This window comes from Silene latifolia, chromosome X, assembly GCF_048544455.1.
Source record: "Silene latifolia isolate original U9 population chromosome X, ASM4854445v1, whole genome shotgun sequence".
NCBI classification, from domain to species: Eukaryota; Viridiplantae; Streptophyta; class Magnoliopsida; order Caryophyllales; family Caryophyllaceae; genus Silene; species Silene latifolia.
Window position 1 is genome coordinate 190,377,498 of NC_133537.1, and position 72,089 is coordinate 190,449,586.

The 72,089-nt window shown below is 41.6% G+C and overlaps 2 long non-coding RNA genes and 2 other non-coding genes across 4 annotated transcripts; 1 reads left to right on the plus strand and 3 right to left on the minus strand.

The window, feature by feature from the left end:
• Positions 1-3,168: 3,168 nt before the first annotated feature.
• Positions 3,169-5,515, minus strand: LOC141621670 (uncharacterized). Its single transcript, XR_012532561.1, has 3 exons — positions 4,035-5,515; positions 3,851-3,917; positions 3,169-3,381 (listed from the first exon to the last, which is right to left on the minus strand). It is a non-coding gene; the product is annotated as an uncharacterized LOC141621670 (long non-coding RNA).
• Positions 5,516-19,300: 13,785 nt separating this feature from the next.
• LOC141621671 (uncharacterized) lies at positions 19,301-21,138 on the minus strand. Its single transcript, XR_012532562.1, has 2 exons — positions 21,017-21,138; positions 19,301-20,899 (listed from the first exon to the last, which is right to left on the minus strand). It is a non-coding gene; the product is annotated as an uncharacterized LOC141621671 (long non-coding RNA).
• Positions 21,139-27,022: 5,884 nt separating this feature from the next.
• LOC141624454 (small nucleolar RNA R71) lies at positions 27,023-27,129 on the minus strand. The gene has a single exon (XR_012534261.1). It is a non-coding gene; the product is annotated as a small nucleolar RNA R71 (small nucleolar RNA).
• Positions 27,130-35,533: 8,404 nt separating this feature from the next.
• LOC141624859 (small nucleolar RNA R71) lies at positions 35,534-35,640 on the plus strand. The gene has a single exon (XR_012534662.1). It is a non-coding gene; the product is annotated as a small nucleolar RNA R71 (small nucleolar RNA).
• Positions 35,641-72,089: the final 36,449 nt, after the last annotated feature.

Consider the following 72,089-nt stretch of genomic DNA (forward strand, 5'->3'; position numbering starts at 1 on the left):
CAGGAACAATTCGGCCTTCAATAGCGTTGAGGCGAGCATAAGCTTGGTCTTGGCTTGTTTGGAGACGGACGAGCGCAGCTAGGATTAGATCATTACCATTTTAGGGTTGTCCATTAACACTTGCATGACTAGTTTTAGGCATCTTGGAAATTTGGGATAAGAGATTGATGACGAATCAAAACGCGATCGACCATTTTAGCACTCTTACTCAAAAAAGACTCAACTTGTGAAGTGGGAGTGTGCCACTGTATTAAGTAAGGATTGAAAATGACAAAGTTTTGAAATATTTGTCCTAAGCAACTGTAGTGTAGTTGTAGGAGTGCTGACTCGAGGTGAGTTTTTTTTTCGAAATGGGTTTTGAGGCCCGAATTTTGACTGGACATTTGGACAGAGTTTCGACTCATTTTGCGCTATTTTTAGGCCACTTTCGAAAATATTTACATTTTAAAAAAGGGTTTTGATTTTACAGAAATTTTGTCATGGTTTTGTTTACAAAATGGGGATCACATATGGTACAAGCATTCATACAGGCATTACAACGGTATGCTGAGTGCATTTAAAAGGGTTTTGGCTTAAAAGATGGGTTGCCATACCAAGCAATCAAACCCCGGTCTGTGGAGAGGCCCGTGCCAAACATGAGTAAGGTCGGTTCCTAATCCATTTCCTCGAGTAGTGAAAGCCTTTGATACAAACATGAGTATGTACCACAGTATGGTTAACGTCAATCGCTATCTATCCTTAGGCCCAGATAAGAATCTAGACCGTTCAAATGGGACGATTGGTCGAATGGGTTGGGTTGGGTCTGGGATCCAAAATGACCATCATAGATCCAAAATGAAATGATCTAAGAAGGTCGAGTAATGACAACCGACAACTGTCTCGTATAAACTATTCCCCAACCTTGTTCAAGTTTCACCCTGGGTAACACGTAAGTGTATGATCCCTAGCGGAGTCGCCAAACTGTGGAGACGGGCCACGGGGGCGCTTGGGACCAGCGTTGCATTTGTGGAGTCACCACCAATTTTTATGGGAAATCGAAACTGTTCGAATACCTCGTGTCATGTGAAGACACAAAGTAGTGACATGAACACTAAGAACTCATTACCCTTAGCATTTTATATCTAGAATGAGTCTCGTGGATGCCAATGAAGAGGATGTTCACAGAGATCTGGAGTAAGGGGTGAGGGTACGTATTAGGAAGTCCTTTTACTGAACACCTAATCCCGCCCGCCTCGATATTGGCCTCTACTAATGATTGGGAAAATCGTTTGTATTTGATATGTTGTTGCTTATATGCATGCAATGCAACATCCAATGTTTTAATCTTAACATATGAATTAACACTAAGTCATTGAACAAGTAATTAGCTCAATGGGGTCGAAGTTGGGAATTAAAATTAATTACATGTGAATCACAAATAAATAAACCATACATAATAAACGATAAATAAATAGCGATAATAAAAATTATAATAAATTACAAGGGGTTACAATGATTAATTGATTTACGTCAGAAATACACTCAAGACGGAAATTTGAAGAAAAGAAAAGAAAATGAAAGAGTTAAAATAAAAGTAGGAAAAATAAGACAGATTAAGAGTGATATTACGGTTAATAGTCAATTAATTACGTAATTAAGGATTAGGTCAAAGCGAGAACGGAAGTTCAGGGACAAAACTCATCCCAGAACAAGCGCAGCATTGCTGCGTCCCTTGGAAGAGGCGCAGCTATTACTGCGTTTGTTCTTGAGTTGAGTTCTGGCTGTGAAGTCAGAACTGCGGGTTGGTTAATATTCATTAGTCTGTTTAATGGTTGATTATCGATATTTGACTCAAGTGAATGTAATTTAATGGGTTAATTATATATGAAGACGTCATAAAAGCAATAAACATGAATTAAAACGGATCAAAATGAGTTAGAAACGAATTATAAACGAATTAAGACGAATTAGGTTATTTACGAAGACGGAAACTAACTTTGAAAGAACGTAATAAACTGGAAATAAGAAATGGAAATATGTACAAAGGTCGAATTCCAGACACTTGATATGAACAAATCGAGTTTCTAAGATCCGGGTTTGATTTAATGACGAAAACCCGCGAATATCGATTATAAGGAATTTAAGTCGTAAATAAAACGTGATAATTAAAAGGAAAACATTAAAACATGGTTTATATACAAAATAACATAAGAAAATAAGAAAATAAAATAAAAGGAATGGAACAACAGAAAACCGAGGAAGAAGAAGAAGAGCAGGAACTGCGGCACCCTCTGGAAGAGGCGAGCAGATGCTGCGACCCTTCGAAGAGGCGCAACAGTTGGTGCGTTTCTTCTCGACGCCTGGTTGTTGCTGATCCGTAAAAATGGTTTGATAAAAGGGTTTTAGAAGTCGGTTTTGAATGTATTTTTGATGCAAAACTTAAAATAATTGATAAGAAAATAAAATACAATAAAAAAGATGGGATTTACACCCTCAGACTTACATGATTGACGAAACGAGATTGACTAAGTTAACGTTTAGTGATTGCTCGACTCGAATGTATGAAGAAAGTGCCCTCGTTAGAAGATTTAGATTAAGTTGATTGATGTGTACTGGTCAAATTTATCGTTCATGCAACGTGACTGGAACTCAGAATGATCTGAGCTTACGTGGTCGATTGATCAAGCACGTAGGCGTCGAAAGCTTAGAGCACGGTCTTAGAATGCAAAGGGAGAAGAGAAGGGCGGACAGTCGCGTGAAAAATATGTAGAACGAAGGTCCCTATTTATACTAAAAAATGTGAAGAGTTTAGGAATGACTCAAACTTTGGAAACAAATCACGGAAAAATATGAAAATAGGCATAAACGAGCTGGAGAAGGGGCGCAACAGCTGGTGCGATCCTTCCAAGAGGCGCAACATTTGCTGCGTCATTTCCCAAGAGGTTTCCTTCTGCGGAAGAAAGATTTCCGCGTTTCTTTTATGGAATTGCGGTGGATCTACACTTCCTTATTCCATAAAATATGATTTATGAGATATATTTTACCAAAAGATATATAATTAAATTATGGAATAAATGTCTGGAATATTCTAGAGCATTCCTGTAACACCCCCATACTCCAAGTGCCTTACCAGGACCACTCAGGTATAAGGATGCCACCATCTCGGTTACCCGAGGCATGATATTCATAAGACAATAACGAAACAACTTTAAAAGTAAATAATGTTTAAAGTGATTACATAGCAAATCCAAACTGATAAAAGAAACACAAGATTCTCAGACGGTCTACTGCTAAAATTATCAAAGCTATAAAACATCGTCTGACACAGCGGAATACTTCTAACTGCCACGTGATGACTCATCCCAGCTATCCCATACGTGTCATATCATACCTGCTCAATAACTGCTCACCACCCCCGAATGGATCACCACAGTTTTTAAAACATTTAAACGGGGTCAGTACTAATCACACAATTCAATATATATCAACAATAAGATAAACATACAGCTTAACCGTCACACACACAACCACACCAATTCCAACAATCTCAATCACCGACTGCCCCATGGACCAGCCCTGCCAGTGGGGGACCGCAGCCGTACCCACCAAATCCCCGCTCCTCATAATGAGCGATAACCCTGTCCATTAATGTGCACATCCCTTCTGTGGCGGGTTCCACAGAAGGCGAAACTAGGGCGTGAAGCCACTCCCGCAAGTGACCTCACTCAGCCGAGGACACGCCTCGAGAACCATAGACAACGATCACAATCAAAATCACAACCGTCACAATACAATTACTATATCAAACAATCAATCTCAACACATCAACAATCATCCCATTATGGGACTAATACTGAGTAGGAAATCTTACCTGAAAAGCACAACAATCAGACGGTCTCAACAGCTGTATCAAAAAGCCTCTTCTACAAATCCTCCTCCTATCATACATACACATAACCACTACCAATCATTATCTACAATAAAACCCCCAATTCCCCATATTAGGGTTTAAACAAACTCAAAGAAACAGTATAAAATTGGTATGTAGATCTTACCCTTGACGCAAGGAACACTATGATGCAAAGAACAAGATGATCCGACACTCCTAGCCTTGGGGATTTGCCAACAACGCGACGAGAGAGAACTACGTAACTCCTTTTTCTTTTGAAGGGTTTAGAAAGGTTAAAAGTGATTAAATAAACTGACGAAAACCTTTTATATCAAACTCGCGTTATTAGCAAAACCCATCAAAACATTCCCCGTAAACCGGCTACTCGATCGAGTAGCTAAGGTACTCGATCGAGTGCCCCTTACTTGATCGATTATCCTAGTTACTCGATTGAGTACCCAACAGGTCAGAAACTATTTTAAAATGCAACACCCTGACTCGACAGAGTAAGGCCTACTCGATAGAGTACCCAGAGACTCATAAAACCGTAGTATTACAGTCTTCCCTCCTTAAAAAGAACTTCGTCCCCGAAGTTCAACCCATACATGAAACAACCATGCTAACTCGACCAAGACACCACAACATAACTAAGAACTCAAGAACTCGACCAAACATAAAACATGATTTTTTAACACCCACTCCACCAACTATGTTTACTTCCTTAACATGACTCACGATATCGTATCCACCACATATATATCTCTCACAACACCAACTCCATACATAACCAACTACCATCCTCTAACGCTGCTAGCTCCATAGTATCATCCACTATCAAATCCAAAATCAAGACACTCATAGACATCAAACGGAATGTTACATTCTACCACCCTTAAAAGGAACTTCGTCCTCGAAGTTTACTAACACTCATAAACATCATCATCCAACTGTCAACACTGGTGAAATATTCTCACACTCCTAAACATCGAACTACTACAAGCACGGTCATGACCTTTAACAAAATTAACCACAACACGAATCAACCTTTTATTCGACATCAAGACTCAAACTTCCAAATATATTACCATATGCACACCCATCAAAATCTCTTTTATCGCATCCTACTCCTCTTAAGATAAATGTTACGTCCGCGTAACTCGCTAATACTAAATCCTAGATATATCTTTTCATTATCCTCATCACCACCGCATGTCAAAGATAACCACCTATAATTTAAACACTCGCCATGGACACATTCAAGGCTCTCTTACTTAAACAACTCTCATACTTCACTTCACTCGTCACACCACCTAACCTATACCACAAAATCCTTAGCTTAACCCAAAACTTCACTTGTTCCCTATTACCGCAACATGACACACCTCTCTATATAAACTATCTAAAACGCTTATCGGCAAAAGCATAACTCACGATCCACACTTGTTACGTACACTCACACTAGATCCTCAAGTTCCTTTCTTTCATTACTGCAAGACTTATACATAACTTAACACGACACTTATTATTCAACACCCTACACTCACTGTCTCAACAAAGGATTATGAACCACCTGCATATATCAGATCATTACCACACATGTTCTACGAATTTCTTGCCATGACTATGACTACCGATGCCTCATCTTAAAACAAGATCAAAATTATCAGTAACAACTTCTCACAACTTTTTCCCATCGTAATGTCACTATACCATGACAACAACGAAAACATGTACAACTCTCTTTCATATCATACTCTACCCTCATTTCAAAACTTAACTGGTAAGAAACATCGATAACAAAACAATCGTCTATCTCGTATAAACCGAAACTCACAGAAGCAACATCAAACAAAACAACAATCTATGTATGATGGTATGTACTTTGAAACTCGAATCATAATCATCCCGCCTACTCCACCACAACCGTGACGGCATCACAACACCGCCAACAATGACCACACCAAGCAGTGCGAAAAAAAAAAAATACCCGCATCTCAACACTAAATATCGTGCCGGATCACCACCCGAGGCACCACAACCACATCGATAGTCATCACAACTGCATACAAATCCCATAAATACTAACTCAGAATAACTTCTCCGACAAGAAAAACTTACTCAAATCCACTTTACTAAATCATAACACAACATATTTTATGAATTAAACAGATAATAACCTCGTGAATATCATCCCCTTACCATATCACAGATTGACATGTATCATGAATACATACAAGTATAACCAGTCATGCCAGATCACTCAAATTATTACCTTTTTGAATATCATTCAATTAGATTAGCGTACCCAACATGCATTACAGAACATTCAAATAACAACATTATGATAATCACACCATACCACGTCTTGTGAGGTCAAAACCTCACACAAACATTTATATATCACAGACCCGTAATCACATCCAACCAGTCAATCCTGATCACGTAAGTTACCACCAGATAAAAGTTACCTCTCACCCGAGCTTAATTCGTATGCCCCTCATAACACATTCTCTCATTCGCATAACCATCACCTCATGCCAAATATAACCATACCATTAATACTCAACTACTAACAACCGCCTCATATAACCACATCTTATGCTCTCTCTCACAACCATACATATCAATCTGGTCTCTACAAAATCAACCTCTTTAGGATTGCTACCTTTCTAATATACCATCACCCTTAACAACTAGTCACAAATCATAACACTACCACTGTCCGGACATCAAACCTCTTACACCCATCTCTAAACATCACGATTTCCTTCCTATCTTTGGTGAACATCCCAAACAACGAACATCAAATCCATCAACAAAATTACCTCAACATTCTTTCCAATACTATCCTTAATTGTATCATCATCTAACTCTCCACCAAAAATCTCGTATCGTGCAAATACTCCACCAACTTCATACTCCCTTAATTCCTCTAAACTCATGATTAATCATGTTGTCCTGACACTTCTGTATAACCATTAACTTACTTACTCTTGACAGTATCATACATCTCGACGATTCCTTACTTTTATGTCACATAACTCCGGTGAACATTTTTCTCAACTTACTTTTATCCATCTTTTCTCTTTATACTCAACAATACCTGTTCCGGGTGTAATTCCAGAGCAAGTATAGTTACCACCCGTGGCTTGTTGAATGATGTCTTGAGTTGGATTCTCCTTTGGTCTTAATCGTTCCTCTCGGCCTCTCCTGCAACAATGAACTAACTGAGGGCTTGGCTTTGTGCCAAGCGTACTCACTCCGACGCTCAAGTCAGTAAACTTAAAGGATAAGTTGTTACTTGGCTGAATGTATATTGTAGAGAGATAAGGAAGATATTACCAGATGAATAGTGTATTTAGGTTTAGTTGTGTATTTGATGGATCCTTTCCTCAATGAAGGTTGAGGAGTATTTATAGGCTTTCACCTTTTGTCACGTAGTGGCCAAGTGGCCAAGTGGCTAGCAGGTGGAAAGACTGATCTACCCCTCGGCCGAGGGACCTATGGCAGGCCGGCGGGCCCTGTTGACTCACCGCCGAGGGGTCTTGGATGTGAGTACGCGGGTATGTGCCCTACCGGCAAGTTGTCATGCCGAGACCAGGGCCGACCGGCCGATGGGCTGCATCGGCTAGGCTATCTAAGTCGTTGACTTGCTGTGGATATCTTTGACCTTGCTCAATATGTTGACTTGGTCAGCGGTGCAGAATATGCCCCATCAATTTGCCCCCAGCGTAGTCTATGCTGTGGTATGGGCTCCGATGTACGTTTGAGCGTATATTCTACGTAAGTATTTTGCGGAAAATTTCTGCATCGGCTTCTTCTGCGGCGCTTCTTTTACCTCGGCCTGGTCTTTCTTAGGCCGTACCATACGCTGTTCTTAGGCCGTACCATATCCCCCCTCCACATGGATGTGTAAAGGGCATCCGATGTGGAAAAGAAAGTGACGCTGGCCGAGACCAGGATTGAGTGTGCCGGTTGTTTTTGATTGCCCCCGGCCGGCGCTACTTAGCTTGGTTGACCATGATGCCGGCGGAGAACAGATGCTTGGGAATTTGTCGAGGAAGGTGAATAGGCAAGGAGATATGAATAGGCGTGTTGAAGACGCTTGGTTACTGTTGCATTGATTGACGTTCGACTGTTGCAACGATTGACATTCCGTAATTGCATGCCCGACACGTGTCTGCATGCTGATTGGTTGACGCCTCATGGGCTGTTCGTTGATTGGTCCTTCTTTATGGGCTTTTCCCTATAAATAGGGCAGTTATCCTGTGAAATTGGCCACCAATTTCATTCTCCAAAATTTTCCTCTAAACTTTCAAAGGCTTCTTTGTCTTCGATTTCTCAGAGTTGTTACTCCGGCGATTATTTTTCTTCAAGGTAAACAAACAAATTTCTTCACTCCTTATTTAACTAATTATTGCTATTATGTCTTCTGTTGAGGCCGGGACTAGCACTTCTGCGGCGGGGGGTTCCCCGTCGCGTCTTGATGGGGAGGGGATACTAGACGCCATCCCGATAAGGTTTGGGGGCCCTAGGTCTCCTTCTCCCGTAGTCGATCCACCAATTTTGGAGGGACGGGAGGATGAGGATGACGACGCGGATGAGGATGAGGGATTCCTTCGACGGTAGGAGGCTGCCTATCCGGATCATGGCGAGCCCTGCACGACTGGCCTTGACCGTGCTTGGTCCCATAAGTTCGCCAGTTGTTCCGGCGAAACATTTTTCGGAGGCCATTTCTCCTTCGGTGAGGGGTACAAGATTGTTATCCCTAAGAAGGGTCAGGCGGTCTGTTGCCCTCCACCGGGTCACACCGGCGTGTACATCAGGCACCTGGAATATGGGCTCCGGTTTCCTTTGAATGAACACGTCGCGGCCATTATCAAAGCTATGAACGTTGCCTTGGCCCAACTGCATCCGTTGGCCATGAGGACGGTAGTCGGCTTTGTGTGGCTTTGTCTCTTTAAGGGGGAGACTCCTTCAGTCAACTTGTTCCGCCGACTTCATAGTCTTCGGCCGTCGATCGCCGGTAAAGTGGGATGGTACAGCGTGCAGACGGAGCCAGGCTATGCCTCCGTGAACAAGCTTACTTCTTTGCAAAGACGGCAACGGCGATGGGTGTACGTCCAAGTGCCGGAGGACTACCCTTTGCCTCGGTCTTTCCGAGCCTGTTTACTTTCGGTGTGAGAACCGGGAAGAATACGATAAATGTATCTCCTGGGGTAAGGTTAAGATGGATGCTTCGATGGTCCCTCTTGCGAGGATGAGAAGCGGGCGATGCGTCTGTTGTTTGACGCCGAGAAGGGATGGCTGCCCGACTCAGATTATTCTTGAGGATGAGCCGCAGCAGCCACGTCGGCCTCATACCGGCCCCTCGCCCGGGGTGAGTGGGGTCGGTGTGAGGCCCATCTTTGCACGTTATGCTCCTGTTTTTAGAGCTATGTTTTATTTCTTTCATGTAATTCTTGTTTGGTTTCTTGTGGTCGGTTTGGCCAGGATCCGCCCGAGAGTACCTTGAAGAGGATAGGCCTTGATAAGGACGGGAAGGTCGTTGAGCAAAGATCCACGGCTGAAAAAAGTGATCGTAGACCGTCTCCCAACGAACTCATGGATAAGGAGATGAAGTCGCTGGATCCGGCGGCGCCTGTGCAAGGGTTCTCGGGGCGTGCCAAAGAGAACAAAGAAAGCGTCCGGTTGCCTGTGCGGCGCGACGGGCCTGGGGCTACCTCTTCGACCCAAGTGGTTCAGGAGCTCGTGGAGGTCATTGATATTCGGGGGTCGGTGATCGTCGCTAAGGAGCCACCGCTTGCTTCCACCGATTCTTGCCGGGAGAAGAGGAAAGAGCCACCGTCTCGCTTCCACCGTTCGGGAGAAGATCGACTCGGTAGGCCCTCGAACGAAGAGGGTTCAAACTGGTACGGATCTAACTTGTGGTTCGGATTTAGCTGGTTCGCCGGACATCCCGGATGACCGGCTTTTTCGATGTGTCAATGCAAGGTGACATGGATGCTCGTGTAAATTTTTTGTAGATCCTCCGTCAAGGGCCGCTCTCACTCTCCTCACCGAACGGCAAATAGGGAAGCAGCCTCGAGAAGGCTATTGAGAAGGCGGGTGGCGGAAATGTCATCGTTGACTCCTCGCCCAACAAATTTACGCCTCCGAGCTTGTGGCGAGGGTGTGAAATTGTATAAGAGGTCGGCGAGGTGGACCCAACAAGCCGGCTCCTATATCACGGAGCAGGAGAAAACCATGGCCCAAGTCTGCGCCACCGATCGCGAAGCTTAAACTTGATCTCTCCGCCGCAAGGGGGAAGCCGCGAAGGTTAAGTGGATCTCTTCGCCGCCAAGAAGCGCGTGGAGGAAATTGAGAGGTTGCTAGCGGCCGAGAGGGCCAAGGTTGAGGAAGATGACGCCGCCACCGCCAAAATGATGGGGAGCGGGACAGTACAAGGATGGTTACGACGCCGTGGTTGCCAAGGGGAAAAAGTGGAAGGATTTGTTCCACAACCAAAGCGGAGGGGCTCGGGGACGCGCAGTCGCCCTTGCTCAAAAGGAGAAGGACATTGCAATGCTTCAAGATGATCTTCTCCCTAAAATGTGCGCCCAATTCCGGGACCAGGCCGAGGAGGCGACCAGGGAGGCAATAAGAAAGCTCGTCCCCGAGGGCTCTTTCCCGTGGGATAAATTTGAGCACTTTTTGACGAGATGGCCGAGGCTGCGGAGGCGGCGGGCTGCGGAGAAGACGGAGGCGGCGAAGGCGGCTCAGTTGCCGAGGACAAGGCGGCCTATGATGCAAAGGTGAAGGAGGGTGACAGGCTAAAGGCACTTGAGCATGTCGAGCCCTCTTCCGAGCCAGCCCACCGAGAGGTTGCACCGTTGCTTTCGATGGAGGACAAAGAACAGGCATAGGGAGACGGGCGGTCGTCCCGAGACTCACCCGGGCGTCTCGGATAGCTTTAGCTGTTCGGGGCCAATTATTGAGCCTTCTCTCCCTGCCATCTTTTGGCGCTTCAAATCCCAAGTCTGTAACCTTTTGTTTTTTTGTTTCCTTGCTTTTTGTAAAGCTTTGGTAGGTAGAGTTTAGGCTATCCTTGTGGGGACGCCGTCGTCTCGTACTCTCCTTGCAATTATTTTCGATAACGTTTTATCATTCGGTCCTCGGCTTGGCCGGGACTTTGATCACGACCCTTTGCTTTTCTTGCGTTATTAATTGAGTGCCTTCGTTTTTACCGTCAGCATCGGCATGGCGAGGCGGTTAGAATACATATCTCAACCGTGTAACGTCTTTAGCATTTCTTCTAGCGTCGGTCATTGTATCCCGTCGCTCTCGGCTAAGACCGAGGTAATCGGGGTTATGGCTCGATAGCAATTCTTCTAGCGTACCGGTCATTGTATCTCGTCGCTCTCGGCTAAGGCCGAGGTAATCGGGGTTATGGCTCGACAAAGAATTCTTCTAGCGTACGGTCATTGTATCCCCGTCGCTCTCGGCTAAGGCCGAGGTAATCGGGGTTATGGCTCGATAGCAATTCTTCTAGCGTACGGTCATTGTATCCCGTCGCTCTCGGCTAAGGCCGAGGTAATCGGGTTATGGCTCGATAGCAATTCTTCTAGCGTACGGTCATTGTATCCCCGTCGCTCTCGGCTAAGGCCGAGGTAATCGGGGTTATGGCTCGATAGCAATTCTTCTAGTGACCGCCTGGTGGCAATTATGGAGAGGACAAACACTGATGGAAAACTTGGGTGATTCATTTGCTTGTCATGATCGTGCGTTGGGGTGTCCACAAGGGGTTGGACACCTCCGCCGCTATAAAAAGTATTTCCTTAAGTTATCGGTGTTCCAATGGCTCATCAAAGGCACACCTTCCATGTCTGTCAGCCGGTATGTGCCCGGCCTCATCTCTTCCACCACTTTGTAGGGACCCTCCCAGTTGGCCGTCAGCTTACCATGAATATTTCCTTTGTTGGTGGCGGTAGACTTTCTTAGGACTAGGTCTCCCACTTTTAGGTCTCTTTTGTGGACTCTTCGGTTGTAGGCTCTTTTCATCCGGTTTTGATATACTGCCAAGTTGAGGCGTGTCGTATCTCGACTTTCTTCGACTGTGTCTAAGGAAGCTCTCGTGCCTTCCTCGTTTTCAATCGGGTTAAAGGTAGCCGTTCGAATGTTGGAACCGTCGCTTCAATTGGTAGGATCGCCGGAACCGTAGACTAAGTGGAAGGGGGTGTACCCCGTTGCTTCTTTCTCCGTGGTCCGAAGGGACCACAGACACCGGCGTTCATCGGCCCACCTTCCTCGAGGTCTTATTTGTCTTCTTCAAACCGTTTAGGATTGTTTTGTTGGCCGCCTCCGCCGCTTTGCCGTTGCTCGGGTGGGTGGCGAGACGGAGGAGTACGCAAACTTGATGCCAAGCTCTTCTAACCAGTTCATTATCACGTCGCTCCAAAACTCCCGGCCGTGGTCAAATACCATAACTTGGGGTAATCCGAAGCGGGTTATAACATTTTCCCGCATTACCTTTCGACGGCCATTGTGGTCTTCGCTGGTATCGCTACGGCTTCAACCCATTTGGTGAAGTAATCAACGGCGACGATCAAGAACTTCCTTCCTCCGGAGGCCGTTGGGAACGGCCCTAGCATGTCCATCCCCCACGGTGCGAAAGGAAGGGGACTAAGCACCGGTTGTAGGTCTCTGGAGGGTGCGTGTATCACCGGGGCATGCATCGACGGTTCGTGCACTTCTTGGTCTTTGTTCGGAATCTTGAAGCATGGTGGGCGTATAGAAGTAGCCGGGCGGAGAGCTTTGTGGGCTAGTGTTCTTGCCCCATGTGGTGTCCAAAAATGCCTTCGTGAATCTGTCAAGATGCTCGATTCTGCGTCGGCCGGACCGACACACTTCAAGAGTTGTCTTATTACGGATCTTACGTACGTTCCCCTTCGAACACCAAGTACCGCGCGATCCTTTTATTTTGGCCGAGGGATTGCGGCCCTCCGGTAATTCACCTGTAAGTTTGTATTTCATTATCGGAGTCATCCACGTTGTCTCGGCCTCTATGTTTCCCACCATGCCGACGGTCTCAGTGATGCTCTTCGCATTCTCGATATCTACCAAAGCACGGTTCGGTGACATTCTTGATGGTTGAGCCGGCAAGTTTGGAGAGAGCGTCGGCCGGTTGTTCTCGGATCTGGGAACGCATTGGATTTGGAAAGATTTCAATTTCGCTATGTCAGCCTTTACCCTCTCTAGGTACCTTACCATTCCGTCGTCCCGAGCCTCAAACTCCCCTCTGATTTGGTTAGTAACCAACAGTGAGTCTGTCTTCAACACAATGTGTTTCGCTCCCGCACCCTAGCTAGCTCGACTCCGGTTATCACCGCCTCGTATTCGGATTCGTTGTTCGAGGCCGAGAAGGTGAATTTCAAGGCGTACTCAAACTCGTCCCGTTTGGGCCTGATGATAAGGATGCCGGCTCGAGCCGTTCGTCGTGGAGGAGCCGTCGGTGTAAACCTCCCATACGCCTGGGTTTGGCTTTTCTTGATATGTGCATTCGGCCAGGAAATCTGCAAGTGCTTGCCCCTTTATCGAAGGCCTTGGTTTGTACTGAATGCCGAAGCCAGAGAGTTCTACTGCCCATTTGATGAGCCTGCCGGATTGTTCGAATTTTTCCAAAGCTTTCTCTAATGGCTGATCGGTTAGGACCGTCACGGGGTGTGCGTCGAAGTAGGGTTTTAACTTCCTCGTGGCAACGACGACGGCGAAGGTTGCTTTTTCAATTAGTGGGTAATTTCTCTCGGCAGGTAACAGCGTATGGCTGACAAAGTAGATTGGGTGCTGTTGCTTGTCCTCTTCTCTGACGATCACTGCACTGACCGTGGCCGAGGTAACTGCTATGTATAGGTATAGCGTCTCCCCCAGTATCGGCCTGGACAGAGTTGGGAGGGTCTGAAGGTGAGCTTTCAGTTGCCGAAAGCCGTGCTCGTTCCTCCCCGGTGAAGTCTTTATTCCCCTTCAACACTTTGAAGAACGGGGTGCTCTTGTCGGCTGACCGAGAGATGAAACGGGCGAGAGCCGCCATTCTCCCGGTTAGCATCATAACCTCTTTTCGATTCCTTGGTTCCGGTAGGTCTAGGATTGCTTGGATTTTGTCTGGATTTGCATCAATGCCCCGGCACCGACAAGTACACCGAGGAATTTACCCGCCCGGACACCGAAGTTGCATTTCATTGGGTTGAGCTTCATCTTGTATTTCCTTAGTGAACAAAATGTTTCGTGTAAATCGGCCAGTGCTCGTTTGTCGGACTTGCTTTTCACAATAGCATCGTCGACGTAGGCCTCAATGTTTCGCCCTTTTTGATTTGGAAACACTTTGTCCACCAGCCTTGTATACGTCATACGGCGTTTTTCAAACCAAACGGCAACATTTTGTACATGTATGTGCCGTTAGCGGTGATGAATGCGCATTTAGGCATGTCTTCCTCAGCCATGAATACCTGGTGATACCCCGAGAAGGCGTCTAGCAGGCTTAGCATGGTGTATCCTGCCGTGGCGTCGATCAAGCTATCTATTCGAGGCAAAGGGTAACAATCTTTGGGGCATGCTTTGTTAAGTTGGGTAAAGTCTACACACATTCTCCATGCCCCCGATGATTTCTTTACCATCACAACATTGGCTAACCACTCAGGGTAAGTGCAAGGCATAATAAAGCCCGCCGTAAGTAGTTTATCTACCTCGGCTTTGATGGCCTCATCTTTCTCGACTGAGGAGTTCCTCATCCTTTGCTTGACAGGGCGAGCGGTGGGGAGTACGTTCAGCTTGTGAATAATTACCTCCCGGCTCACGCCTGGCATCTCGGCCGCTGAGTAGGCGAAGACGTCCTTATTCTTCCTTAGCAGGTCCAGGAGTTCGGCTCTGAATTTTGGTTCCAGTGTTGACACCGACGGTCACGGTGCGGCCGGGTCAATCTCCACCCTCCTCTGTCTCTGCTCCCTCAACCATGCGATGGTTCGGTCGTTCTCGGACACAGGAGTGTCTTTGTATCTAGAAGGATTTTAATTTTGAAGCGACGGCTCTCACCCTCTCTAGATACCTTGTCGTCCTATGGTCCCGAGCCTTGTGCTCTCCTTTGATCTGATTGGTCAATAAGAGCGAATCTGTTTTCACCACGACATGCTCCGCCCCGGCGGTTCTGGCTAGCCTGACTCCGGTTATCACTGCCTCGTACTTGGATTCGTTGTTTGAGGTCAAGGAGGTAAGCTCCGAGGCGTGCTCGAACATGTCTCCGTTTGGGCTAAGAATAACGATGCTGGCCTTCGAGCTATCCGTCGTGGAAGGGCCGTTGGTGTGTACCTCCCATACGCCGGGTTCCTTCTCGTTCTTCGAGGCGAGCTTATGTGCTTCCCCCCGGTCCGAGACGTATATCAATGTCAAGGCCCGGATGGAAATTACGGCGTCGGTTTCACTCAAAGTGACCCGGCCTATGAGCACGTTGTGGGCAGATGTGCCGTCGATAACTATAAATTCAGACATAACATTCTGGTGCAGTTCCCACGCCGAACCTCACCTAGCAGTCCCCGACCGACCCCAGGGGGTACCAGCCGACCTTAAAAGTCAGACGGCGGGTTGGTGCGGCGGCTCAAATCTTCGACTCTCGGATCGAGGCCGAGAAAGCATTCTCTGTACATAATGTTTGTGTAGGCGCCGTGTCAATCGGCACCTCTTCACCAAGTGGTTGGCTATGTCCAGGTGGACCGTAAGTGGGTCATTTGTGAAGAGCGACGACTCCCTCATAGTCCTTCTTCCCAATGGTCATATCGGGGATATTGGAAGCGGGGGTGGCTGTGTTGGGCACAAAGTTGATGGTCTGACACGGTTCATTCAGGTGCCGTTTGTGCCCATGAGCGGACCCACCATTCTCGTTGCCCTCGATGATAGCATGGATTACTCCTATCCGTTCGAAGACGGACTTGCTACGCGACCCGCCGGCATCTGGTTTTTGGCCACCGGCAACATATTTGCCGAGGCTCCCTTTCGGATCGTTCCTCAATGGCATTCGTCGATGATGGCGGATCGTTGGTTAAGTGACCGGGTGTGGCCGTGGTACTCACAAGATCTTGGCTCGTGTCACCGTCACTCCTCGGCCTAGGGGTCTTTCCCACTTCTGGCCCTCGTTCTTGCTCAACGCGAAGACCTCGGCGGCCGATACGGCTAGGGGGGTGTGGTCATCGTACCGTTTTTGTAATACGTTCGAGCTCCCCGCATCCGCCGAGTTCATTTCTGGCAGATTTGTCCGACCGTGACCTATTATTCTCACGGCGTCTTTCGTCGGACCGTGACCCGTTGTTGCCACGACGTCTTTCATCCGGATTGTCCTCCGGTGGGCTCTTCTTTTCGGAGGGCTCGGCCTCGCCGGGGCCTACCCATGTCTTGTGATAGTCTTCTACCTTGATGGCCTGGTCGGCCATCCTCCGGGCGGCATCCAAGCTCGGGCCCCGCACTTGATGAGCTCATTTTTAAGTCTCCCCTTGGGAGGCCCTTCATCGCCAAGGCCGCCGGTTCGGGATTAATTTCTCGAATCTGCTGGACCTTTCCGTCGAACCTCTTCACATAGCTTCGTAGAGACTCGCCCCCCTTCTGTTTGATAGTTAGGAGGTCCGACGTCTCCACGGCCCTTCTCTTGTTCAGTAAGAGTCTTTGGGCTAGAAAGGCGTCCCTTAGGTCGGCGTAGTAGTATACCGAGCCGTCGGGAAGCCCTTTGTACCAACTTTGAGCCATCCCATGCAAAGTTGTTGGGAAGACTCGGCACCGGACCTCATCGGGCTGCTCCCATACCGACATGTAAGACTCGAAAGCCTCGGCGTGGTCGGGTGGGTCACTATCTCCTTTGTATGATAGGGGTGGCAACTTGAGCTTAGTTGGCACCTGGACTTCTAGGACGTAAGCGTTGAGGGGTGTCGACCACGTGTCGAACGACACGCGGCGATCGGCTCCTCGCATTCCTAATCCGGCTCCTCTCCTCGTAGCGGGAAGGACTTCTTCTTCGACTCGGACTTCTTCTCCAACTCGCCGAGTTGGGCTCCTCTCGGTTCCTTTGGGGTAAGCCTCGTTCGTGTTGCGGGGACGCCGTCCTCCCATGAGTGCGGGAAGGACTTAGGTCTACCACGCCCACTTTGGGCTCCCCGCGACTTGGCGGGTCAGCTTCTCCCAGTGCTCCGTTCAAATTTCTCGGAGTCACGTTTTGGGCCCTGGTCTCCTGGGCGGTTTCCGCCGCTCTTGTCGGCGTGACAGTGTGAGCAGGCGTATTACTAATTAGGTTCAGGACCATTTTCAGTTTTGCTATGTCAACCACATGTCCCATGATGGTGACCTGGTTGGCTCGCAGCGGCGTGTCCGGCATTATTGGCATCCCGAACTCTGGTTGGATTACTCCGCCGGTGGAGGGCTGCACGACTCCAGAATTGTTGAAAGTATCATCGTGGTAGAACGCGGTTTCGTCGGTCACGACTGCGTCTTGTTGCTTTGACATCTTAGCTTTTTGGGTGGGTTTTTGTTGTTTTTTTTTTTTTGGTTGTTTGGGAATGAATGTGACTAGCTTCTAGTGTCTTTCCCCACAGACGGCGCCAATTGTTCCGGGTGTAATTTCAGAGCAAGTATAGTTACCACCCGTGGCTTGTTGAATGATGTCTTGAGTTGGATTCTCCTTTGGTCTTAATCGTTCCTCTCGGCCTCTCCTGCAATAATGAACGAACTGAGGGCTTGGCTTTGTGCCAAGCGTACTCACTCCGACGCTCAAGTCAGTAAACTTAAAGGATAAGTTGTTACTTGGCTGAATGTATATTGTAGAGAGATAAGGAAGATATTACCAGATGAATAGTGTATTTAGGTTTAGTTGTGTATTTGATGGATCCTTTCCTCAATGAAGGTTGAGGAGTATTTATAGGCTTTCACCTTTTGTCACGTAGTGGCCAAGTGGCCAAGTGGCTAGCAGGTGGAAAGACTGATCTACCCCTCGGCCGAGGGACCTATGGCAGGCCGGCGGGCCCTGTTGACTCACCGCCGAGGGGTCTTGGATGTGAGTACGCGGGTATGTGCCCCGGCTGGCAAGTTGTCATGCCGAGACCCAGGCTGACCGGCCGATGGGCTGCATCGGCTAGGCTATCTAAGTCGTTGACTTGCTGTGGATATCTTTGACCTTGCTCAATATGTTGACTTGGTCAGCGGTGCAGAATATGCCCCATCAATACCATTTAATAGTTCAACTCCTTATTAATTCTACCTAACTCTTTAGTGCTCCAATTACCTTCTCATCGCTCTAAAACCCAAATCCCATTATTTATATCGATATCACCTCGCTCTTTCTTACCATGGATCTTCTCTTGCTATGCTATCACTCACACTTGCCACTAATCTATCCATAAAATCAACGTTCACTGTCCAAATAATTACATATCCTTTGTACCTCTCTAGCAATCAGAATTCCTTTTGTACCGTTAATTGCCCAAGGAAATCACACAGTAGTTTCATCTCTTAATAAACCAAATCTCCCAAACTCACTCACTGTCTACAAATCCACCTCGCGACATGTCTCCACAAAGTCCACTATATACTACTCTTCTCAATCCCTTTAAAACGAACTTTCACTGTGTATATTCTTAACCCACACGACTCCTAACCATCCCCCTCCATGATTCTTTACATGTCTCAAGCTGCCGCCATTTGCGTCCCTCATTTCAATCTATTCATTCTCACGTTCCATAAACTCACGTCATCCCTTGCCCACATTCACTTACATTTTCATTACTCAACATACAATCATGTCACTCTTCTCGTCTCACACAACATGCCCTATGCCTCAATTAAGCCGTACCAATCTTCCTTTTCTTTTTCTTCTACCGATCACAACACATATAAATCATGTCCTCCCCACCGAACTCATACTCATCATAGGTGCCACTCTTTACATCATAAGATTGGGTAACTTACGCATCATGATCAACATACATATAAAACGGTGCATAAAGAAGAAAATTAATACCTTTAAATTAAACATAATATGCAACGAATGTTAAAAGATAAGCATATGACCCAAAACAGGGGTCACTAGATCGAGTACAGGCCACTCGATCGAGTAAGTGACTTACTCGATCGAGTAGGTGAAGATCAGAAGCACGTAAAACAAATCACCAGGGCTACTCGATCGAGTAACTAACGTACTCGATCGAGTGCCCCCTTACTCGATCGAGTACCAAGGATACTCGATCGAGTACCCCAATTCTCAGCACTGTCCAGTTTTCGTAAAACAGTCATAACTCACTCATTTCTTGGTCGTTTTGGGCGTGTGACCTATCGTTAGAATCGTAAAAGGACAAGCTATCAGCTCCAATTGGAATCACATCAAAATCATTTATGCATCTCAAGTTATAACAGTTTAAAGACAACCTCTTTATAAACGAAAAACACAACTTTTGATTTTTACTTCCCAAACGACTTAAACAACAACAAGGTAGACAAAACGACTCAGTACACATAAAACCAGTATTGCTAATCTCATGTTACCATCTTCAAAAATCAAGCAACAACATCCATCATGCACATATATTATTTAACTCATTAGTCATGTACTAACCGCATACTTTAAATTTTATAACTTTTCGTAACACAACATTCTCATACATTACAAATCCTATTTCCATGTTACTAATACAACAACATTACAAATACACTTCGTCACCTAAACATATTCATAATCACAAAATTCATATTCTCATGCAATTGCTACTCCATCTTTTCCAATCAATTCATCCATTTCCAACATATTACTCGTCATTCTCATACACTTTTCTAACAATTCCAACCAACATTGTAAGCCAACTATCATGCAACATGCTTTCAATCAACAACATACGAAATCACATTATCACCATCTTTTCTACACATTCCCCATTCTCCACATACATACATCCACTGATTCATGCCACACATCACCATATAGGTACACAATTCACAGGATAAACACATAGTGATCCCGACTCATATCCCATGGTGACCGGTTCAAAATTGTAGGGCGAGTTCGCGACTTTAGGACGTCTCCCAAGTCTTTGCATTAGCTCCTACAACCTTTACCCCGGGTTCATTTTAATTGACTCCCTATATTCATTGGGTTCATTGGTTACAGGTTTCAGGATCGTCGCTCTGATACCATTTGTAACACCCCCATACTCCAAGTGCCTTACCAGGACCACTCAGATATAAGGATGCCACCATCTCGGTTACCCGAGGCATGATATTCATAAGACATTAATGAAACAACTTTAAAAGTAAATAAACTTTAAAGTGATTACATAGCAAATCCAAACTGATAAAAAGAAACATAAGACTCTCAGACGATCTACTGCTAAAACTATCAAAGCTATAAAACATCGTCTGACACAGCGGAAGACTTCTAACTGCCACGTGATGACTCATCCCAGCTATCCCATACGCGTCATATCATACCTGCTCAATAACTGCTCACCACCCCCGAATGGATCACCACAGTTTTTAAAACATTTAAACGGGGTCAGTACTAATCACACAATTCAATATATATCAACAATAAGATAAACAGACAGCTTAACCGTCACACACACAACCACACCAATTCCAACAATCTCAATCACCGATCGTCCACTTTGGACCACTACGCCGATGGGGGACCGCAGCCGTACCCACCAAATCCCCGCTCCTCATAATGAGCGATAACCCTGTCCATTAATGTGCACATCCCTTCTGTGGCGGGTTCCACAGAAGGCGAAACTAGGGCGTGAAGCCACTCCCGCAAGTGACCTCACTCAGCCGAGGACACGCCTCGAGAACCATAGACAACGATCACAATCACAATCACAACCGTCACAATACAATTACTATATCAAACAATCAATCTCAACACATCAACAATCATCCCATTATGGGACTAATACTGAGTAGGAAATCCCCCGAAAAGCACAACAATCGAGACGGTCTCAACAATTTTGTATCAAAAAGCCTCTTCTACAAATCCTCCTCCTATCATACATACACATAACCACTACCAATCATTATCTACAACAAAACCCCCAATTCCCCATATTAGGGTTTAAACAAACTCAAAGAAACAGTATAAAATTGGTATGTAGATCTTACCCTTGACGCAAGGAACACTATGATGCAAAGAACAAGATGATCCGACACTCCTAGCCTTGGGGATTTGCCAACAACGCGACGAGAGAGAACTACGTAACTCCTTTTTCTTTTGAAGGGTTTAGAAAGGTTAAAAGTGATTAAATAAACTGACGAAAACCTTTTATATCAAACTCGCGTTATTAGCAAAACCCGTCAAAACATTCCCCGTAAACCGGCTACTCGATCGAGTAGCTAAGGTACTCGATCGAGTAGCTAATTAGGTACTCGATCGAGTATCCTAGTTACTCGATCGAGTACCCAACAGGTCAGAAACTATTTTAAAACGCAACACCCTTACTCGACAGAGTAAGGCCTACTCGATAGAGTACCCAGAGACTCATAAAACCGTAGTATTACAATTCCGACTCGGCATTTTAAACGGTTTCTTAAAAAATTAATCGGTTTTTTGACCCGAACTCCAAATGAACTCTAATTACTGTCAGAACTACCGTAGCGGCGCGTAGAAGACGACCAAGGGGTAGACACAAGTATCTGAGCTATCACTTGACGATAAAGTTACGGATTGTCATAAATCGTTCCGCATACCAAACATGCGGCCCAATCTTCACTGGGTGGTTGGCGGGAGGTGTAGAAATGAGGTATCTACAATAGTCCGTCACAAATGTTTGTCTGTCACAAATCCGTCACAAACCCGCAGAATGTGACAAAATTTTGATCCGTCACTACTGTTCCGTCAATAATCCGCTATTACCTTGTAGTAAACCACCGCCTCCTTCCCCCGCTTCCCTTGACCGGCGAAGCCCACCACACTAATAAAATATATACAAAACATTTAAAATAAATATGAAAAACACAAACAAGCAAGAGCACCATGTAGTATTGTGTTCCTGATAAATTAATTTTAAATTAAAGAGGAGACGAATCCCAAGGGAGCTATGTAGACAGATTTTTTTGGTCTTTACTCTCGTGTTTAGGAAAGCTAAATTCACTTCATGTGTATCAGCTGTGATGGTTTAACAATCATGGTCAAGCCTCTGCCCAACATCGGTGACGACCGCCATCCACTTGATCAATACGAGAATTAACATCCATAATTGTGTAATTTGACGGTTTTGATTAATTTTGTGAGAGGAGAATTATAAAGAATCAAAGAGAGTTTTTTTTGTTTTGTTTGTAGGCAAATGACATACTATGGAAAAATAATGAAAATTTTTAATTGATTTACATTGTTTTTTAGTTATATATCGAACCTCAACTTTACATTAAACAGAAGACCTCCCAAATACACTATTAAACGGAGGAAGTGTCATTTATTCCAACTACTTATTGCACTACATATGCATGATCCCCTAAACCATTAGAAAGTTTGGAGGGCAAATTTCTTAGCGTATTTTTTTTCATCTGTTTGCCGAATACGAGTAAGTCTGAAAGACGATTGTCCATAATTACAATGAACACAAATTCCGTGACGATTACGTTTATATTTAACATATTTTTTAAAAATCATGCACGACTAACGAATGACCAAAAATAAAAGACAGAGAAGCCGATCGACCTTGAATTGGTCATCATTCTTCGTTTCTTTGTAACAAATTTAAAGATTTAGAGATTGATTGTCATATATCAAGGAAAACTGGTATGCTCCTTATAACAATTACATTATTAGACTAACCAATATGTCATGTGTCTTACATTTCAAGGACACCGTATCAGATATCCAATATCCATTTCATATCCTTGCTCATATCCGTTTCCGTACTATGTAGTTTTACTAGTTTATCGTATACCATCTTTTCCAATACCTACAAACACAAATTGTTATATAAGGCGGTCTCATACTATGAGACCAGCCCATTAACGAAATTGTCCAAACTAACATATAATTTAAAAAAAATACTAAACCAACTATCTAAGGTAACTACCATCTCCACAAAAAGAAACCAACGTTTAATCTCCACCTAACTAGTTAGAGAATGTTTGGCAACGAAAATTTAATTTGAAATACCGCATTTTAAATTTATCAAAGTGAAATAAAGATTTGGAAACGAGGGGGGTTAGAGAGTGGATTTCAAATGAGTTTATTTTAGTCTTACTTGATTTGATAGGGATTTAAAAATCTAAATCTAATAGGTTTGCCAAACATACAAATTGGACCAAATTTTAATTTGAGAATACAATCTTTGTTCCCAAACACACCATTAGAGAATTTGTGAATTCCCAAGTGGAAAAATCAAATTCATTCTTGTCTCAAGCAAACTAAATCCCCAGTTTCATTGCAAATTTCGTGAATTTTCTATGTTTGCAACTACATAGTAATTTAAAGGAGCAAACTCATTTTTTTGCAAAATTAACCCCTTTATCCATCACAACAATGTCGTGGAAGGATAATATCATCAAGCCAGATTTGTTTTTGATACATCGTTTCTTCTATTTTCCAACGTGAATGATGTTGTTTAGTTGAAAATTGTTTGTTATGCAAGGAAAGTCATTAAGCCATTTTAATAATTTTTTCTAACTTGAGATTAAACTAGAACTTTGAACTTTAAGGTGATAACTTGAGATTTTGACTTAAAAACACATGTTTTAAAAAGCTAACTAGCTTAAATGGAAGAGCTTGTGCAATGACACAAGGTGTGGGTTCGAATCCCGCATTGGCTTCGTGATACTTGGTATTTGCAAAAGTAATGAACGCCTATATAGTCGCTAATTATAGAAATATTAGTGTTAAATTCAACTGTTATAATCTACTTGATAAATCAATAATAAGTTCGAACATAGGCTTGTGTTAAGAACTCTTAATTTTAATTCAAAAAGTTCCAAGTATTTTAAAGATCTAATTTTAAAATATCGGTTCTAAACTTACAACTTTAGAATTTTAGTTAATTAATTGTATTCTAGTTGAAAACTAGAGGTTCTAACTTTGCTAAAAATTGCAGTATGGGACTTTTTATGTTTTAAGTTGAAAGCTCAATGTTTTAATTATGAAATTTTTGGTTAATTAGTTTGAGAATTCAATGTTAAATACAAGAGAAAATTGTTGATTACAACCTTTTATAAACCGCTTTTTGAAAATTACAGCCTTATATAATTGTTTTTGCAAATTACATCCAAAATTTTACTTCTGATGATAAAGTACATCCAAAACTTTAACTCCGGTGGACAATTGACTCCAATTTGAATTTTGTCACTTAAGTTCATTTTTTTATGACGAAAATATCCTTACCCTCATTCTTTATAATCCCTTGTTCATCTTCCTTGTTCATATTTAACTCCTTGTTCATCTCTCTAATTCTTATTACCGAATCATTTCAATTTAATTCTACCCTATTTCAATTGCTCTCTTTTATTCTACCATATTTCTATTATATACGAAATTTCTACCCTGTTTCCAATCTTCATCTCTCTTTTATACCTTCTAAATCAATTTTCCCCAAATTCAATTTAATTAGGGTTCTTCAATTTTCGTAATATATCTTCAAATTGATCTGCTTCCTTTATTTGACAATGAAGGATCAATTACAGTAGAGGAATGAATGATGATTGATGTGACCATAATTAGCGCATATTTAGCCCCCGAATTAGCCTTGTTCCCATGCTTTTTAGTGCATATTTGGGTCATTTCTTATCTTTAGTTCTTTGTTTTGCATATTCTTTGAGATTTTGATCCCTTGGTAGGAAAGGAGTAAGAATCTTGCATTTTCATGGCAAAACGAGACTAAATTGATCGAATCCAATGACCAAGCATCAAGGAGAGACAAGATTAGAAGGCCTTTGTACATATTATAGTAGATGAACAATGTTGAGAAATGATCCTTGAGTCCCCAAGGAAATCCCCAAGGAATTTATGAAGAAAAGGGAAGAAAAGAAGAAGAAATCTTGCTGAAGAACAATCCGTGCGGATTGACTACAATCCGGCCGTCCTCCACCTGCACAATCCGTGCGGTTTCATCCCAAGACGCTCGGGTTAGCACTGCCACAATCCGCCCGGATTCCTCCAAAGCCGCTCGTGTTCCACCGCCAGAATCCGCCCGTCCCGACACTAATCCGCTCGGATTCCTCTGCAGCGCAATTTCGTCTTCTCCAAGCTACAAAGAAAGAAGCCCTTCCTTCGAAAAATACCGGCTCCTCCCTGCTCAATCTAAAAAGTGTAATTACTAGTTTAGCCCTTAGTTAACCCTAATGAATCCCCCTAATCTCCACTATAAATACCCCATTAGTCTAATTAGAAGAGCATGTTCTTCTTATCAATTCTTAGAGTAGTTAATACCAATCAAATCTTTCTTTAATTTTGTAATCAACAATTAATCAAGTTCTAATACAAGTTTTACTTCCTTAATCTCTCTTTTGTTCATCCTTTATTTTGGGTAATTGAAGATTATTTGGGTTATTATTGGGAGATTGACAACCTCTCAATCAAGCATCAAGTACTACTTTTATCTTTGCTTTATTATTGGAATCATTAGTAGGTATAATTCTCTTAATCCCTTTTTAATTATTGTTAATTACTTTCATTTATTCATCATGTTTCATTTTGTTGGTATGATTGACAACCTTGCTAGCTTGATCAACATGATAATGAGTGAGTAGTCTCTTAGCTAGGGTTAATGGGTGATTAGGGGAAACCAACATGGGGAATGATTCATGCTTAAATTAATATGCTTTCATGTTTTATTTGCTTGCTTGTTTTGATCTCAACTCATGCACATGTTTTATTTGATGAAATGCTAAGCCTATGAATCCTTGCATTTACCACCATCTCCTATCTTTTCAATGAGACTTGTAAGACATAACCCAACTCGAGTCTCATTAGACCATGCATGTTGTTGAGTAGGGAAGACTAAGTCGACTTGTAGGTGTTGTACAATCTAATCGATTCGGCTCCGGGACCCAAACTTTCCTAGGATTGTAAGATATAACCCAACTCAATCCATCACAACAATAATTGCTTGCTTATAATTTGAGAACATGTTTGTATGATCAATTCCCATGGTTCCCCTATGACCCCATGACACCCTAGTGCTTTTTAATTAATTGTTTACAACCCTTTAATTCATCTTGCTTGTTTATTTCCATTGATATTTTAGTTTAGTGACCTTCTACATCAACCCAATTTGTGACACCCCTAAGACACCACTAGTTGCAATTGAAATCTCATTTCAATACCCGTCCCTTGGGATCCGACCTTTACTTGCCTCTTTACTAATTGTAGAGTTGTTTGTGAAGCTATAAATTGTGTTTTGATTCGGACGTGACCCAATGACAACACCTTAAATTATGAACACGAAACGGACCGATCAAAAATGGCACCATTGCCGGGGACGGTGTTTACTTGATTTAGATTTCTTTTCATTGTTATTAGTTGTGTCTTTCTTCGCCTTGGGGAAGTAAAACTCCTCAAGGTTTGTTCTAATTGTTTTCGAGTTGTTTGATATTTTGCATGTCTAGAAGGTCACAAGGTGATTTGTTACCTTTTGACCGTGAAATTGAAAGAATCTTGACGAACAATAGGAGATTTGCTAGGAGGAATTTGAGAGGTATTAGTGAGGTTGTTCAACCAACTATTGAGTTCATCAACCCTTTCGCAATAGAAGGAGAGGAGAACCCATTACACAATACCCCACAAAATCAACCTACAATGCCTAAATTCTCATCACATTCCGTACCCACCGAGGAGAACCTACCCAATGGTACTCCTACACCACAACATCTAACCGGAAATTTTATTGCCAAATCCGCCTTTATCCAATTAGTCGAAAGGAGCCAATTTGGGGGGATGCCTAGCGAAGACCCTCATTCTCATATGGAAACCTTTTGCGACTATTGTGATGCAATCTCTCAAACCGGTGTGACTCAAGACCAAATTCGATGGGTCTTATTTCCTTTTTCTCTAATCGGCACCGCGAAACAATGGTTGAAGGGCCTTGACAAGGCCACTCTCGGAATAGATTCTTGGAAGAAGTTGGCTCTAGCTTTCTACAAAAATTCTACCCACCGGAAAAGACTAACATGCTAAGATCTCAAATTACGGGTTTTAAGCAAAGGGATGAAGAATCTTTGTATGAAGCTTGGGAAGGGTTCAAGGGAATTTGTCGCTCATGTCCTCACCATGGACTTAGTGAATGGTTCTTGGTACAACAATTTTGGAACGGTTTATATGAAGATTCAAGGAGCATTCTCAACATGGGATCAAATGGAATGTTCACCGAAGTTGATGACAATCAAACATGGAACAAAATTGAGGAAATGGCAGTCCATAACTCACAATATAGTAGACCTCGCAAGGCTCCTAGAGGAGGAAAGCATGAAGTGGACTCCGTTACTCAATTGGGTGCTCAACTTAGTGCTCATATTGACACAATCAATTTGAAGTTTGAAAAAGCTATGGCTAGACTTGAAGAAGTCTCAAAATCACCAAAGCATCATGTTAATGCCATGACGGCATCCTCATCAATCCCAAGTGGGATATGTGAGAATTGTGGAACTTTGGGACATGACCAAAGTGAATGTATGGGAACAAATGAACAAGTGAATGCTTTCCAAGCATACAAGAGTGGTACCCCTTATTCCAACTATTACAATGAAAACACCAAGTTTCACCCAAATCTCTCATACAAAAGCCAAAATGTTCAAAACCCTCAAACAACATACACTCCACCACCCATGAGAAACCAAAATGAAAGACCCTTTTACAATCAAAACCAAGGTTACCAAAATCAAAATCCATACAATCACCAAAATGACCAAGGTTTTGATGTCCAAAAAGCGGTCCTCCAAATGCAAAAGAATCAACAAGAATTTTTCACTCAAATGCAAAAAGATAGTCAAGCAAAGGAAACCACCATCAACAACATTCTAGCTCACACCAAGATGTTGGAAACACAATTGACTCAACTAGCATCTTGATGACCGGGTTTTTGCCGTCACTTCCGGTACCAAAAACAATTTATAAAACCAAATAAAAGTAGTATTTATTCGGGTGTCGAACACAAAGATGGCGGGGGTTAGATACTTGGTTTGTTTAAGTCTTTAGTTTAGTCAAACAAAATAAGATGTTGATTTATCTAAAACTAAGATGCAATAAGGTATAAATTAAACTAAATGGGATTGTATTCAATTGATGGAAGGCTAAGGTCTTTGGGTTCACAAAGGGCAATTAGGGGGAGAAACAAGGTCTAACAAGAAAAGGGTAATAATAGTGGTCAAGGGTTTAAGACTAATTTCTTAGTCACCTTAAGCTCCTCAGTAAGTTGTCACTTGATCGAGATGAACTAGCTACAAATAAAGCATAAAGACTACCTAATAGCATGAGCACCAAGACGGATCGAATGCATCAAAGAGATGTTCTAACTTTCATTAAAACTCATCTATAAGCACTTCTAAAACTATCTAATAACACAATGCACCAAGGTAAGCCAAACATGTTAATGAAATGTCCAATTTTCATTGAGGCATTTCCACAAACACTTCAAATGCATTAAGAGTAGAAACCACGTAATCACCCAATTCAAAAGGTTAACAACCCAAATTCATCCCCTTAATTACCCAAATTCCCCCTATGACCTTAGATAAGACTACTCACTCATGTTCATGGGTGAGAAATTAACAACAAATTCCAACAAAATACAAGTAAACATTGCAAACATGATAAAGACTAATACTTTTGATGAATAATGATAAAACAACATAAGAAATGTAAACTAATGAAAGTAATGTAAACAGAAGATAAGAATTTTACCAACAAAGAGGAAAGTAACAATCTTGGATAATAATGGAAGAATGAATTTCTTCTAATCTTCAAATACAATCCAAAATACTAATTGTATACTAATGAGGGATGAAGAACTTGCATAAACAAAGGAAGAATTAAACTAATAATTAAAGAAAGATTGCAAATTTTATTGAATGAAAATGAGAGAGTAAATATTAGGGTTCTACAATATTGAGAGAGAAGGATGGACTAATCTAATTTTCTATCTAATTCTAATGTAAGGTAGTGTGTTGTATTCTAAGATAGTGTAATTGGTGGTGTGTCAAACTATAAGGTGGTTTCCTTTTATACTAATCTAATAATAATAATATTAATATAATAATTCTAATAATTGATATAATAATAATGCTCATACTAATAATCCTAATCTCCCAAACATAAGACACACGACACAAATATATAAAAAGGAAAAGGGGAAAACGATTAAAAGCAAAACGCAGCAAGGGGGCGTCCTGCCGGCCGGCCGGCGGTCGGTGCGAGGTGTCGGCAGCGCGTAGCTTGAAGAAAGGGGTTGAATTAAATGGGGTGTAGTCTATGCCGGCCTGTCGGCTGCCGGACAACCGGCATAGAGCACAATTTGATGCGAGAATGTTGATTGTGGTGTTGCGTGCCGGTAGGCCGGCTGCCGGTGGCTCTGACCGGTAGCGAGGCCTTCACAAAAGGAGGGAAATTGATGTTGTGGCTACCGGTTGAAGGAGTCGGCTGCCGGTAAGCCGGCACGGAGAACAAAGCTGTTTGATGTCGATGTTGTTGATGCAGGGGAATTCGGGGTTGTTGCTGCTGCGTATGATTAAAGAGGTGCGTTGATGAAGGGTGATTGGTTATGATGATGGCGAGATGAATGACGATTAATGGTGGTGTTCGGTATGGTGTGGGTAGAGGATGGTGATGGAGGTGCGTGAATGATAATGGTTACTAGTGATGAATTGATGAGGAGCTGCTGGTGCTGAATTGGTGCGGTTCTGGTGATGTAAATGATTAATGGAGGTGGAGGTGAGTAAAAATGGTGATGATGGTTTTGATCGTGGAGCTTGTCGGGCTGCTGCAAAAATGTCGCAAATGGAGTTTTTGATTGATGAAGGTGGTGGAAGTTAATGCTGCTGGAGGTGAAGACAGTTAACAATGGTGATTTGTATGATGGAAGTCGAGTATGGAATGAAGATGGAGGGGTGATGGTTCGTGAACACAGCAAGGGTCACGGGTGTGTTGTGATTTGGGCATGGTGAAGTCAAGACTGACTTTGACTTTGACTTTGCTCATTGTTTCCTTCCCTTTGACCCGGTCTTAACTCGTCTCAATCCGACGTGTTCCTTAATTTCCGACTCAACTCTCTTGAATTTCCGTCTCATTATTTCTCCTTGATTTCTCGTTTCACCTTCACAACAAATTAATATAACAATAAATTAACATACTAATAAAATAATAGTAATTAAACTAATATTATAATAACAATACGACTAATTATTAAATAAGACTAAAACGGCTATTAGTTATAAATTAGTTATTAAATGAGCTATTTAAACATTTAAACACACAAAATCGAGTCGGAATAAGGTATAAATGCGGGGTAAAATACGACTAAAATGCTACTTATCAAATCTCCCCACACTTAAACCTTACTCGTCCTCGAGTAAGCTCATTAAATTAAACTAAGACCCGTAATATAAAAGGACTAGATAAACTAATAATATCCGATGAAAGGCAATTAACGGGCCTTCTCCGTCCCTTCAACTCACAACGAAACACAATGAGGTATGCATTCCGATGCAAGGCAAGTGGGGGCTTGCGGAAAATGGCGATGCATCCAACATGTAAGCACATATGCAAGTAATAGAATGCATCTAACAAAAAGTCACCCACTTTCCTCATCTAAGCGGGGTTTTTCTTCAAAATTGAAAGGTCTAGGTTAGGTGAAACCGTCTCAAAACCTCAACGAGGTGCCAACTCCCTAAACGTGGCACAAGCAACCCAAATATGTTCACAAAAGCCAAAGAAACACATTCTAAGGCGGGAAAAGGGGAAGCAAGGCTAGTCCTCCAAGAATGACACGACACGCGCAAGATTCAACCAAAATAGACCCATGGCTAAGGGGACTTAGATCATCGACAACCTCACGGATTTCACTCGTCACTCATTTAAAGACCGGGTGTTTTTTGTACAAAAAGTAGCCCAAACACTCTCCTACTGCGACTCGTGAGAACGTGCCCGCAATCTAATGTGTAAGACCGTCCTACGTCCAAATGAGATGCAAAAAGTACAATGCACAAGCCATGAAATAAGGGTTGTAACGAGGCTAAGGAGTAGGACGAAACGGGATTGGTGCAAGCACCGTTTGGACATGTGGAGTTCAAATCAAGAATTGTCGACACATCACATCCATTTCTTATTGCAACACATGAGACACGTCTATGCCCTAACATAGCATGGATCACCAAAACTATGCAAAAATTGCATAAACCCAACTCAAATTGGAAAAACTTTGAAAGTACTCCTCTTATTTCAACAAATGGTAACGTCTACACCCTAACAAAGACTCGGTTTCTCAAGTCTTGCAAAAATTGTGTAAACCCGACTCATTTTGGAAAACATCAATTTGCCCCTTTATTTAGCAACGGCTCTTTCTACCCCGTTTAATGATGAGGGGGGGTGTTGCTTGCCTTTTTCTTCTTTTAACACAAATATATACAAAACAACCAACTCTTTTTTTGAATTTTTCACAACTTTTTCACTTTTCTATTTTGTTTTTCATTTCTTTTTCAAAACCTCTTAATTATATACAATGCCAAATGCATACCAAGTTCCGACCCAAGTGGATATGTATACTATCCACCACTATGACCCAAATCACCTCCTACAACACTACTACAAAACCGACCAATTCTTGATCAAGGAAGGGTGGTTATGGGATGTAGCTATTTTAGTGAGTTTGCCAAATGAATAGGTTGAGGCTCAAAGGGGGTGAATAAAAAAGGGAGATAATGGAAGGGACAAAACAAGACAATTTGGCTATGTGAGGTTCATATGCATGTGGAAACAAATTTTATTTCATAACTTGTGCACAAAAAAATGAAATGCAAATCATGGCCTAAGGACGGAATGACACACTTATGCGTCTAGACATAACACGTCTCGCGAGGAGACCTACTCACAATCCTAAGTGGGGGTCGGGTATGAATGCACCGACCCTAGGAGGCTCTAATCCTCACATTTGAGTAGCTAGGTCGAGGTCTAGGTCTAGCCTACGGTCCTCTCGGTCTCACAAGGCGGCCAAAACTTGGTGGACATGCCCTTTTTCCCATATGCTAACCATGTGACACGGGTGCGAGCCATGGGGAGGGGGAAGGCACGGTCAAGACATAAATCATCATTGGGGTATCATAATCCCTCCCTAGACCACATTTTGTTCAAAACTTTATATACAAACTCAATGCAACAAAAAGGAAACACAACACATAAATACATGTGAGACCAATGCATGCAAGAAATTGAAATGAACATAAGGTAAACATGTAACAATTATCTAAACCTAGCAGCACGTAAGCACACACACCAAGTTCCAAAATGGAACATCCTCATCAACATAGCCCATCCTCCTCCATATATCCAACAATATAAAGGAAAAGAATAGTAAAGGAGAAAGAGATAGGAAAGATTCAACCGAGCGGTCTTCTAGTCTCCTAATGCCTCAAATGTCCCGTATGTGCCTGCGCCACTTGTTAGACCAACATATATATACAATGCAATATTTTTGTAATTTTTTGAAATTTTTCAATTTTTAGGCATTTTCTTGCTTTTTTCTTAAATTTACAAGTATATAATGATATAAACAAATATAGACAATATTCACAAAGTGGATATTTCCCTCCCCACACAAAATTTACATTGTCCTCAATGGAACAAAGTATAGGGAGAGAATAGGAACAATAAACAACATATTTTTGGCGGTTTTTGAATTTTTCGAAATTAAAGAACATGTTTTTGGATTTTTTTTTTTTTTGAATTTTTGAAAATAAATAACATGTTTTTGTATTTTTAAAATGATGGAATTTCCTCCCCACACTTATTTATTTACATATTTCCAATGGAAATAAATGTGTGGAGGAAATTCGGAAATGAAATACATGTTTTTGTTGATTTTTGATTTTTCAAATTTTTAGTGGTTTTCAAATAAGTATGCAATGCATGATCTAATCTATATGCAATATTGAAATACGATGCAAGCTACACTATATGAATGCAAAGAGAACTAATTTAGATTAGCTCCTTTTCTAATCATGTTACTAAATGCAAAATGCGGTAAAAACTTAATTAAAGAGGAGAATAATATATACATTGCGGTGGTTCTTAAGTAACTCCACCAAACCTCTTCATTAAGGAGGCTTCAATCAACCGGGATCACCATCTTGGAATCCCGCTATTCCCTTACCAACTTTCTACCTTCAATACAAGGATCAACAACACATGAACCCTTGTTCTTCATCATCAAAGCATGCAACTTACTCATGGCATCTTGAACTTCTTGCCATTTTCGGTTCATTTCTTCTTCAAGCTTTTCCTTAGTCTCTTTGTCAACATTAGGGTCACATACCCTCTTTCCTTTCGATCTCTTCCTCCATCTTTTTGGTTTCTTCTTTCCAATTCTTGGTTTTGAATTTGGAGGGGCATTGGTGCTAGAATTGAACTCGGTTTCCCAAGTCTTGCCCTTTTCCCCACACTTATCTTTAGCATTCACTTCTTCTTCAAGATACTTATCCGGTGGCTCATCATCAACTTTTGGCTCACAAGCAATCAAGAATTCCATATTCTCATCTTCTTCATTCTCATGGAGTTCTAAAGTTTCCACGGCAAACATGCTTTGAACCACGGTTTTCTTTGAAGCATGTGGTAGCTTGAATTCAACTTTTTCCTTCCCAACTTTGAATGACAATTGTCCCTCTTTGACATTTATGACGGCTCCTCCCGTGGCCAAGAAAGGCCTACCAAGAATGACACGAGAGCGTCTTCCCATAGGGATGTCCAACACAACAAAGTCGGTAGGAATTGAAAGCTTACCAATTTGAACCATGATATCCTTGAGAATCCCATTTGGAGATTTGATTGTTCCATCGGCAAGTTTGATTGTAATGGAAGTGCGGGCTAAGCTTGAAATATTCAACCTCTTCACAAGGGCAAGTGGTATGACACTCACACTTGCCCCTAAGTCACACAAAGCACTATCCACCTTTTGGTCACCAACGGTACATGGAATTGAGAAACTCCCGGGGTCATCAAGTTTGACGGGAATTTCTTTAGACTTGACCACATTGCACTCTTCACTTGAGGCATCAAGCTCATGTCTACTAATGTCCACTTTTTTAGAAATGACTTCTTCTTGCTTGGCCAAAGAGTGTTCTTCTATCATCACCACCTCTTCTTCTTCCGGGCTCTTCTCAACTTCTACCATCATATTTGGTGATTTCATAATTTCTTCAAGCACAAATTCTTCACTCATAGTGGTTGGTGAAGTCATAATCATCTCTCCCTTACCCGGGTCAACTTTAACATCCAAGCTTGTACCATGAATTGTCATTATTTGCTCAAGCACATAGTCTTCTATGCTCTCTTTTTCGGGCTCACGGTCAACTTCTTGAAATGTTTCCATAGCCATGGAAAAGGGAGTAGTGTAAGATAACTCCTCTTGACTTGGCAAATCAAATGACTCTTCTCTTTCCTCTTCAACTCCAACCATGATAGCATTAACTTCCTTTGCCTTCATAGGGTCTCTTGGATTTTGCCCTTGTCTTAGAAATACACCCGGTGGTTTTTGAGAACTCATGAGAGCTTGGGAAGCCACTTTAGCTTCAAGACTCTTGATTTGTTGTTGGGTATTACTTGCCAAATCCCCTATCAACTTCACCAAGTTGTCATATTTATCATCTCCCATGGTATTGCTTGCTTGGGGTGGTGGCTCTTGGTTGCAAGGTTGGTTGGAAATTGGAAGAGGAAAGTCATATCCTTGAACTCTAAAGTTGGAATTTTGGTTGTTCCCTTGGTACCCTTGATTGAACCCTTGGTTTTGCCCTTGGTTGTACCTTTGATTATTGTTGTATCCTTGATTGAACCCATTGTTGTTGTTCCATTGATTGAATCCTTGGCCAAACCCTTGGTTAGCTTGGTTTCCTTGGTTTCCTTGGTAAAAGTTTTGATTACCTTGGTTCCCTTGGTTACCCTTATAATCTTGATATGCTTGAGATTGGTTGGCAAAGTTTTGGTTGGATCCTTGGTTGTTGTTGAATGAGGGTCTAGGTGGACGGTTGGAAAAATTGTTAAATGCTTGGAAAGCATTCACCTCTTGCACATTGTTCCCATCAAAGTTGTTGTAATTGTTGGCACACAAGTCATATCTGTGACCACTTCCTCCACAAAGCTCACAACTTGAGACTTGAGCCACTTCCTCCATGGGTGCCCCATGTGAGGTTGCGGCTTGGTGCACTTGATTTCTTTGAAACTTCTCAAATTTTTTTGTGAGTAAGTCGAGCTTGGCATTTGTCTCGGAGTTGGAGGAGTTTTCCTTAGAAAACTTCCCATTCCTTCTTAGCATGTTTCCTCTAGAACCATAGTTTGCTTCCGAATCTACCATTTTTTTTATCAATGCCGTGCCCTCTTCATCACTCAAGTGATCAAATCCTCCCCCCGCGGAGGCATTTACCATCTCCTTAGTCCTCGGTAGCAAAGTTTGGAAGAATGTTTGAGTGATGTACCATTCCGGTATTCCTTGGTGGGGGCAACTTGCTATCAAGTCTTGATAACGGTCCCAAGCTTCACCCAAAGACTCCCCATCCTCTTGTTGAAATGTATGAATCTCATTACGGAGCATCGCGGTCTTTGAGGAAGGGTAATATTTGGCCATGAATGATTTAGCCAAAGCATCCCAAGTAGTGAAAGTATCCGGTGGGTGAATGTTCAACCATCGGTCCGCTTTGCCCGTCAATGAAAACGGAAACAACATCATTCTCAAGGTGTCCTCGGACACCCCATTCTTTTTCATCATTGAAACCTTCCTCTTAAACTTCCGGAGGTGAGCATGGGCATCCTCTTCAATATGCCCCCCGAACAAATCCTTCTCAATCAACCCGACTTGGGCGGGATGCATCTCAAAGTTGTTGGGAGCCAATGTGCCAAAATTAATTGGGTCACAAGCATCATTGTGGTTAGGACGGTTATGGTCACGTAAAGCCATTGGTGGTGGTGGTGGATTTGGTATATGAGAAGGTGGTGTTTGAGGTGGGCTATTTGGAAGTTGGAAGTTGTGAAATGGATTTTCTATTGAAGGCTCAATTGTAATGTTTGGTTGTTGTTGAGTTGTGTTTTCAATGAGAGGTTGGATGGGTGGATTTGCTTGGTTTATGGTTGCTTGAGAAGAGGTTATAACCCTTGCAATGGTCCTATTCCTTAAGGCTCTAAAAAGCCTTTCGGGATCGGAGTCAAAGAGCAAAGCTTGGTGGTTCCTCCTAGGCATACAACTTGTCAAACCGTAAGACTCCTAGTGCTTTTACACACTAGGGTAAGGCAAAAATCACACACACTCTACAAGAAGCACACAAACTACACAAACAAGCAAACAACAAGTAAAGACTAAGCCTAAGACTCTAACTAACTAAGCATAACCTAACGCCATCCCCGGCAACGGCGCCATTTTGATGACCGGGTTTTTGCCGTCACTTCCGGTACCAAAAACAATTTATAAAACCAAATAAAAGTAGTATTTATTCGGGTGTCGAACACAAAGATGGCGGGGGTTAGATACTTGGTTTGTTTAAGTCTTTAGTTTAGTCAAACAAAATAAGATGTTGATTTATCTAAAACTAAGATGCAATAAGGTATAAATTAAACTAAATGGGATTGTATTCAATTGATGGAAGGCTAAGGTCTTTGGGTTCACAAAGGGCAATTAGGGGGAGAAACAAGGTCTAACAAGAAAAGGGTAATAATAGTGGTCAAGGGTTTAAGACTAATTTCTTAGTCACCTTAAGCTCCTCAGTAAGTTGTCACTTGATCGAGATGAACTAGCTACAAATAAAGCATAAAGACTACCTAATAGCATGAGCACCAAGACGGATCGAATGCATCAAAGAGATGTTCTAACTTTCATTAAAACTCATCTATAAGCACTTCTAAAACTATCTAATAACACAATGCACCAAGGTAAGCCAAACATGTTAATGAAATGTCCAATTTTCATTGAGGTATTTCCACAAACACTTCAAATGCATTAAGAGTAGAAACCACGTAATCACCCAATTCAAAAGGTTAACAACCCAAATTCATCCCCTTAATTACCCAAATTCCCCCTATGACCTTAGATAAGACTACTCACTCATGTTCATGGGTGAGAAATTAATAACAAATTCCAACAAAATACAAGTAAACATTGCAAACATGATAAAGACTAATACTTTTGATGAATAATGATAAAACAACATAAGAAATGTAAACTAATGAAAGTAATGTAAACAGAAGATGAGAATTTTACCAACAAAGAGGAAAGTAACAATCTTGGATAATAATGGAAGAATGAATTTCTTCTAATCTTCAAATACAATCCAAAATACTAATTGTATACTAATGAGGGATGAAGAACTTGCATAAACAAAGGAAGAATTAAACTAATAATTAAAGAAAGATTGCAAATTTTATTGAATGAAAATGAGAGAGTAAATATTAGGGTTCTACAATATTGAGAGAGAAGGATGGACTAATCTAATTTTCTATCTAATTCTAATGTAAGGTAGTGTGTTGTATTCTAAGATAGTGTAATTGGTGGTGTGTCAAACTATAAGGTGGTTTCCTTTTATACTAATCTAATAATAATAATATTAATATAATAATTCTAATAATTGATATAATAATAATGCTCATACTAATAATCCTAATCTCCCAAACATAAGACACACGACACAAATATATAAAAAGGAAAAGGGGAAAACGATTAAAAGCAAAACGCAGAAGGGGGGCGTCTGCCGGCCGGCGGTCGGTGCGAGGTGCCGGCAGCGCGTAGCTTGAAGAAAGGGGTTGAATTAAATGGGGTGTAGTCTATGCCGGCCTGTCGGCTGCCGGACAACCGGCATAGAGCACAATTTGATGCGAGAATGTTGATTGTGGTGTTGCGTGCCGGTAGGCCGGCTGCCGGTGGCTATGACCGGTAGCGAGGCCTTCACAAAAGGAGGGAAATTGATGTTGTGGCTACCGGTTGAAGGAGTCGGCTGCCGGTAAGCCGGCACGGAGAACAAAGCTGTTTGATGTCGATGTTGTTGATGCAGGGGAATTCGGGGTTATTGCTGCTGCGTATGATTAAAGAGGTGCGTTGATGAAGGGTGATTGGTTATGATTATGGCGAGATGAATGACGATTAATGGTGGTGTTCGGTATGGTGTGGGTAGAGGATGGTGATGGAGGTGCGTGAATGATAATGGTGACTGGTGATGAATTGATGAGAGTTTGGTCTTTGAATTGGTGCGGTTCGGTGATGTAAATGATTAATGGAGGTGGAGGTGAGTAAAAATGGTGATGATGGTTTTGATCGTGGAGCTTGTCGGGCTGCTGCAAAAATGTCGCAAATGGAGTTTTTGATTGATGAAGGTGGTGGAAGTTAATGCTGCTGGAGGTGAAGACAGTTAACAATGGTGATTTGTATGATGGAAGTCGAGTATGGAATGAAGATGGAGGGGTGATGGTTCGTGAACACAGCAAGGGTCACGGGTGTGTTGTGATTTGGGCATGGTGAAGTCAAGACTGACTTTGACTTTGACTTTGCTCATTGTTTCCTTCCCTTTGACCCGGTCTTAACTCGTCTCAATCCGACGTGTTCCTTAATTTCCGACTCAACTCTCTTGAATTTCCGTCTCATTATTTCTCCTTGATTTCTCGTTTCACCTTCACAACAAATTAATATAACAATAAATTAACATACTAATAAAATAATAGTAATTAAACAAATATTATAATAACAATACGACTAATTATTAAATAAGACTAAAACGGCTATTAGTTATAAATTAGTTATTAAATGAGCTATTTAAACATTTAAACACACAAAATCGAGTCGGAATAAGGTATAAATGCGGGGTAAAATACGACTAAAATGCTACTTATCAAATCTTCAAGCTCACAAAGACAAAAGGGGCAATTACCACCTCAAAGTAATCCCCCAATACATGAAACGGTTAGTGCCATTCACTTGAGAAGTGGTACAAGGTATGAAGCACCGAAGAAGCAAGTTGGGGATGAAGTTGTGGAAGCTAGTGATAAGGAAGAAATTGTGCAAAACTCCAAAGATGGAGAATCATCAAAAGAAGAAATTTCAAAGAAAAATGAAGACAAGGTCAAGGAGAAGGAGCCCATTGTGATTAGACTTCCTTTTCCAAGTCGTCAAGCCAAGCCCAAATTTGATGACCAACTTGGAAAGTTCATGGAAATTGTGAAGAATTTGGAAGTCTCTATTCCTTTCACGGAATTAATAAATCACGTGCCGGCCTACGCGAAATACATGAAAGATATCCTCACAAAGAAGAAGTCAATCCGGAAACTTGAGACTATCGCCTTCACTAAGGTGAGTAGTGCAATACTTCAAGGGAGTTCAGCTCCAAAACTAAAGGATCCGGGAAGCTTCTCAATACCGTGTACCATTGGCGACACAACGATCAACAAAGCCCTATGTGATCTAGGGGCTAGTGTGAGTGTTATGCCGTACTCGGTGAGTAAAAGGTTGGGGATGGGAGAGCTTAAATGCACCAACATCACACTCCAAATGGCCGATAGATCGACGAAAACACCATTAGGGATATGGGAAGATGTCCCCGTAAGAATTGGGAAGTTTTTCATCCCGGTGGACTTTGTCATTGTTGATATGGAGGAAGATTCCAACAATCCAATCATTCTAGGAAGACCTTTCCTACACACCGCAGGTGCGGTGATTGATGTGCAACATGGTGAGCTCACTCTAGAAGTGGGAGATGAAAGCATAACCTTTAATCTTGACAAGACTATGAGAGCTCCTCGTTTGCATGAACCGTGTTTCATGATCGATCACTATAGCCGAAAGGATGAGAGGAAGAAATCGGAACTCCAATGGAAGAAGAAAATTGAAGATGCTCCATTCAAAGAGCAAGTGAATTGTGACAAGGAGAGCTTGCAAAGCTCATCAAAATCAATCAAAGAAGAAGAGGATGGCCTCATTGGCCAAGAGAGGAATTTGGGAGAGTTGTCTCCATCAAATCAAGAGATTTTCAATGATCAACTTAATGAAGTTTACGACGAATTTGAAGGGATTTTTAATCCCTACATTGGTAATGTCATCGATCAAGACCGACAACAAAGGCCAAAGTCTATTGAAGAGCTCTATAACAATAATGAACAAGCTTTTGATTACTTTTTCAAGGTGTTGAGCAACATCAACAACACCTTGAACATGCCCCCTTGACATCTCATCAAGAATGAGAGTTTGGTGGAGTCCTACCTAAACCACCGTTTGTAAATATTTCTAACTCCCTAACTCGCATTTTAATTCTTGTATTGCATTTTTGTCATCTTTGGATTTTTATTTACTTTGATCAAGATAATTGTCATGTTTGAGAGAAGTAAGGGAGGGACTAATAATTTCAATTGATGTGTAGTGCTCTAGCTTAGTGTGGGGATGGCAATTGCCTAGGATATCCATGCCTTAGTAGTACCCCCACAATGAAGAACACAAGATATAAAGAAGAATGGAAGAATGATAAGGGATATGCATTGTACACGGATAGAACTGAATCCGGGTACAAAGGGGCCGAATCCGAGCGGATTCAGGAGAATCCGCCCGTCTACAGACAATCCGAGCGTATTGGGTAGAAGACGCACGTCCCTATGAGCTGAATTTTTGAAAGATTTTTGACTGTAAGAGAATCCGGGCGTCCTGAACTGCAATCCGCTCGTCTCTGAAAATCCGCCCGTCTTGTGAGGAAGACGCCCGTCTTCTCTGTTGAGGAAAACAAGAAAAATTCCTGGACTGAAATCCGTCCGTCTTCTGAAGAATCCGCCCGTCCCGTGTCAGCGAATCTGAGCATCTTCTCTTAAAGACGCCTGTCTTTAGGCAAGTTTTTCCCAACCCAGAAAGTGCAGAATCCGCCCGTTTTGAGCAGAAACCGCACGGATTGCCCCTGCAGTTCTAATTTTTTCGGGCTTTATAAAACCCCTCCCACCTTCATTCATTCATTCATTCATTCATTCATTCATTCATTCATTCATTCATTCATTCATTCATTCATAACACTACTCAAAAACATCAAAACCCTCATCCTCTCCATCACAAAAACAAAATTCCTCAACTACATTCACCAAAATCAAATCAAATCATCCTTTTAACAACAAATCAATCACTCCTTTTTCAATAAAAATCAAAACCAAGCACAAAATCTTCACCCTTTGAGTCGATTTTTGAATTCATAAAGGCAAAGCCTTTCACCTTTAAATCGATTTGGGTACACTACAAATTGAAGATTTTTCATTCTTTTCTTGGTTAATTCATCAATGGCGAGGACTAAGGGAGCAACAAAGGCAACAAAGGCACCAAAGGCTAAGACACTCTCACAAAGGCAAAAGGTTCTTCAAGCAAATAAAGCATTGGCTATGATGGTAGCAACCCCAAACTTGGAAGTGCAACAACAACAACAACCTTCTATGGGAGCAACAACATCTACGACTCCGACTCCGGAAATTGATCAACTTTTGCATTATCCGGAGGTAACTTTTGTTTCCGAAACCCATAGAGATACTTTTGCCAAGTTTGCTAGGAAATCATTTCAATCCACCAAGTTTATTTGTGAAGATACCTTAGATAAGTTGGGTGTTCTTGAGCAAACTAGAGCCTTTTTAAAAGCCATGGGGTTGAAGAAATTGTTTGAATCAAAAGAATTGACATACCCCTCCCTTACCTTGGAATTTTTGAGTTCTTTGAAAGTCACCAAAGTTGAGACTAGGGAGAACCTCGAGTTTCGTCTAGCTAATGTTAGTAGACGCATTTCCTTTAGGGAATTGGGTGAAATTTTGGGTCTTAGTGATGAACCGAGTTATTTTAAGAATTATGGAAAGTATGACCCCGACCCTTTTTGGGAGGCAATTTCCGGAAGGGAATTTGAGGATTTTCATGCGAGTCGTGCTCTTTTAGTCCACCATCCGGGCATAAGGGTATGGCACAAGGTCATAGGAAACACCATTATTGCAAGGAAAGATACCAACCATTTCACCAAACTTGATTTTATTCTTCTTGAATCGGCTTTGAAAATTGGAAGAGTACACACTAAGCCTTTCAACTCTTTAAAGCTTTTGGTAGATAGATGGCTCAACATTGATTGTGGGAAGAAAGGCACTACCGTTATTGTCAATGGCGGCCTAGTCACTATCCTAGCTAAATACTTTGATCCTAACTTCAACAACGATAACAAGTATAAAGCAAAGGAGGGTGGTCATCTTGTTGATATGCATACTATGATACACAAGTACAAGTGGGTTGCCCATAACCCTCTTGACACCGAGTATGGATGGCTCACTAGTGAGGCTAGATCGTTTACTTTGCCTTCAAAGATTTGTCGTCTAAGCGTCCACCGGACCAATTATCTACTCCCCCTTTCAAAAGAGGCCGAGTATATTATCCGACAACAAAAGGGTGAACTTGAAATGCCCTCCTCTTCCATTGTCACACCACCTTACCCTTTTGAGTACCAAGAGTTCAAGCCGGAAGGTGTTGAAGCAAGAAATGATTATTTGACTCTTCTCATGCAAGCAATGCACAAGCAAGCCTTTGAGGATCGGAAAAATGCTTACTTGGCTCAATATCCACCCCTCCTACACTTAGCTAGGCAAGGACTACTTGATCCATCATGTCCTTTGCCTAGTTGGGCGGATAGAGAAGTCCTATTTTCGGGTGCATCTAGGGTCGTTTCGGGTGACAATGAGGTTGTCGGTAATGAAGAGGTTGATGATAACATTGATAAGGAAGCAAGTGAAGAAGGAGAAGAGGATGGTGAGCAAGATGATGAGCAAGGTGAAGAAGAAAGTGAAGAAGCAAATGAAGAGGGAAGTGGCAATGTGGCCACTTCTAATGAGGAAAGTGATGATGGTGATGTTATGATGGAAGATTAGCAAGCCTTGGAGGCTCCTACCCTCTCATGGTTTGTCTATTTCTCTCTTTGTTTTAATTATTTTTCTTGATCATTGTTGGAGTAGTCCTAGCACCATAGAGGACTCACACCTCGGTACCATTGAGGTGTTCTCATTTTATTGTTCCCACTTTCAAAATCCAAAATGACAAATTAGTTTCATGCATTGCATAATGTGTGCATGAACTACACCCATCCTTGGACATTAGCAATAGTGTCTAACTCGGTTTGGGGAAGTTAATGCATACACAACGGGAGGTAATCTAAATTATCCTCTCCGTCATAACAAAAACCATGCATCATGTAGTGTAGACTAGTGTAGATTACATTTAGTATAGAAATCATGCATCATCTTTGCATAATTTCCCATCATTTTGGCCATTGAGGACAATGCCCATATTAGTGTGGGGATGGGGAATTCTAACTTAACTTTATATTCCAAAATGATAAAAATTGAAAAATTTTGAAAATCATAAAAATTGAAAAAATTAAAAAGCCAAAAACATGTTTATTTCCTTTTGTAGTGTAGTCTTGTTTATATTATTGTATATATTGTGTTTGTTCTATCCTTGTTCACATTGATTGACTACGCCACATCCGAGACATGAGGACCATGAAGACCGCATGGTATGATCTTTCCAATCTCTTTTTTCCTCTTTATGTTAATGACTATGTGGCTTTATTTTATTTGATGCGGTATAACAATGTGAACTTAGGACTTGCATTTAGTTTATATGTCATATTAGTTGATAGAATCACTTGCATTAGGATGTTTATATTAGTTGCATCATAGCATATAGTTGCATATAGATAAAAGTTTTGAAAAATGCCTAATTAGGAACTTTGACAAGAGCAACTAAGCCATTACAAATACTTGTTCAACTTAAGACTTTGTCTACTAGAATGGTTGTAAAACACCCTAGATAGTGTCATACTAGTGTCTTTTGACCCATGACCCAAGGCCTAGTCAAGGGTTTGCATGTGAGTCACCTATCCAACCCCGTGATGCGATGTGGACTTGGTTAACTTGTCTAGGTGACCTTGATTGACCTTGTGGTAAGGCAACCCTAAAATATTTTCTATCAATAAGCTTGAAGTGCTCATTTCAAAGAATTTTGTCATGTGGAAGTAATTTAATGCCAAGGAAACCTCAAAAGTTATGAATTGTTGAATGTTGAGAAATTTAAATTGTTTTGATGGAGGCGTACCACTTCGATGTGCTTTGGAGCGGGATCCATTGAATTGGGCCCCCACACGGTTGTGAATTCGGCCGCCCAGAGACAGAGTGACTATCACCCCGAAAAGCTATTGTCTAGAGGTTAACCGGTTGCCTAATAAGCGATTGGCGAAAGCAAAGGACACTAGCCCGGAAGGGACAAACCCCATCTAAAATTTTTGAAATGTGAAAGTGAAATGAGGACAATTTTGAATACTAGTCATATCCACTCGTTGTGTATAAAGATTTGAGCATTTCATTCCCAAAAAGCCTTTTTGTCAAGCCACTTTGTCGAGCTTGGGACGATCCATGACCTTTACTTTTGTAGAGAATTCGAGACTTGTCATGTCATACGCTACTAGCATCATAGGGATCATCATTCCACCACCATCCGATCGCTCTTGACGATTGGAAATTGAGGACGAAAGTAGTCTAGTTTAACACCATTTGGAGGTGATTTAGTGCCATCCTCTTAGCCTTAGTAATTTGTTGAACTAGTATTTGTGAAGGATTACATGCTCTTAAATTTGTTCCTCTTTAGTGCCTCCGCCGCTTGATGAGGAAGTGGCTATTCTTTCGTAGATGCATCCATTATGTGACTTTGTGTGCTTAATGTTTGGATGTGTCGCCATTTTGGCAAGACCCACCTTGCCTTGCAAGAAGGCATCCTACCTCATGGTTGTCTTGTTGTGAGTTGAAGGGGCAGAGTGAGACCCGCTAATTGTCTCATATCGGCTATGTTATTAGGTTAGTTTAAATAATGGTCATAGTCTTTGTCACCTATTTACTCGGGACGAGCAAAGGTTCGGTTTGGGGATATTTGATGTGACCATAATTAGCGCATATTTAGCCCCCGAATTAGCCTTGTTCCCATACTTTTTAGTGCATATTTGGGTCATTTCTTATTTTTAGTTCTTTGTTTTGCATATTCTTTGAGATTTTGATCCCTTGGTAGGAAAGGAGTAAGAATCTTGCATTTTCATGGCAAAACGAGACTAAATTGATCGAATCCAATGATCAAGCATCAAGGAGAGACAAGATTAGAAGGCCTTTGTACATATTATAGTAGATGAGCAATGTTGAGAAAGGATCCTTGAGTCCCCAAGGAAATCCCCAAGGAATTTATGAAGAAAAGGGAAGAAAAGAAGAAGAAATCTTGCTGAAGAACAATCCATGCGGATTGACTACAATCCGGCCGTCCTCCATCTGCACAATCCGTGCGGTTTCATCCCAAGACGCTCGGGTTACCACTACCACAATCCGCCCGGATTCCTCCAAAGCCGCTCGTGTTCCACCGCCAGAATCCGCCCGTCCCGACACTAATCCGCTCGTATTCCTCTGCAGCGCAATTTCGTCTCCTCCAAGCTACAAAGAAAGAAGCCCTTCCTTCAAAAAATACCGGCTCCTCCCTGCTCAATCTAAAAAGTGTAATTACTAGTTTAGCCCTTAGTTAACCCTAATGCATCCCCCTAATCTCCACTATAAATACCCCATTAGTCTAATTAGAAGAGCATGTTCTTCTTATCAATTCTTAGAGTAGTTAATACCAATCAAATCTCTCTTTAATTTTGTAATCAACAATTAATCAAGTTCTAATACAAGTTTTACTTCCATAATCTCTCTTTTGTTCATCCTTTATTTTGGGTAATTGAAGATTATTTGGGTTATTATTGGGAGATTGACAACCTCTCAATCAAGCATCAAGTACTTCTTTTATCTTTGCTTTATTATTGGAATCATTAGTAGGTATAATTCTCTTAATCCCTTTTTAATTATTGTTAATTACTTTCATTTATTCATCATGTTTCATTTTGTTGGTATGATTGACAACCTTGCTAGCATGATCAACATGATAGTGAGTGAGTAGTCTCTTAGCTAGGGTTAATGGGTGATTAGGAGAAACCAACATGGGGAATGATTCATGCTTAAATTAATATGCTTTCATGTTTTATTTGCTTGCTTGTTTTGATCTCAACTCATGCACATGTTTTATTTGATGAAATGCTAAGCCTATGAATCCTTGCATTTACCACCATCTCCTATCTTTTCAATGAGACTTGTAAGACATAACCCAACTCGAGTCTCATTAGACCATGCATGTTGTTGAGTAGGGAAGACTAAGTCGACTTGTAGGTGTTGTACAATCTAATCGATTCGGCTCCGGGACCCAAACTTTCCTAGGATTGTAAGATATAACCCAACTCAATCCATCACAACAATAATTGCTTGCTTATAATTTGAGAACATGTTTGTATGATCAATTCTCATGGTTCCCCTATGACCCCATGACACCCTAGTGCTTTTTAATCAATTGTTTACAACCCTTTAATTCATCTTGCTTGTTTATTTCCATTGATATTTTAGTTTAGTGACCTTCTACATCAACCCAATTTGTGACACCCCTAAGACACCACTAGTTGCAATAGAAATCTCATTTCAATACCCGTCCCTTAGGATCCGACCTTTACTTGCCTCTTTACTAATTGTAGAGTTGTTTGTGAAGCTATAAATTGTGTTTTGATTCGGACGTGACCTAACGACCACACCTTAAATTGTGAACACGAAACGGACCGATCAATGATCGTACAAATTAGGGAATAAATTGGGGGATAATTTTAGGGATAAATGTGGAGGAAGATAAGAGGGCTTAGGATGAGGTTTAGGTTAAATGAGAGTAAAAATTGAAAGAAATGAGAAGTAAAAAGACATAATCTGGGTAAAGTAGGGAAATAATTAGCCAGGGGTAGTTCGGTCACTTTTTAACAAATTTGACCGGAAAGAGCATCGTCGTGCAATTTTCGAAGAAAAGTAAAATTTTGGATGTAATTTACTAATTTGCAAAAAAAAAAAAAAATTATATAAAGTTGTAATTTTCAAAAAATGGTTTATAAAAGGCTGTAATCAACAATTTTCTCTAAATATAATGAAAAGTTGAAAACCAACATTTTTATTTGAAAAACCGCATATATCAAGTTGAAAACTCAAAACTAAAAATGAAGTAGCTAGTATGTTTGTTCATAATTATTAACGTAGTATATATGTTAAAATCCAGATTTATAAAGTTAAATAAACATATAATTTTTTAATTTAAGATAACTCACCTTTTAATTTGTAAATCACGTACTTTTAACTTAAAAACTAGACATTTTAATCTGATATACGATATTTATAAGGCTTTGCATTGATCTTTTCATATTCATCCCCCCACAACAATAAAAAAGTTTTTATCATAAAATAAGTTTTTTTCTGAAACTCATCCAAATATGATGAGTTTCACAAAAAGTCATTTTATGATAAATATTTTTATTATTGTGGGGAATTAATGTGAAAATATCAACTTTAAATTGAGATCTTTTTGTTGTTGTGGGGATCTAATGGAGCAACGTGATTTTGAATAATATATGGTGAGCATGGTATTCCACTATTGCACGACTTATGTAATGCATAAATTAGACAAAGGTGGGATCCAATTGAAGACAAATTTTCAATTTGTTGCTTTATGTACATTGATAGGAAAAAGACTAGACGTCGCAAATACTAGAATTAACTGCCAAATTAAAAATTTATAACCTTAACTAGACTCTACTATTTATAACAAAGACAATAGTAAAGTGGAAGTAAGGGTCGAACCCAAGAGAAGGAAGTTAAGTTAAAGACTCGATTTCAATTTCTAAACTAAATGTCACTACTAATTAAGATGCTAATAACAACCAAGGATTAACAAGACAACTTAATCACAAACTATGGCTATGAACAATGGAAGACAAGGATGAACATATAAAGGAGATTTTCATGTGATGGAAAGAAAGGAAACAACTAAAGTTAAAGCTTTACTAGAGAAGACAATTCACCAAACACTTGTTGTGCAAGAATTGACAATAATTAGAGAAAGACTTGGTGTAACTCAACCTTGTACCAAAACTCAACTAGTAATCCCCTCTTCCTCTTCCTTTTCTAATAATCCAACATAATAACTCACAAGATGATGACTAAACACATGATCTCATGTAAGAAGCCCTTCTAGAAAGGAAATATGCATAAGGCCTACACATACCAAGCAATCTAGAGCAATAAAAACAATTCCAAGTGAGTTATGGGTAGAATATGTTCCAAGTTAGATGAATCCACAGTAACAAGAACATACAAGCATAACCCTTCCTTAAAGATACAAACTTTAACTAAAGTATGCAATAAAAGAGAGTGCTTCTACTAATTCCAAGCAATATTAGACCAACAAGCTTAGAATATGCAATAGTTCAACATCTATATGTGATAATGGCCAATTCTAACATATATACATTCAACATGAACAATAAGAACAAAGGAAATGCTTAAATTAAATAAAAGAAAGATTAGAGGTTCTTAAAAAGTTTAGAGATGGCAAAAGGAAAGAACTACACCAAGTAGAGAAGGATTTAGCCTTCCATAATCTTGTTACAACCCATAAATTATGGAATAATTAACATAAATTAAGAAAGATTAAATCTTTAATTATTACAAGATTAAAGCCAAGCCTATGATAAATTGTTCTTCAAAAGTTTGGGGTATGCATAGTGTTGCCCACGAATCAAGGTTAAACATCACACAAAGCCCAATTGCGGAAAATTAGGCACGTGTTTCTTAAAAATTGCGCAGGCTCTGGAGATAGGCGCATGCTGCGCCCGCCTTGGGAATCCTCCTTCAAACTTCGACTTTCACCTTGATCCTTTTCTTCCCCGTCTTTAGTTGATCATGCTTCGGTTTCTGAACATCATGCCTTGGCTAAAGTAAAATGAATTTTTTATCTCACTTTATTGATAAGAAATTTGAGATCGCCTTCTGAGAGGTGCAAAACCACGGTAGAGTTCAAGATAACCAAATTATAATCAAATTGAATTCGCCAGCATATGTCAAGGATTAGCTCACAAATCGGCTTTACAACTTGTTAAATATCCTAAATTGACACAATTTTTTTTTGTTTTTTAATTAGGTAAGAAAACTTGATTGATCCTCTGGGATAAGACCAACCTATTTCATTCTTTTAGATGACAGAGGTGAGTTGAAGCCACCGGCTTTCAAACCACCTTGAAAGAATTGGACAAGAATGTCCAATCGAGGCCATAAAGTCAGCAACTTTAATGGCCTCACGGAAGCAATGTTTAACAATTATTTCATCGAAAAAATTAAGATCTAAATTCACATCTTTCATAATACTCGACATTTTCCAAGGAATTTGCCAAGTATTTCAAGTAGAGTTAATAATACAAAGATTATCTCCTTCGATAATCAGCTTTTAAATTCCTAATGATTTAGCTGCTAGTACTCCTTCTTTTAATGCAAGAGCTTCAGCAACGAGAATGTTATTTAAACCACATGTTTTAGCTCCTAACAAGATTACCTTACCATTATGGTCTCTTATAGAACAACCCATAGAAGCTTAATTATCAACTAACTTAGATCCATCGAAATTTAATTTAAGAAAGTCTTTTGGAGGTTTATCCCAAACAATTTCTTTATTAACTTTCACATGATTTATAAGTGACTTTCCTAAATCAGGATTATTGAGATCTTTAAACTTAGTTTCATTCCAAGTTTCAATACCATTCTTACAAAAAAGAGTAAGCTTAGTAACATTCACATTAACATTATTAAAGATAAAGTCATTTCTAAAAAACCAAGGATTCCACAAAATAAATATAATTTTAATAAATTCAGTTCTTAAAAGGAAGTCGTTTAACGCGTTGAGTTTTACTACAAAGTTTTGACTTGAATCGACAAAACTGTTGCAAAAAAATCACTAAATTTGGATGTAACATCCCCATACTCCAAGTGTGACATCCCCATACTCCAAGTGCCTTATCAGGATCACTTAGGTATAAGAACGTGACCATCTCGGTTACCCGAGGCAATGATAATCATAAGACAATGAAGAAACATAATTTAAAGGTAAAATACGGTTTAAGTGATTACATGTTCCAAAACAAAACTATTAAACTGAAATACACTGTTCTAAAAAAGGTCTACTGATAAAACTGTCACAACTACAAAACATCGTCTGACACAACGGAAGACTCTTCTAACTGTCACGTGATGACTCTTCCCAGCTATCCCGAATGCATCCTGTCAAACCTGCTCATTCACTGCTCACCATCCCCGAATTACACAACACAAACCACAAAGAAACAAATGCCAAACAGCTCAATCAATCATAACAATTCTCCAGTCTCCTTAACCAATCTCCACACAACTGACTACACACTAAAGTGTGTAGTCCTACCAGAGTACCCATCGCAACAAGTACTCCACACCGCCAGTGGGGGACCGTAGCCGTACCCACCAAATCCCCGCTCATCAACCACTGAGCGATAAACCCAAGTTTCCTTAATGTGCATATACCCTCCTGTGGCGGGTTCCACAGAGGGCGAACCAAGGGCGTGAAGCCACTCCCGCAAGTGACTCCACTCAGCCAGGGACGCGCCCCGAATATCACAGACAGTTATACAACAACAATCAACAATATAAACCAACAACCGTCACAATCACTAGCAATATAATTAATCAAAAACCACAATACAACCACCACACACATCATGTAACTAATACTGAGTAGGGAAAACCCTACCTGGAAAGCAACACGAAATCAGGCGATCTAAGCAGCTACTCAGAATCTTTCCTTAACAAAGCCTCCTCCTCCTATACATACATACATATTATCACTACCTTAACCACATAATCACAAAAACCCCCAAATCCTCAAATTAGGGTTTAACCAACATTAACCAAATGATATAAAAATGATATATAGAACTTACCCACGACACAAGGATCACAAAGGTGTAAAGAATGATGAAAACCGACACTATTAGCTCCGGGATATGCTAATAATGCGAAGGGACGAGACAACGTAACTTGAAACTTCTCTTGACTGTTAATTAGGTTTTGTAAAAGTGTTTAAAGAAAGATGACGGAGCTTTATATATATTAATCCGCATTATTAACAAACCCGTCGCAAATCACCCGTAAACTAACTTACTCGATCGAGTAAGTCACTTACTTGATCGAGTGACCCTTACTCGATCGAGTGCTAAGCTTACTCGATCGGGTACCCTACAGGCAGACTACTGTTTTGCATAATATCTAACTTACTCGACAGAGTAAGCCCCACTCGATAGAGTACCCCGAGACACATAAAACCGTAGTATTACAGTCTTCCCTCCTTAAAAAGAACTTCGTCTCCGAAGTTCAAACCACAACCAAAACAAAAGCACCCTAACATCCTCTCGACACAACAACATAAACAAAACTCAACATAAAACTCCAAAACATACTTCCCAAACCAACTCAACCCGACTCAAAACAACTACTAACTCTATCAAAACCAACATAAAACATGTAAAAACTCTATGCAACCATCTCCTACCCCTCTAAAAGAAACAAGGTTACGTCCCCGTAACCATATATACCTGATCAAAAAGAGATGGGTACCGCTCCCTCATAGCCTCTTCCGCCTCCCATGTAGCCTCCTCAACCTCATGGTTAGACCAAAGAACCTTAAGCAACACTGTCTCACCATGTCTAGTTTTCCTAACCATTCGATCAAGAATCTGTTTAGGCACCTCAAGATAAGACAAGGACTCATCCAGCTCTATGTTCTCTACCTCTAACACATGTGACGGATCACTAACATACTTCCGCAACTGAGATACATGAAATACATTATGTACCCTATCCAAAGCAGATGGTAAACCTAACCGATAAGCAACCTCACCCACACGATCCAAGATCTCATACAGTCCTATGAACTTCTGACTCTGCTTCCCTTTCTTACCAAATCTCATGACCCCAAGCATAGGAGACATTTTCCAAAGAACCTTGTCCCCAACCTGAAACTCTATATCCCGGCGATGTAGATCGGTATAACTCTTTTGTCGATCCTGGGCCACTCTCATCCTCTGTCTGATCAGCTTAATCTGTTCCACCATCTCATGTACCATCTCTGGTCCTAAAACCACTGTCTCAGCACTATCGTCCCAACAAATCGGACTACTAAACCTCCTCCCATATAAGGCCTCAAATGGCGCCATGCCAATACTGGTGTGATAGCTGTTGTTGTAGGAAAACCAAATCAAATCCAATCTCTGCTCCCAGCTACCACCAAAGTCCATAACACAAGCTCGCAACATATCCTCTAGAGTCTTGTTGGTCTTCTCTGTCTGGCCATCTATCGCATGATAAAATGCTTTACTCATCTTTAAGGTAGTTCCCAAAGACTCCTGCAACTCTTTCCAAAACCGTGAGATGAACCTCGAATCTCTATCAAACACTATGTCCTTAGGCACCCCATGCAGTCTAACCACGTTCTTCCGATAAGCCATAGCTAATTGTGTCTTAGTCCATGTATCTTTCATTGGCACAAAATGAGCTGACTTGGTCAGTCGGTCCACTATAACCCATATCATATTGTTACCCTGTTGACTTTCGGTTAACCCACGATAAAATCCATAGAAATAGACTCCCACTTCCACTCAGGTACCTCAAGAGACTGAATCTTACCTTGTGGTCGTCGCTGCTCCCCTTTCACTCTGTGACATGTCAAACAACGAGCCACGAACTCAGCTGTTTCTTTCTTCATCCCAGGCCACCAGAAAGTCTTCTTCAAATCTTTGTATAACTTGTCACCGCCTGGATGTACCAAGTATGGTATGCAATGAGCCTCTGTCATGATCATCTTTTTCAACCCCTCATCATTAGGAACACACCACCTCCCATCAAATCTCACAGTACCATCTGTATGAATAGAGAATCTAGACACTGTCTCTTTCTCTAGTCCAGCTCTCCACTCCTGAATCTTGGGATCCAAAGCCTGTTTACAGCGAATATCATCATAAAGGTCTGGCTCCACTGTCAAATCCCCCATAACATCCCCTTTCTGGATCATATGTATTCCGAACTTCCCCACCTCATCTCTCAATCTCATCAAAGATATAGCTGTGCATAAAGAATGCACACTCTTCATGCTCAAAGCATCTGTAACCACATTAGCTTTCCCTTCATGGTAGATGATGTCCATGTCATAATCACCAATCAACTCCATCCACCTCCATTGTCTCATGTTCAACTCCTTTTGAGTGAAGATGTACTTGAGACTCTTGTGATCTGAAAGTACCTTAAAGGTCGCCCCATATAGGTAATGGCTCCAAATCTTAAGAGCAAACACAACTGCGCCCAACTCTAGATTATGTGTAGGGTAGTTCTCCTCATAAGGCTTCAATTGCCTAGAAGCATAGGCAATCACTTTCCCATTCTGCATCAACACACAACCCAACCCATTCTTTGAAGCATCTGTATACACCTCAAATCCTCACTCCCTTCAGGCAATGCTAAGGTTGGAGCTGTGGTAAAACGCTCCTTTAATATCTGGAACGCCGTCTCACAACTGTCATCCCAACGAAACCTGCTCTCTTTCCTCATCAAAGTTGTCATAGGTCTAGCTATCTTGAAGAAATCCTTAACGAACCGTCGATAATACCCTGCTAAACCCAAGAAACTCTTGATCTCAGCCACATTCTTTGGTGCTTCCCACTTGGTAACTGCTTCAATCTTCGCAAGATCCACAGCTGCCCCTTTCTTTGAAATCACATGCCCCAGAAAAGCTACCTCCTCTAACCAGAATTCACACTTGAACAACTTGGCATACAACTGATGATCTCGCAAGGTCTGCAACACAATCCTCAAATGCTCCTCATGCTCCTCTTTAGTCTTATAAAAGACTAAGATATCATCTATGAAAACCACCACAAACTTATCCAAGAACTGACTGAAGACCCGGTTCATCAAATCCATAAATACAGCAGGTGCATTAGACAACCCAAACGACATCACCACATACTCATAATGACCATACCTCGACGTGAAAGCTGTCTTTGGTATGTCCTCTTCCCTAATCTTCACCTGATGGTAACCCGACCTCAAATAAATCTTAGAAAAGACTACTGCACCACTCAACTGATCAAACAAATCATCTATCCTTGGCAAAGGATACTTGTTCTTTACTGTCACTCTATTCAGCTCCCTATAGTCGATGCACAACCTCAAGCTCCCATCTTTCTTCTTCACAAACAGAACTGGTGCTCCCCACGGTGATACACTAGGTCTAATATATCCCCTCTCAATCAGATCATCCAACTGCTTCCTTAACTCTTCCAATTCCTTAGGACCCATACGGTACAGTGCCTTAGAGATTGGCCACGTCCCCGGTTTCAGCTCAACACTGAAATCTATCTCCCTCTTCGGTGGAAACCCCGGAATCTCCTCTGGAAAGACATATGGAAACTCTCCCACCACTGGTATCTGCTCAACTGTTGGACTCTCCACTCTATGATCCCTCACATGGCACAAGATCAACGGGCACCCCTTCCCCAGATAGGACTTCAAGGTCACTGCTGCAATCAACTTAACTTTGGGTTTGACAACAAACCCACGATAAGACACACTAATCCCCTTAGGACCTCTAAAAGAAACTCTCTTCTGATGACAATCTATCTTAGCCTTGTACTTTCCCAACTAATCCATCCCGACTATCATCTCAAAACCATCTAAAGGAAACTCCAACAAGTCTACAGGTAGATCAACTTGCCCAACTATCATGGACACACCTCTATACAACCTCCCACAAGATACAGACTCACTCGAAGGTATAAAAATTTCCTCTGTTACAGACTCATACTCGCTCAAACCCAACCTTTTAACATGACTCAATGATACAAACGACTGTGACGCTCCCCAATCAAACAAAACAAAGGTATAAACACCATTAACAAGAAATGTACCGGTGATAATGTGAGCATCATCCTCATCAGCCGCTTTCTTCTCCATCATAAACAGCTTGCCACTGGACTTCTGCCCACCTCCCTGGACAGTACTAGCTGAGGTAGTCGGTTTAGTACCCGACGCTTGGTTGTTGTTGGTGTTTGTAGCCGGTTTCTGATAAGAATTACGGCCATTGCGGTTAGCCCCACCGTTGTTGCTCTGACCTCCCCTGTTGTTCCATGACCCAACCGGCCTATTACTAGCATAACTCTGTGTAGGACCCTGTGAGAAACTCCCCTGTGACGGTCTCAGGAAACCCTCACTCATCGCACTGGTGCACTCATGTCTCTTGTGGCCCACACCGCCACAGTTATAATAGGTCATACCCCAACTACCACCACCACTACCACTACCACACCCGTATGAAGCCCCAGCACTAAACCCCGAGCCCGTTGAATATGCTCTCACATGATTATGGTTACTCTTCTTGTAGCTGGACTGACCACCCCCTTCGCTCTCAGCTTTCCACTTCTCAGCTCCCCTCTCCTTGGTCATCTCAACCAACCTCTCAGCCCTCCCAGCTCGCTCAGAAACCTCCTTCACATCTGTAAGAACTCCCACCGGTAGCTTCTTCATAATCTTGGGGGTCAACCCCTTCTCAAACCTCAAAGCTAAGTTCTCCTCACTCAGCCCCATGTCCTCAGCATACCTGGGCTTCTCATTAAACTTGCGGTAGTAATCAGCTACCGTCATATCGGATGTCATCTTAAAATCGTCAAACTCTTCCTTCAGCTTACTCCTCACATGTTCCGGCACAAACTCACATCTCATCGCTTTCCTGAACTCATCCCAAGGTATCGCAGGTAGCCCCTGCTTCATATACATCTCCCTAGCACTCACCTTAACCTTATCCCACCACTCACCGGCCGCTTCCCTCACGTAGAACGCAGCTTGTTCCACTTTCATCTCATCCGGGCAATGAACTAACTTAAGAATGTTCTTCATCTCTCTGTGCCAATTATCCAGCAGAAATGGCGCCCCAGTCCCTTTATACTCCTTAGGGTTGAACCTAGCTATGTGAATGCTGATTTTGGAGTGATCAGCATCCTTATCCTTTCCCACCCTTTTCAAAGCTTCCGTAAGAGAATATTGGTGCTCCAACATCTTCACTATGTCATCCACGGTCATACTCTCAGCTCTAGCATACAAGGCGGTTATTTTCGGCGGCATCTTGTAACTATATAAGAAAAGGTAGATATAAACAGATATCCCACATCTCAAACATGTATACGACCTGTATAAAACCCACTCGATCGAGCCCCTCAACCTACTCGATCGAGTTGAGGTCACTCGATCGAGTTACACCCTCGACTCCAGAACCTGACCAGAGAACTGCCAAAAACACACTCGATCGAGCTGACTAGCGACTCGATTGAGCTGACCCCACTCGATCGAGTGCCCCTACCTACTCGATCGAGCACCCAAAAACCTGCTTCTGCCCAGAAAACATAAAACTGCCTACTCGATCGAGTCAGACCCACTCGATCGAGCCTCTCATCTACTCGATCGAGTTCAACCCACTCGATCGAGTCATGCAGACTCGTATAACTACCCGCATGTTCATCTTTCTTTCCCAACTTTCTATACAACTTTTATACAACCAACATAACGGCAACAATAATACATATATATATATATATATATATATATATATATATATATATATATATATATATATATATATATATATATATATATATACGCAACTCTTTATATACTCAACAAAACAACTTCATTCCATATCTCTAACATACCACATTGTAAAACAAACAACATGCCTTCATTCATCCAACATACAAATCACATATTTATCAGCTTTTATTCCATACCTCTTATCCTCCACATTCACACATCCACCGATTCACACCACATGTTATTATATAGATATACAAACAAGAAGATAACACATACGATCCCGACACGTACCCCATGTGACCGGTTAAAAATCATAGGGCGAATTCGCGACTTTAGGACGTCTCCCAAGCCTTTGCATTAGCTCCTACAACTTCTACCCCGCGTTCATTTTAGTTTGACTCTCTATGTTCATTAGGTTCATTGGTTACAGGTTTCAGGATCATCGCTCTGATACCACTTTGTGACACCCACATACTCCAAGTGCCTTACCAGGACCACTTAGGTATAAGAACGTAACCATCTCGGTTACCCGAGGCAATGATAATCATAAGACAATGAAGAAACATAATTTAAAGGTAAAATACGGTTTAAGTGATTACATGTTCCAAAACAAAACTGTTAAACTGAAATACACTGTTCTCAAAAAGGTCTACTGATAAAACTGTCACAACTATAAAACATCATCTGACACAGTGGAAGACTCTTCTAACTGTCACGTGATGACTCATCCCAGCTATCTCGAATGCATCCTATCAAACCTGCTCATTAACTGCTTACCATCCCCGAATGGATCACCACAGTTTTTCAAAACAAAAAACGGGGTCAGTACTAATTACACAACACAAACCACAAAGAAACAAATCCAAACAACTCAATCAATCACAACAATTCTCCAGTCTCCTTAACCAATCTCCACACAACTGACTACACACTAAAGTGTGTAGTCCTGCCAGAGCACCCATCGCAACAAGCACTCCACACCGCCAGTGGGGGACCGCAGCCGTACCCACCAAATCCCCGCTCATCAACCACTGATCGATAAACCCAAGTTTCCTTAATGTGCACATCCACTCTTGTGGCGGGTTCCACAGAGGGCGAACTAAGGGCGTGAAGCCACTCCTGCAAGTGACTCTACTCAGCCAGGGACGCGCCCAGAATATCACAGACAGTTATACAACAACAATCAACAATATAAACCAACAACCGTCACAATCACCTGCAATATAATTATTCAATAACCACAATACAACCACCACACACATCATGTAACTAATACTGAGTAGGGAAAACCCTACCTGGAAAGCAACACGAAATTAGGCGATCTAAGCAGCTACTCAGAATCTTTCCTCAACAAAGCCTCCTCCTATACATACATACATACATATTATCACTACCGTAACCACATAATCACAAAAGCACCCAAATCCCCAAATTAGGGTTTAACCAACATTAACCAAATGATATAAAAATGATATGTAGAACTTACCCACGACACAAGGATCACAAAGTGTAAAGAATGATGAAAACCGACACTTCTAGCTCCGGGATTTGCTAATAATGCGAAGGGACAAGACAACGTAACTTGAAACTTCTCTTGACTGTGAATTAGGTTTTGTAAAAGTGTTTAAAGAAAGATAACAGAACTTTATATATATTAATCCGCATTATTAACAAACCCGTCGCAAATCACCCGTAAACCGACTTACTCGATCGAGTAAGTCACTTACTCGATCGAGTGCCAAGCTTACTCGATCGAGTACCCTACAGGCAGACTACTGTTTTGCATAAAATCCAACTTACTCGACAGAGTAAGCCCAACTCGATAGAGTACCCCGAGACACATAAAACCGTAGTATTACACCAAGTGCCTTACCAGGACCACTTAAGGCATGAGAATGCTACCATCTCGGTTACTGTAGATACCCAGTATCTACACCTTCCAAAAACCACCCGATGATGATCGGACTATAACGTGTTTTTGATATGCGTGCGTGGATTGGCTATACATGAGACGGTTTAATGCACTACTCGGATATGAAAAATGATTTCAAAAGTTTTCTAACTTTATTTACATTAAAATAACACTTTTTAGAGTTAAAACCGTCTTCGGACCCAAAATCGACAACTCGAGTCAACCTGAGTCAACCCGATTCAACCCAAATCTCGAATGTCAAAAATAATGCCATGAATGTTTTTATCATGTCCTTTCCATTAAAATAACTCTATTTAGAGTTAAAACCGCCTTCGGACCCAAAACCGACTCAGAAACCCGCAACTCGAGTCAACCTGAGTCAACCCGAGTCAACCCAAATCTCGAATGTCAAAAATAATGCCATGAATGTCTTTATCATGTCATTTCCATTCAAATGACCCTATTTAGAGTCAAAACCAACACCGAGCCAAAAACCGAGTCAACCGTTTCGCATGTTTCAAATCATTTTTATGATAAACTTTTTAACCATAAATCATATTCACCGTTGGTTCTTTATACCATGACGGTTTATTTCGTGACTCGATGACTTTATGGTTAATTACATTTTAATGGGTATTTTAACAACCTTTTCTTTTATTTACCATTTTTCTCATTTGTTTACATTTGCAAATATATTAGTCATAATTCATAATCATCCTTGGTTCTTTATACCATGTCGGTTTAATCCGAGTACGATGATTAACTTGACTAATTACAAATAATCGAACTTAACATAATTAGTTCAAATCAAACATTTTCCTTTTACACATTTTATTATGCTTTTCAAACATGCAAATCCGACAACGAATATTACTAACATAATAGTAATTATTCTGAGTCATGGAAATCATATTTACAAATCTTTCATCATAAATACGGTTTTAAACAACCTTTTTCAAAAACCAAGAGACGCCCCCTTGGGTCGGCTCATGGCTCGCGCCCCAAGAGGCTGTCTGTTTTAAACATTTCAAAACCAGGGCAGAGCCCCTTCTATCGCCAATAGGCTCGCGCCCCAATGGGGCTGCCTGGCACGGTTCTGCCTCGTTTTTAGCACTTGTCTAGGACGATCCCGATTACGGCTAATCCGAATACATGACGGATCAGATTGACAAATTTGCATTTTTACACTTTGTCATTTGACACCTTTTTTCAATAAATGGATCGTGTTAAGCATCATAACCCGAATTTGGTAAATGGATGTTTAATTTCCGTTCTCACATGCAAATCAACCATAAATCCAACTTGACATCTTATGCTTGATATTTGGATTAACAAATCGACTTAGAAAGCTCACATGTTAGGTTAAAACCTTTGGATGTGCATTCATGCATTTACACCGTTTTATCAACTCTTGCACTTAAACAACCACGATCGATCAGTAGAGGACTCTAATGCGGGCGGGATTGGGTGTCCGATTAAAGGGCTTCCCAATACGTACCCTCACCCCTTACTCAGAACCTTTGGATAGTGGATGGCCTTATCCAGGGCGTACGAGAGTCATTTTAGGCATAGAATGCTAAAAGGGGGACGAGTCCTTATCTTTAGTACCTATGTCAAACACCGCTTTTTGCCTTGGTTGACCTAGGTATAAAGTGGATTCGAACGGGTTCCAGGCATCCCACAAATGCTTGGTGGCGACTCCGAACATCTCTACATCGTTTCGCGGCCCTTGCCGAGACGATACCGACCGATCTAAAGCGATCCGGTCAAAAGCATTTTTACGCCGCCGAGCGTGGCTTTCAAAAGACCGCTGTATGTCCACAGTTTAGCTTGGCATGCAGGTGGCCCGCGATCGCGGATCGGTAGGCGGCCTAAATCCGCAGACCGAGACGTGGCCCATGTCCACATTTTGGCGACTCTGCTGGGGAAAACTAGGACGCTTGTGTCTTTGTGATCCTTAGAGGTGAAACTCGAACGAGGTCGTGGTTAAAGTGCATTAATTGATATTACGGTCATAAGTCAAGTTCCTTGTCCGGGCCCACAAACTAACCCTCTTCGACCAATTGGCTCGTCTCGTCGGCGTGAGTTTTCTCATCCCCGCGTTTCGAATCCCGATTGAGTCATGCATACCATTGACGATAAACATTTCTGTTTCGTCAAAGAGATTTCATCACTTTCGAGCACGAGGCTAGGGCACCCTCCTTACACATTTTGTTTGGATTGGTATCCCTCTCGCAAATCGGGGTTTGATTGCTTGGTGTGTAACCCACCCTTTTAAGCCAAAACCCGTGTCAGCATTATGCATAATATAATGAACTGTGAGTGCTTATGTGATACTTGATCATAAGTCCTTCCGTATCATTTTCAAAACTTTCAAAATCACCCTTTTGCGCCGTTATAATGGCCGTTTCAAACGTCGGTCTTTCGCCGACCGTTGCACGCCTTTCTAGGCCGTCATAATGACGATTTTCAAATCTGGTTTTTTATAACCATTTCAACACGCCTTTCTAGGCCGTCGTAATGATGATTTTCAAACCTGGTTTTTTTTATATAACCATTTCAACACGCCTTTCTAGGCCGTCGTAATGACGATTTTCGAACCCGGTTTTTTATAACCATTTCAACACGCCTTTCTAGGTCGTCATAATGACAATTTTCAAACCCGGTTTTTTTTATAACCATTTCAACACGCCTTTCTAGGCCGTCATAATGACAATTTTCAAACCCGGTTTTTATAACCATTCAACACGCCTTTCTAGGCCGTCGTAATGACGATTTTCAAACCCGGTTTTTACAACCGTTTCTAAGCACCTTTTTATGCCGTTATAATGGCCATATCAAAACCCGGTTTTTTATAACCATTTAAACGCACCTTTTCATGTTGTTGTAATGACAATTTCAAACCTTAGTTTTTACGAACCATTTCAAAACACCCTTTTACGTCATCATAATGGCCGTTTCAAACCTCGGTCCTCGCCGACCGTTGCATTCTCAAAGCGCCCTTTTACACCGTCATAATGACGAATTCTACACTCGGATTTTCAAAATTCGAAATCGGTTTTCAAATAAAAACGTTTTTCAAACCGTCGTAATGACGACTTCAACCCGTGCAACTTTCCAAATTTAAACCTCGTTTTTGAAATCAAATTTGGCTTTTCTAGGTCGTCGTAATGACGATTTCAATTTGCATACCGTCTTTCAAAGGTTAAAACGCTTTTCTAAGCCGTCGTAATGACGATTTCAATCCTCACAATTTTTGATTTGCATACCGTATTTCAGAGGTTAAAACGGTTTTCTAACCCGTCGTAATGACGAATTCAATCCTGATAATTTCCAATTTCAAATCATTTGAAAACAAATTTAACCATTTTCAAACTTCAAATCCAATTTCAAATCATTTGAAAACAAATTTAACCGTTTTCAAGTTTCAAATTCAAAATCAAATCTTTGAAAACAAATCTGACCGTTTTCAAATTTCAAATTCAACTTCAAACCCTTTGAAAGCAAATTTAACAGTTTTCAAATTTCAATTCAAAATCAAGTCTTTGAAAACAAATTTAACCGTTTTCAGATTTCAAATCAAAACTCAATCTTTGAAACCAAATTTAACCGTTTTCAAATTTTAAATCCAATTTTCAAATCTTTGAAAACAAATTTAACCGTTTTCAAATCTCAAATCCAATTTTCAAATCTTTGAAAACAAATCTAACCGTTTTCAAATTTCAAATCCAATTTCAAATCATTTGAAAACAAATTTTACCGTTTTCAAATTTTAATTCAAAATCGAATCTTTGAAAACCAATTTAACCGTTTTCAGATTTCAAAACAAAACTCAATCTTTGAAAACAAATCTAACCGTTTTCAAATTTTCAACCCAATTTAAAATTGTTTGAAAACAAATTTAACCGTTTTCATGGTCATCGTGATGACGATTCCAAATTCTTCAATTCTCGATTTTCAAATCCGTGATTCGGAATTTCAAAGACCGTCTTCGGAAATAATACATTATTTTCAGAGCCGCCGCAATTTCAACTCAAACCGTCTTTCGAAAACAAACCTAAGACAACCCTTTCAACTGGCTGACTTCTGAAGATCCCTATTCTTCGGGAGCCGTCCATAAAACGACAAATGAATCTTTTTGAAAATTTCTATTTTCGAAAATTTCAGTCCACCTTTCCGATTCAGCCTTGAGTCGATTACAAGTCAAGTCGTCTAGATAACGTAGAATCTCCGCCGAAGTTAGTACCTACCTTCTGGTCTAGGTTGTGTCGCCTAATTGTCAAGACATCTTCAGTGGCGTTAGCTGAGCCAAAACCTCTTGGGTTTTAAACCCGCATTTTCCCTACATTACGGGCCAAAGGTCAAGTTTGTGTACATGTCTTGTCCAACGATGTCACGCCAGTAACGCACATCGAAACTAAGTCAGAAGTCGTCTGTCTAGGCATCACTATGCCAAAGTTGACACTCGAGTCTAAGTTCAAAGTCATGCACCAAGAGTTCAAACACAAGAGGTCATTCACGATCTTTAATGAACTCATAACCTAGTCACACTGTCGCGTCTTCATGACATAACTACCTTTTGTACATATGTGTCGTACTTGCGTTTGTTTGTGCAATCCCTTGCCATGACAAGTTATAACGCCTATCGTTATGTCAATAGGAATCCCTCGGGTGCCATCAATCGTCAACCAGGAACTCAAGAAGCCGATCAATCTGCAGTTGCCATGACTTCCGCTGAAATCAACAACATGGTCCTTCGACTCCTAGCTACCGTGGAAAACTTGAGCACTCGTCTCTCCCGGGTTGAGGAAAAAATGGCAACTGAGAATTTTCTTTCTTCTGATATTGAGCAAAGGGTTAAGCTCCTTGAAAGCCGGCTACTGGCCAACGACCAAACCAAAACCAGACGACCTCATCGGTCCTTCCCTGATTTGGGTATGCCTTATGTCGCAGCCTTGGAAAGGCTAATCTCCCAAGGAAAGCTCAAACCGATTGGTCCAACTCCGGACCCTCTACCAAACAAGCGAGGTCGAAGATGGGATAGAAACCTCTTTTGTCAATATCACCAAGGTCGCGGACACGATACTGAAATGTGTCTCCCCCTAAAATGTGCCATCCTTGATATGATTGAAAATGGCGAATTACCACAACCGCCCTCAACAAACAACAAAATCAACCCTCCAGAAAACCCTATTGGACACAGTCACGAATCTTCCTTAGACTGCTCTCATCTCATCTTTCCTGACGATGAGAAAAGTCATGCAATTGATGAGGATGGCATACAAAGCGGTATAATGATGCTCTCCGTCTCCATCAACAACATATTCTTAAAGCTGCAAGTGGCTATCGATGATTTAAACACTCGGGTAGCTGATTTGGAGAAGAGGTTTGGTAGTACTGAAAATGAACCTAACCATCAAGGAGAAGACCAACCCTCCGTTCACCAACCAACAGCTGTTGAAAATGAGGAGTCATCCGATGGTTCCCACATCCACGAACCTACCGACAAAGAACATGAAATTGCCTCACCAAAATACCCTTCAAAATATCAAGCAACGTCCCGAAAACTTCCCAATAACTACAACCCAATCCTGCTTCCCGCCAGGATTGACAAAAACAAAAACAAAACTCACAAAAACATCCCCAAAAACACAAATGTGGGAACCGTTGGAAAACATCAAAGGGTATTCACAGATTTGAGAATAACATATGACACCGCTCTTGGGATACTTGCTTCAGAAGAAATGCTGCAACCCATTGGTCCGACTCCGGACAAACCTGAACACAAAAGAACCCGATTCTGGGATGGTAATGCCTATTGCCAATATCATCAAGGCAAGGGCCATAACACCGAAACTTGTTTCAAACTCAAGCATGTCGTTCAATATATGATCGAGGCTGGCAAGATCATAATTGCACCTCTAAGTCAAGACAATCCTCCTGGATGTCTCAAGTCAAACAGCAAGGTTGAACGTTCTCAAAGGACATTCACCAAACTCAACAAAACCTATGCCGCAGCTCTTCAAAAGCTTGTGACTGAAGGGTAGCTACAACCAATCGGGCCCACTCCGGACCCGTCTGAATGCAAGAAATCCCGTTTTTGGGACGGCAATGCCTATTGCCAATATCATCGAGGAAATGGTCATGACACTGAAACATGCTTCAAACTGAAACATGTTATTCAAGATATGATCGACAACCAGGAACTGATAGCTTCATCCCTATGCCAACCAAGTGATGAAGACAACCCTAATGAACATCTCTTTCTGCAAGGAGATAAAAGCCTCATAGACTGTTGTCCTCATATCATCCCCAACAACGAGAGTGAATTGCTCAAGTGGGTCAACGCTCAAGATCAGACATTCAAGCCGCTGGATGCTGCGGGGGAGATCTTCGAGAAGGAACATGATGATTAGGAGTCCGTATCTACGATTGAGTCTGAGTCCGAATCCGAGTCTTAGGCTTTCTCATATTTATCCTAGCGTCTGTCCTTATATTCCTAAGTGACAAACTGGGGGCTGTCCCCATAAGTCACATGTATTCATCGAGTCTGTGCTAACCTCTTATTGATCTAAATAAAAGCACAATTTCCCGCTATCATATATTCTCCTCTTTACCATTTCCCGTTGACAACGAGAATTGATTTGAGAATTGATTTAAAACGAACAATATGTTCCAATTCAATGTGAGTACACTCGAGTGACGTTCCGTACCGAGTAAGCAGAGGACTCGAAACTCCGTGTCCATTTCTTTACCTATTCCATGTCTGGCAATAGAAACCTTTCATTAGCACCCAATTTAGAACGAGCTTCTATCAAGGGGATTCTACGACGAACCCAGATAACAAACCAGAACATCTCCTTGTTCATGATCAATGACGGAAGGCAAGCCCATTCCCCACAAAAACATCCCCTCGCCAATTATAAACCTTTCACCAATGGGTACATCCCCGTCCGCACCTTTACCTACCTCGAACGAAGGACGGAAAAGAACCAATAAATCAAAAGCCAAAGCGAAAAGCCAAAATCAAAGGCCCAAGCCAAAAGCCATTCGGCCAATAGCCATTCATCCAAAGCCAAAACCATTCAACCAAAACCAAAGCAAAAGCCAAGGTTAAAGTCAAATCACAAACACAAAATAGTAAAATTCAAAATCGTTATTTTCACGAATTTCAAACGACGGAATCAAACACCGTTATTCTCAAACCACAAAAAAAATAGAATAGTGAATTTCAAATTCGCTATCTCTCACAAATTTCAAACGACGGAATCAAAACCGTCTTTTCCCAAAAAAAAAAAAAGAAATGGTGAAATTCAAATTCGTTATTTTTTCTCAATTCCAAACGACGGAAATTAAAACGGTCCTTTCAAACAAAAAACGAAATAGTGAAATCCAAATTCGCTATTTTCCCACAATTTCAAATGACGAAGTTCAAAACCATCACTTTTCAAAAAAATGAAATAGCGAAATTCAAATTCGTTATTTTCCCACAATTTCAAATAACGGAATTAAACCGTCACTTTTCAAACTTCAGACCAACAAGTCCGACACCAACATCTAAAGTCCAGGACCAACAAGTCCAAAGCCCAGGACGCATGAGTCCAACATATAAAGTCCAGGACCAACAAGTCCAAAGCCCAGGACCCATGAGTTCAAAACACCAAGTCCAGGACCAACAAGTCCAAAGCCCAGGACCCATGAGTCCAAAATACCAAGTCCAGGACAAACAAGTCCAAAGCCTAGCTCCCCTAAGTCCTTCTCCAGACTACTACAAGGAAACCTATCTAGGATCCTGGGCATTCCCCTCAAGGTCATAACCAAAACTGCTTCACCCCTAAGTTCTTCTAGAGACTATTGCAGGGAGACCTATCTAGACTTCTGAGGATTCCCCCTCAAGCTCGTAATATCACACCTTAACCTTTAAGGTCGAGACATGGAAATCTGATCCCGTGTTATTTACCAACCATTTCGTGTTCAGGCCACATCAAGCCGGAGACCCCATTCCGCACCACACTACAAGCCGTTACCCATCGGCCTAAAACACCACAAAATCCTTGCTCCAGATTTTTATTTGTTAAGCCAACCCATTATTAACAAGCTCCACATTCCCTAATGTTGAAGCCATTTCTCACCACAATCCCCATGGAGTCCTCGAATGCTTTGCTATCGAGAACGGGACATACCTAATCTACCCTTAGAGTCCACTTTTTAGTGTACTCAAATGATAAGGAACATTTTCACAAATTACACCTCTACGATTCATGATCAAGAGGTATTTATCTCCAATCAACCTTCGAGTCACCAAACGGAATTTTTCGTCGTGACGCTCAACTCCAGATTTTTATCTGTCAAACAAACCATTATTACCAAGCTCCACATTCCATAATGTCGAAGCCATTTTCACCCTGACCCAGATACAGAGTCCTCGAATGCTTTGCTGCCGAGAACGGGACATACTCAATCTACCCTTAGGGTCCACTTTTTAGTGTGCTCACATGATAAGGAACATTTTCAAAAATTACACCTCTTCGATTCATGATCAAGGAGGAATTATCTCAAATTAATTTTTCGAGTCACCAAACGGCTTTTACCGTCGTGACCCACACACTTAAAGGTCCTAAAATCTCGCTTAGGCACACAAACACATTCAGAACTACGATCTGGTTTGATTTCACACCACGTGAATACGTAGGCAGTCCCTCAAGGACACAACCTTACACCTCAAAATCACTTCAAGGTCCTAACATCTCGCTTAGGCACACAAACACATTCAGAACTACGATCTAGTTTGATTTCACACACACGCGAATACGTACGAAGTCCTATTACAAGGGCACAACCACACCCCCACACATATTCAATTTTCACACCTTCAATTTGCAACCCATTGCAAAAACCAGCTCAAAACTACGATCTGGTTTGATTTCGCAAACACGCAAATACGTAGGCAGTCCCTTAACAAGGACGCAACTGCACACCCATTTCAATCACAACCATCAACATCAATCCTCAAAAGCAGCCCACCTAGCCGCAAAAATTAATCTCATACTTATTTACTGGGGGCTTCTTCCTTAAGACGTCGCCCATTCCTTGTTTTGACAAAATCTCACCTTCTCACTCTGGGGGCTTCTCTTTCAAGGCGCCACCCGTCCTTTATCCACAAGCATCTTTTGAGTCTCAACTACAGTCCAAAACAAAACTGCCCATAGCCTAGTGCTCGGTTCAGATGATGACAAAGTCTTGGTTCCGCTCTCCGAATCATCATGCCTTAGAGAAGGATCTCAAACAAGCAAACGGAGGCAGAGGTGTCTGGCGAAGATAATCAATTCTTATTCCCCAGCCGAGCGGATCTTCTACTCCGATGATTTGATACGCGTTGTCACCCTTCCTTGGCTAGGAGTTGCACTTACATGTGCAAAGTCTGTCAGAGTCACCCCCGTGTCGTGTCAATACCGAGTTGGCATCACGTTCACGACTGCCCATTTATCAGTCTGTCAGTATGCGTCTGTGTGAGTCAGTGTCCCAATAGCCACGTGTCTCCAATTTATCAAATTAAAGATCTACGAGTAACAAGCCTCGCCTTTAAGCTTCACAACATTCAAAATTTCTATCTCCCCTCGCGTGAGATATTACGTGCTCCTTGAAAGCCGATTACTGGCCAACGACCAAACCAAAACCAGACGACCTCATCGGTCCTTCCCTGATTTGGGTATGCCTTGTGTCGCAGCCATGGAAAGGCTAATCTCCCAAGGAAAGCTCAAACCGATTGATCCAACTCCGGACCCTCTACCAAACAAGCGAGGTCGAAGATGGGATAGAAACCTCTTTTGTCAATATCACCAAGGTCGCGGACACGATACTGAAATGTGTCTCCCCCTAAAATGTGCCATCCTTGATATGATTGAAAATGGCGAATTACCACAACCGACCTCAACAAACAACAAAATCAACCCTCCAGAAAACCCTATTGGACACAGTCAGGAATCTTCCTTAGACTGCTCTCATCTCATCTTTCTTGACGATGAGAAAAGTCATTCAATTGATGAGGATGGCATACAAAGCGGTATAATGACGCTCTCCGTTCTCCATCAACAACATATTCTCAAAGCCGCAAGTGGCTATCGATGATTTGAACACTCGGGTAGCTGATTTGGAGAAGAGGTTTGGTAGTACTGAAAATGAACCTAACCATCAAGGAAAAGACCAACCCTCCGTTCACCAACCAACAACTGTTGAAAATGAGGAGTCATCCGATGGTTCCCACATCCACGAACCTACCGACAAAGAACATGAAATTTCCTCACCAAAATACCCTTCAAAATATCAAGCAACATCCCGAAAACTTCCCAATAACAACAACCCAATCCTGCTTCCGCCCAGGATTGACAAAAACAAAAACAAAACTCCCAAAAACATCCCCAAAAACACAAATATGGGAACCGTTGGAAAACATCAAAGGGTATTCACAGATTTGAGAATAACATATGGCACCGCTCTAGGGATACTTGCTTCAGAAGAAATGCTGCAAGCCATTGGTCCGACTCCGGACAAACCCGAACACAAAAGAACCCTATTCTGGGATGGTAATGCCTATTGCCAATATCATCAAGGCAAGGGCCATGACACCGAAACTTGTTTCAAAATCAAGCATGTCGTTCAATATATGATGATCGAGGCTGGCAAGATCATAATTGCACCTCTCAGTCAAGACAATCCTCCTGGATGTCACAAGTCAAACAGCAAGGTTGAACGTTCTCAAAGGACATTCACCAAACTCAACAAAACCTATGCCGCAGCTCTTCAAAAGCTTGTGACTGAAGGGTAGCTACAACCAATCGGGCCCACTCCGGACCCGTCTGAATGCAAGAAATCCCGTTTTTGGGACGACAATGTCTATTGCCAATATCATCGAGGAAATGGTCATGACACTGAAACATGCTTCAAACTGAAACATGTTATTCAAGATATGATCGACAACCAGGAACTGATAGCTTCATCCCTATGCCAGCCAAGTGATGAAGACAACCCTAATGAACATCTCTTTCTGCAAGGAGATAAAAGCCTCATGGACTGTTGTCCTCATATCATCCCCAACAACGAGAGTGAAGTGCTCAAGTGGGTCAACGCTCAAGATCAGACATTCAAGCCGCTGGATGCTGCGAGGGAGATCTTCGAGAAGGAACATGATGATTAGGAGTCCGTATCTACGATTGAGTCTGATTCCGAATCCGAGTCTTAGGCTTTCTCATAATTATCCTAGCGTCTGTCCTTTTATTCCTAAGTGACAAACTAGGGGCTGTCCCCATAAGTCACATGTATTCATCGAGTCTGTGCTAACCTCTTATTTATCTAAATAAAAGCACAATTTTCAGCTATCATATATTCTCCTCTTTACCATTTCCCGTTGACAACGAGAATTGATTTGAGAATTGATTTAAAACGAACAATATGTTCCAATTCAATGTGAGTACACTCGAGTGACGTTCCGTACCGAGTAAGCAGAGGACTCGAAACTCCGTGTCCATTTATTTACCTATTCCATGTCTGGCAATAGAAACCTTTCATTAGCACCCAATTTAGAACGAGCTTCTATCAAGGGGATCCTACGACGAACCCAGATAACAAACCAGAACATCTCCTTGTTCATGATCAATGACGGAAGGCAAGCCCATTCCCCACAAAAACATCCCATCGCCAATTATCAACCTTTCACCATTGGGTACATCCCCGTCCGCACCTTTACCTACCTCGAACGAAGGACGGAAAAGAACCAATAAATCAAAAGCCAAAGCGAAAGGCCAAAATCAAAGGCCCAAGCCAAAAAAACAATCGGCCAATAGCCATTCATCCAAAGCCAAAACAATTCAACCAAAGCCAAAGCAAAAGCCAAGGTTAAAGTCAAATCACAAACACAAAATAGTGAAATTCAAAATCGCTATTTTCACGAATTTCAAACGACGGAATCAAACACCGTTATTCTCAAACCACAAAAAACAACAGAATAGTGAATTTCAAATTCGCTATCTCTCACAAATTTCAAACGACGGAATCAAAACCGTCTTTTCCCAAAAAAAAAAAAAGAAATGGCGAAATTCAAATTCGTTATTTTCTCTCAATTCCAAACGACGGAAATTAAAACGATCCTTTCAAACAAAAAACGAAATAGTGAAATCCAAATTCGCTATTTTCCCACAATTTCAAATGACGAAGTTCAAAACCATCACTTTTCAAAAAAATGAAATAGCGAAATTCAAAATCGTTATTTTCCCACAATTTCAAATAACGGAATTAAACCGTCACTTTTCAAACTTCGGACCAGCAAGTCCGACACCAACATCTAAAGTCCAGGACCAACAAGTCCAAAGCCCAGGACGCATGAGTCCAACATATAAAGTCCAGGACCAACAAGTCCAAAGCCCAGGACCCATGAGTTCAAAACACCAAGTCCAGGACCAACAAGTCCTAAGCCCAGGACCCATGAGTCAAAAATACCAAGTCCAGGACAAACAAGTCCAAAGCCCAGCTCCCCTAAGTCCTTTTGCAGACTACTACAAGGAAACCTATCTAGGATCCTGGGGATTCCCCTCAAGGTCATAACCAAAACTGCTTCACCCCTAAGTTCTTCTAGAGACTATTGCAGGGAGACCTATCTAGACTTCTGAGGATTCCCCCTCAAGCTCGTAATATCACACCTTAACCTTTAAGGTCCAGACATGGAAATCTGATCCCATGTTATTTACCAACCATTTCGTGCTCAGGCCACATCAAGCCGGAGACCCCATTCCGCACCACACTACAAGCCGTTACCCATCGGCCTAAAACACCACAAAATCCTTGCTCCAGATTTTTATTTGTTAAGCCAACCCATTATTACCAAGCTCCACATTCCCTAATGTTGAAGCCATTTCTCACCACAATCCCCACGGAGTCCTCGAATGCTTTGCTATCGAGAACGGGACATACCTAATCTACCCTTAGAGTCCACTTTTTAGTGTACTCAAATGATAAGGAACATTTTCACAAATTACACCTCTACGATTCATGATCAAGAGGTATTTATCTCCAATCAACCTTCGAGTCACCAAACGGAATTTTTCGTCGTGACGCTCAACTCCAGATTTTTATCTGTCAAACAAACCATTATTACCAAGCTCCATATTCCATAATGTCGAAGCCATTTTCACCCTGACCCAGATACAGAGTCCTCGAATGCTTTGCTGCCGAGAACGGGACATACTCAATCTACCCTTAGGGTCCACTTTTTAGTGTGCTCACATGATAAGGAACATTTTCAAAAATTACACCTCTTCGATTCATGATCAAGGAGGAATTATCTCAAATCAATTTTTCGAGTCACCAAACGGCTTTTACCGTCGTGACCCACACACTTCAAGGTCCTAACATCTCGCTTAGGCACACAAACACATTCAGAACTACGATCTGGTTTGATTTCGCACACACGCAAATACGTAGGCAGTCCTATTACAAGGGCACTACCACACCCCCACACATATTCAATTTTC